The sequence below is a fragment of the Oryza sativa genome, chromosome 5, assembly GCF_034140825.1.
Source record: "Oryza sativa Japonica Group chromosome 5, ASM3414082v1".
Lineage (NCBI taxonomy): Eukaryota > Viridiplantae > Streptophyta > Magnoliopsida > Poales > Poaceae > Oryza > Oryza sativa.
The window spans coordinates 22,123,524-22,194,069 of NC_089039.1; the positions used below are offsets into that span (position 1 = coordinate 22,123,524).

At 45.3% G+C, this 70,546-nt stretch overlaps 4 protein-coding genes, 3 long non-coding RNA genes and 1 other non-coding gene across 12 annotated transcripts; 5 read left to right on the plus strand and 3 right to left on the minus strand.

Annotated features, from left to right (window-relative positions):
* The first annotated feature begins 17,469 nt into the window (after window positions 1–17,469).
* Window positions 17,470–18,786, plus strand: LOC107278456 (ethylene-responsive transcription factor ERF094). Its single transcript, XM_015783140.3, has one exon. It carries the CDS (start codon window positions 17,661–17,663, stop codon window positions 18,633–18,635), a length of 975 nt encoding a protein of 324 aa, XP_015638626.1. The 5' UTR covers window positions 17,470–17,660; the 3' UTR covers window positions 18,636–18,786.
* A 707-nt stretch (window positions 18,787–19,493) lies between these two features.
* On the plus strand, window positions 19,494–19,911 carry LOC136356716 (uncharacterized). The gene is made up of 2 exons (XR_010741646.1): window positions 19,494–19,634; window positions 19,718–19,911. It is a non-coding gene; the product is annotated as an uncharacterized lncRNA (long non-coding RNA).
* Window positions 19,912–22,289: 2,378 nt separating this feature from the next.
* Window positions 22,290–26,950, minus strand: LOC9266801 (uncharacterized). Of its 4 annotated transcripts, XR_010741644.1 has the most exons (7): window positions 26,415–26,950; window positions 25,391–25,401; window positions 24,109–24,199; window positions 23,924–24,033; window positions 23,441–23,832; window positions 23,268–23,324; window positions 22,290–22,693 (listed from the first exon to the last, which is right to left on the minus strand). It is a non-coding gene; the product is annotated as an uncharacterized protein (transcript). The 4 variants fall into 4 exon arrangements; XR_010741645.1 differs by lacking the exon at window positions 25,391–25,401 and having other exon boundaries at window positions 23,924–23,991; XR_010741643.1 differs by lacking the exon at window positions 25,391–25,401 and having other exon boundaries at window positions 23,441–23,799.
* Window positions 26,951–28,510: 1,560 nt separating this feature from the next.
* Window positions 28,511–30,483, minus strand: LOC136351121 (uncharacterized acetyltransferase At3g50280-like). The gene has a single exon (XM_066310969.1). The coding sequence runs from the start codon at window positions 30,298–30,300 to the stop codon at window positions 28,858–28,860; it is 1,443 nt and encodes a 480-aa protein (XP_066167066.1). The 5' UTR covers window positions 30,301–30,483; the 3' UTR covers window positions 28,511–28,857.
* A 4,130-nt stretch (window positions 30,484–34,613) lies between these two features.
* On the minus strand, window positions 34,614–37,497 carry LOC4338953 (uncharacterized). Its single transcript, XR_001546246.3, has 4 exons — window positions 36,673–37,497; window positions 36,478–36,583; window positions 35,884–35,956; window positions 34,614–34,789 (listed from the first exon to the last, which is right to left on the minus strand). It is a non-coding gene; the product is annotated as an uncharacterized lncRNA (long non-coding RNA).
* Window positions 37,498–50,632: 13,135 nt separating this feature from the next.
* LOC4338955 (coronatine-insensitive protein homolog 1b-like) lies at window positions 50,633–53,772 on the plus strand. The gene is made up of 3 exons (NM_001420432.1): window positions 50,633–51,541; window positions 51,958–52,432; window positions 52,524–53,772. The coding sequence occupies exons 1-3, from the start codon at window positions 51,030–51,032 to the stop codon at window positions 53,328–53,330; spliced, it is 1,794 nt and encodes a 597-aa protein (NP_001407361.1). The 5' UTR covers window positions 50,633–51,029; the 3' UTR covers window positions 53,331–53,772.
* A 4,623-nt stretch (window positions 53,773–58,395) lies between these two features.
* Window positions 58,396–61,553, plus strand: LOC4338956 (uncharacterized). Of its 2 annotated transcripts, none has more exons than XR_001545693.3 (8): window positions 58,396–58,815; window positions 58,913–59,003; window positions 59,100–59,248; window positions 59,331–59,574; window positions 59,716–59,820; window positions 59,911–60,076; window positions 60,170–60,371; window positions 60,948–61,553. XR_001545693.3 is itself a non-coding variant. In XM_015781839.3 (8 exons), the coding sequence occupies exons 1-8, from the start codon at window positions 58,454–58,456 to the stop codon at window positions 61,430–61,432; spliced, it is 1,821 nt and encodes a 606-aa protein (XP_015637325.1). In that variant the 5' UTR covers window positions 58,396–58,453; the 3' UTR covers window positions 61,433–61,553. The 2 variants fall into 2 exon arrangements, 1 of the variants encoding a protein (XP_015637325.1); XM_015781839.3 differs by having other exon boundaries at window positions 59,894–60,076.
* Window positions 61,554–61,688: 135 nt separating this feature from the next.
* Window positions 61,689–62,438, plus strand: LOC136356717 (uncharacterized). Its single transcript, XR_010741647.1, has 2 exons — window positions 61,689–61,823; window positions 62,230–62,438. It is a non-coding gene; the product is annotated as an uncharacterized lncRNA (long non-coding RNA).
* Window positions 62,439–70,546: the final 8,108 nt, after the last annotated feature.

Below are 70,546 nucleotides of genomic sequence, written 5' to 3' on the forward strand. Positions count from 1 at the left end.
GGCTCGGCATGAGGGAATATAACTGAACTTTGGTCGATTGGACCGGGGGAGCAGCGCAGCCCAACGGCTGGCGAGGCCGAGAGAGGGCGGGGGGGGGGGGGGGGGGGGGGCTGGCTGGCTGACGGGGCGTCAGCTTGACCCGGTCAAGCCCACGTGGACAGCCACGTTGGATGGAGGAAAGGGAGGGGAGGCCGGGCGGCCGATCTGACGGCTGGCGGCGAGCGGTGCATACCGGCGAGCGGCGGCGAACCGGGAGGGGCGGCGTGCACCGGAAGCAAGCGGGGATCAAGGGGAGCTAATTCAACGGTGCGGATGAGGGAGAGGCGGCGCGGCGGCGGCTGGCGACGGCGGCCGTGCGGCGGCGGGATGGGTGGCACGGCGCGGGCGCGGCCGGCTAGGCGGGCAGCCGCGGCGGCGCGCCGGGGAGGCTCGAGAGGGCTCGGGGGTGGTGGCGGCGCCGGGAATCGGCGAGAGACCGGCCGGCGGCGGCGCGCGACGGCGCACGGCGGCGGCGGAAGCAGAGCTACGGCGGGGCGGCACAACACTGAGTGGGGTGTCGCCGGGAAAACAGAGAGGGGGCGCGAGAAATTACGGGAGGACGACGGCGAGCTGGTTAGACGAGAGAGAAGGGCCGACGACGGCGCGCGACTGCTCGGTGGCGGAAGCAGCACCGCGTGTGGTACGAGGAGGAAGAAGGCGGTGATGCGGAAACAGAGCGCACGACGAGCTACGCGAGTGCGGGGACGGCGAAAAAGGAAGCTGAGGAGCTCACCGATGGGAGGAACGGTGTCGGCGGCGAGTTGGGGATGGGAAGGGTTGGAAGGCTGAGGGTGGCACGCGACCGAGCGGCGGCGCACGGCGGATGACGCTGAGGCGGCGCGGCGTCGAGGCGTGTGCGCCGGGGAAGGAGAGATGGAGTGCGGCGATGGGGCGGCGCAGAGCTCCTCGTTGACTCCTCGTGCGCACGTCGGCTTCCCGGCACGCGCGACGGCGGAGGAAGGGCGACAATGGCGCGGCGGCAGAGGGAAGTAAAACGGGAAGAAAAGAGGGGGAGCTCGGGCTTGGGTTTTATAGGTGAGGAGGAGAGGTCGGTTTGGAGGAGGGAAACCGACCTTGGCGGTCGAGTGCTCGACTGGCGCTCGGCGGGCGGTCACGAGCGGGAGCGGCGTTTTCGCGGGCTGCGCGAAACGTGGCGACGGCGAGGATGCGAAGGGGCGGTGGAGGCGGTGGATCGTGCGGCGGGAATTGAATCGCGGGCGCGGGAGCATCGGCGTGGTGCGGTCAAGGTGGGGGCACAGGCGCGGCAGGACGTTGTCGGCGTCCTCTGCCTCCGCGCGCAAGAAGACAAGGGCGAGAGGAGAGAGGCCGGGTTTAGAAGGGAAAAAGTGAGGGAGGACGGTGGAAAGGGAAGCCTCTCCCTTCTGTTTTGGGCGGCGGGCAGGCGAGGCGCGTGGGAGCGGCGTCCTTGCCGGTCGGCCATGCGCGCGAGAATCAGCAGCGTGGCTGGGATTTTGGGCGGCGTCGGCGGGAGTCAATGAGAGAGAGGGAGAGAGAGAGAGAAAGGGTGAGAGAGAGCGAGGAAGAAGGAGAGAGCGAGCGCACACGCGCAACGCACGTGCGAGGGGGAGGAGGAGGAGCGGCTGAGAGGAGATGGGCCGAGGAGAAAACGGCCCACAAAAATTCGAGGGAGGCAAAATAGACTTTTTCGGAGGAGATTGATTCGAAGAGAATTTGAACTTGGAATTTGACTTAGATTTTGGAATTGGGATCTGGATGAGAGGAAGGAGTAGACGGAGGATTCAAGATGGGGTTTTGGATATTTTGGATCCGGGGAAGTATTTTGGCGATGATTCAAAGAGAGGGATAGAATTTCAGAGTTTGATTTGGAGACTTGAGTCGGAAGAGGAATTTCGAGGAGGCAATTTTTGATGGTGACGAGAGGGATCAAGGACGGATTTGAATTGAGATCTTGGCACAACTTAGACTCGCACACAAAGAACGGAAATTTTCGCATATAAGATTTTGCCGAATTAGTTTTTAACGTCTCACGAAAAGCGGAGCGTTACACCGCCGGTCTGACCGTCGGTGTGCCGCCGGTTAGACCGCCAAAACCCGGTGAAACACAAATCGAAGAACTCTTAAAGTAGATGACAACTTTATTGATTCTCTCTGTGTTTACAAAGTTCACCAACAGCACTCGTTACAACCCTAACTCAAAACTCAACTCAATTGCTCTCAAAAGCGATACCGGGAAGACTCACGCTCCCCCTCTATTTATACATGAGGTAGGCAGCCTAAAGCCACGAACCAAACTCATTCTAAGAGTCCTAAACACCTTAGGAAACCCTCTAGTACAAGAAAGAAACAGTACATAACCAATCGTACCAAATTTGGACTCCTTCCAAATTTGACTCCGCATCCCATACACACACAATAACTCCATCGTATGCCATATGGAATCTCCATCAATCACATGCATCAACTCTAGCCTAAGTATCCCGCATGATCTCTGTCCACCACGGACGTCGCCTTATCCCCAAGCCGACTCCCGGTATATCACCGTAAATACTCTCCCGAGACATCGAGTCACCTACACATGGAACAAACAAAGAAACCATATTCCGAGACCAAGCTATCTCCAACTTGACTCATTATTAGCAAACAACAGTATTACATACGTATAGTATCCATCTAGAAGTCATAATCATGAAATAATCACGCATATCCAAACAAACAACCTGAAACCGAAACCGACACAGTGTCGGCCGGTCAGACCGTGGGCTGCGCCGGTCTGATCGCGCATTACACGCCGGTCTGACTGGCTACCAGAGCCCGGTCTAACCGATCACATAAAATGACGAATCCTGCAATCACCTGTGAAATCCAATCATCTCCAAAACCACTTCGTGAATAAATTTCAAATAACAAAACCAATAATCTCCAATGACCAATTGTTCATCACAGAATAATAATCAAAAACACCTTTGATTTTACAATCTCCCCCTTGATGAACACATTGGCAAACCCATTAAAAATGTTTTGGTGTTTGGAAAAATAAAAACAAAAGTGGTAAAAAGCACACTTCGTACAAATGTACACATCGTGTTCAAAAATCCAAAAGAAAACTTCTCCCCCTTTTTAAAAAGAAAGAAATTCCCAATTGAACCAAAAACATGCTCTTCTCAACAACTCTCCAAAAATTCACCTTGCTTCTCCAAAAATCCAAAAATTTTCACATTACTTCTCCCCCTTTGGACAATGATTTCATCAAGTATAGGAATTATATTCATTAATGTTCAAGAGCTTAGCATACATATAGCATATCAAGTCATGTGTTGCAATAAAAAGAAGATAAACCCATCTATAATATAACAAGCATGCATTAAAGTATAACCATGAATCAAAGATTTTACAATTAAGCTTGAATCAACAATCAAAATTCATGATTTCATACGATTTATAATGCAACATCTTAACAAGCACATAGGTTGAAAAATTAACACTAAACACATATACCTATTGTATTTATCACTCTTTCTCAAATAACCTTTAGCACAAAACAACAAAGAGAGTTTTTTTAATTTTTTCTTGTTCTTGAGCCTTTTTGCTCATATTTTTCTCTTTTATTCCCGATACGTCCCTGTCGTCAAGACTGTTTCCAGGAATTCGGCACCCATTATTTTGCTCACATCGAATACGTCCTTGTCGTCAAGACTGTTTCCAAGGATTCGGTATTCATTTTTTTCATATTTTTTATTCTCTTTTCACAATGAGCAATTAAAGCTATTTGAGGAATAACAAGTCAATAAAGCATATATATAGGGCATTTATAGATCAAACCATATGCTAGCATCAACCTTGCATATTTGCTTAATTCAAGTATAGAATTTAAGTGTCATGCATCATCTCCCTTAAAAGCAAAATCTAAATCTCATGAAAAGACTAGAATACATACAAGCTATGCTAGAGACAAATAAACCTTCAAAGTATTGCTAGCATGTACAAGAAAATACCATATGTATAAACAAAGCTCTCTTTTCTCAATTTTTCTCATTGTCATATTATTGCTCGATAAAACCATGAGGTACAAACTCCCCCTCAAATCATGCCAAAAGGATGAATTATACCCAATTCACCACGAAGAAAAGCAAAGCGATTATAATCCAAAGGTTTAGTGAAAATATCAGCAATTTGCAACTTTGTGTCCAAAAACTGCAATTCAACATCTCCCTTCTAAACATGATCCCTCAAAAAGTGAAGACGAATATCAATGTGCTTTGTACGTGAGTGTTGAACAGGATTCTTAGCAATATTGATAGCACTAGTATTATCACAAAAGAGAGGTACTTTCTCAAAAGTAAGACCATAATCTTTCAAAGTAGATAAAAGCCAAAGAATCTGTGAACAGCAACTAGCAGCAGCAACATATTCAGATTCAGCAGTTGACTAAGCAACACTAGATTGTTTCCTAGAAGACCATGCAATCAATGATGTACCAAGAAAATGACATGTTCCACTAGTACTTTTCCTATCAATTCTACAACCTCCAAAATCAGCATCAGAATATCCACTTAAGCATATAGAAGATGAAGTAGAATACCAAATTCCAAACTCAATTGTATGATTCAAATACCTCATTATTTGCTTGACCGCTTGACGATGTGAAGCACGAGGAGAAGCTTGAAAGCGTGCACACAAACACACAGCTAATTGTATGTCTGGCCTAGAAGCAGTTGGATACAACAAAGATCCAATCATATTTCTATATTCCTTTTGATCAACAGCTTCACTATCTTCATCAGGATCCAACACAGCTGTAGAACCAATTGGTGTTGAAATTGGCTTGCAATTCTCCATCTTGAACCATCTCAAAAGATCATTCGTATACTTCGTTTGATGCACAAAAGTACCTTGAGGTGTTTGCTTAATTTGCAATCCCAAAATGTACGATAACTCACCCATCATGCTCATCTCAAATTCCCTGCGCATAATCTCAGCAAAATCTACAACCAAAGCGTGAGTCGAATAACCAAAGATGATATCATCCACATAAATCTGAACAAAAAGTTGATTATAACCATGCTTAAGAACAAAAAGTGTTTTGTCAACATTTCCCATTGTAAAACCTTTCGTAAGCAAAAAGTTCTTAAGCCTATCATACCATGCTCTAGGAGCTTGTTTCAAGCCATACAAAACTTTAGACAATTTAAAAACATGGTTGGGAAAATCTGGATTTTCAAAACCTGGTGGTTGTTTGACATAAACTTCTTCCTGTGTAAAACCATTTAGAAAAGCACTTTTCACATCCATTTGATACAATTTAAAACCTTTTGAAGCAGCAAAAGTCAACAAAAGTCTAATTGACCCAATTCTAGCAACAGGAGCAAAAGTTTCATCAAAATCCAAACCCTCAACTTGAGTAAAACCTTGAGCAACAAGTCTAGCAACAAGTCAACAACTTCTGAAGTTGATCCACGTTCTGTATCAGTACTGGTCGAAGTTGTAATCTCCGGAGGACCATCTCGAACAGCATCAACAGTACCTGAACCCGACGACCCTGGCCGGTCTGACCGCTACTCATGGGTCGGTCTGATTGGAGGTGTGCCGGCGGTCTGACCGGCCTGGCGCCCGGTCGGACCGGCCGAGCCGACCTCGTTGTCGTCGTTGTCGTCGCTCTCGTCTTCAAAAATACGACCATCCTCCCCCTGAATCTGTGATAGTGTACCTGCAATATCGGGTCTAGTACCTGGACTAGCCTCATCAAAAGAAACTTCGCAAGTCTCAACAATTTTGTTAGTCTCCAAAACAAGTACACGATAGCCACGAGTATGTGCGAGGTAACCAAGAAACAATCCATCGGTAGAACGTGCCTCAAACTTATCCAAATTTCCAGATTTCAAGACAAAGCACTTGCAACCAAAAACACACAAATGTGAAACTTTGGGTTGATGTCCAAATCGAAGTTCATAAGAAGTTTTTCCAAGTTTTGATCTCAAGAAAACCCGATTTGAAATATAATAAGCAGTGTTAATCGCCTCAGCCCAAAATTTTCTAGGAGTTTTATATTCATCCAACATCGTTCTAGCCATCTCAACCAAAACACGGTTTTTCCTTTCAACAACACCGTTTTGTTGAGGAACACGAGGAGAAGAAAATTCATGTTCAAGACCTCTTTCATTGCAAAATTGTTCAAAAGAAGCATTTTTAAACTCACCACCATTATCACTTTGAATTCTTTTCAAAGAACTAGGAAATTCAAGCTCCAATCGAAGAAACAAACCACGAAAGTGTTGAAAAGCTTCGTCCTTAGTTGCCATAAAGAAAACCCAAGAATATCGAGAAAAATCGTCAACAATAACTAATACATACCACTTTCCTCCAACAGATTGCACTCTAGCTGGACCAACAGTGTCCGTATGTAATAGCTGTCCCAGTGCATCCGTCATCACAGAAACAATAGGAGCATGTGAAGTAGAAACCATCTTAGCATGACGACACGGTGTACAAACAAAATCAAGATCTTTCTTAAGTTTAGGCAAACCACGAACAAGATCCAAACCACTTAACCTAGTGAGATGATCAAAACCAACATGTCCAAGTCTATGATACCAAAACATCACATCTTTATCAAACTTAGCAACCACACATGTTATCACAGGTGAAACAGAATTTTCAAAATCAGCTTTAAACACTCTTCCATAGCGAGAAATATTCAACACAGAATCACCACAAGAATCAAAAACTTTACTTCCAGTTTTCTTAAAGTGAACCTCAAAATTTTCATCAACAATTTGTGAAACTGAAAGCAAATTGTACTTTAAGTCCTCAACCAAAGCTACATTCTTCAATTCAAAATTTTCATTTACCTTAACCAAACCTGTAGCGAGAACGGCACTTGTAGCAGCATCACCAAAGATAATCGATTCAGTCTTAGATGTCTTCTTTAGGGAGGAGAACCAATTTTTATCACTGGTCATGTGCCGCGAACAACCGGAATCCACGATCCACACGTTCTCCTTCCTTGCCACCAAAGCCTACACACAAGCAGAAGTCGAAGCCTCAGTACTGAGGTTAGATGATAATAAAAATTTAGGAATCCAGTACTGAGACACACGACCAGAAGATCCAATAGGCATATATCCACGTGCAAAATCAATTTTAGAATTTACAGAAAAATTCCTCCGAGGCTGGTCTGACCGAGGCATCACCGCCGGTCTGACCGGTGGTCGGTCTTACCGAGGCTGTTCAGCCGGTCTGACCGGTCGCCGGTCCGACCACGGGACCCACTACGGTCTGATCGATTTCCTCGAGGGAAAACCAGATTTTTGCCACTTTGATTTTGCAAAGGCAATCTCTCTCTTCTTTTTCTATTTATGAGCTAATCTGAAACAAAAACCAACAATATGTCCATCTTTTCCACAAAAAGAACAAGTATATTTTTCACGATGATTAGACATATTGGTAGCACTAGTAGATTTAGCAACATGAGCAACAACAGGAGATTTTGCATGCACAACATTGGATTTTGAAGAAGATGCATTCATAATAGATATGATACCAGCAGATTTAAACACAGTTTTGTTAGTATCAGGTTTAACCAAAATCTCACCATTTCTAGCACCAACACCTAACACAACAGGAGGATGTCTAGAATTATGAGCATAAGGATTAAAACCTAAACCACGGTTATGTGTGCTAATCTTTGATTGATCCAAAATCATGTTGAGGTTCTTTTTACCATCAGAAAATCTTAGCAAAGAATTTTTCAAATAAGAAACCTCTTTTTTCAAATTAGCACAATTTTCACAATCTACCATAACACTTTTGCTTTTACGACATTTAGGGCAAGAAAGCACTTCATTGTTTTTCACAACATCTTCCATGAACTCAACACGACCTAAAGTATCTTTTAGTTTCATCTTATTCAAATTACATGTTGAGCAATCCAAAACATCATGAGGTTGTTTTAACTTTTTAGCAGAAATCATGTTAAACATCAAACTAGCATGAAACGCAATTTGATATTTTTGCAACAACTTTTTAGTTAAAAACAACTCATCCAAAGTGCGTGTGTGCAAAGCAAAACTACAAGCAAGAGAAGATCTATTTTTCAAATCATGTGCATCATTAACATCTCTAATTTTTGAAATCTCATTCATTAAAACCTCACAATTTGAACAATCATCATCATTAGGAATAAGAGATTTTAATCTATCAATTTCAGATTTAAGAGATTCAATAATAAATTCCTGTTTTCTATACATCTTCTCACACTTCTTATTTTTTGCACTCAAAATATTAATAGCTTCCTCAAAAGCACTCACCTCATTATCTTCATACTCTGTGTCAGATTCACCACGCGTCATGAAGCAAACATCGGAGATGTTCTTTCCCTTATCATCATCTCTACTTTCACCATCTACATCACTTAGTGGCTCAAAGGCGGCGCAAACTTGTTGAAAAGCCTTCCTAAGATTCTCCATCTTCCTCCCTTGGTATGAACCCTTCGGCTTGTTGTTGTTGGGCTTGTTGTTGTTGATCTTCTCACCATCTTTGTCTTCTCTTTTGCCTCTCCCAAGCTTAGAACAATGCGAACGAAGATGATCAATTGAACCACATTCAAAGCAATGATTTGGACCACCTCTTTTCCAGTTCCTGGCATTATTCATAGCTCGAGCAATTCTGTTAGCAACCAAAGCCAAATCCTCCTTCTCGATTTGTTCGAGTTGATCATCGGATGTGGCATTAAAAACAGCAAGAAAATAAGACTTAGATCAACATCCAAAGAGGAAACCAAAGCACTCGACTTAGAATCAACTTTTCGAGAAAGAACATTCATTTCATGTGTTTTCAATTTTGTATAAAGTGAATCCAAAGTCAAAGTAGACATGTTAACAGATTCCTGAATAGATGTAACTTTCATCTCCCAAATAGACATGTCAAGACCATTTAAAAAGTGGCGAGAAATCTCAGATTGTGCATAATTAGCATTATAAGAAGAATCAACAGATCTAAGATCACTCAAAATTTTATTAAATCGAGAAAGATAGTCATCCAAAGCTTCTCCAGGTTTCATCTCAAATTTAATATACTCCTTTTTGAAAAGATCACGACGAAGTTCTTTAATATTATTTGTTCCTTGATGAAAATTACTCAAAGCAGTCCAAATCTCATGAGCAGTTTGAAGATGAGCAACACGATCATAATCCGAACGAGAAATACCACTCAAAAGAATATTGCGAGCTTTGCAATTTTGTTCAAAATCACTTTTTTTAGCAGCAATATTAATAGCTTCAGGAATCACATAAGGATGAGAAATTTTTCTCCAAATATCATAATCTTCAGCCATAATATAAGATTGCATCCTACTACACCAATGAGAAAAATCCGTTCCATCAAAAACAAGAGGCTTAGTTGAAAACCTAGCGGGATTAGCCATGGCAAAAACTCTAGATCGATAAAAATCCAAAGAAGAAAACAAGGCTCTGATACCACTTGTAGGATCGAACCACAAGAACTAAGCCAACCAGAGGGGGGTGAATGGTTGATATACCCAAAAACCGAAAACTTTTAGCGGAAATAAAAGTTACCCTCAATTTCGATGAGATCGGTGTGACCGGAGTAGATTAGCCGGTCTGACCGGTGTTGAATCTCCGGTCTGACCTCCGAGATATGCTCCTGACGCCTGTCACCAACGCCGGTCTGACCGCCGTGTACCCACCGGTCTGGCCGCCGCGATGCCGCTGGTCTGACCGTCGGTGTGTCGCCGGTTAGACCGCCGAAACCCGGTGAAACACAAATCGAAAAACTCTTAAAGTAGATGACAACTTTATTGATTCTCTCTATGTTTACAAAGTGCACCGACAGCACTCCTTACAAAAATTTTGACTAAACTCGAAACCCTAACTCAAAACTCAACTCAATTGCTCTCAAAAGCGATACCGGGAAGACTCACGCTCCCCCTCTATTTATACATGAGGTAGGCAGCCTAAAGCCACGAACCAAACTCATACTAAGAGTCCTAAACACCTTAGGAAACCCTCTAGTACAAGAAAGAAACTGTACATAACCAATCGTACCAAATTTGGACTCCTTCCAAATTTGACTCCGCATCCCATACACACACAATAACTCCATCGTATGCCATATGGAATCTCCATCAATCACATGCATCAACTCTAGCCTAAGTATCCCGCATGATCTCTGTCCACCACGGACGTCGCCTTATCCCCAAGCCGACTCCCGGTCCATCACCGCAAATACTCTCCCGAGACATCGAGTCACCTACACATGGAACAAACAAAGAAACCATATTCCGAGACCAAGCTATCTCCAACTTGACTCATTAGTAGCAAACAACAGTATTACATATGTATAGTATCTATCTAGAAGTCATAATCATGAAATAATCACGGATATCCAAACAAACAACCCGAAACCGAAACCGACACAGTGTCGTCCGGTCAGACCGCGGGCTGCGCTGGTGTGACCGCGCATTACACGCTGGTCTGACCGGCTACCAAAGCTCGGTCTGACCGGTCACATAAAATGACGAATCCTGCAATCACCTGTGAAATCCAATCATCTCCAAAACCACTTCGTGAATAAATTCCAAATAACAAAACCAATAATCTCCAATGCCCAATTGTTCATCACAGAATAATAATCAAAAACACCTTTGATTTTACAAAAATTCCAAACTCCTGCAAGACTACAACCTTGAGGCTCCTGCTTTAACCCATGCTCTACCTTCCTCCTTAATCCTAGCGAGGATTGATGCCGGCGTTGAGGCGATGTTTCAGAAGATTCTTGCGTTGCGCTTACACTAAATCTCCCAAGAAACTAGGATCACCAGAGTTCGCAGCGGATTGCGGGGTTTGTTTGGAAACTCAACTACGAGGTTCCACCAAAGCTCAATGGATTGACAATCATTGCATTTGCCCATTTGGATAGATTTGGCTATGTCATTGTCATATGCCAAAACCAATATTCTCGACAATAGTTGTGATAATCAAAGTTAACTTATGTAACTTGTTAAGTTCTTAATAGAGTAAATTACACCAGTGGCCTTTAAACTTGTAAGTAGGTTTCATCTAGATCCATGAACTTACAATCGCACATCAAAATCCTTTAACTTGGTTTATTGTATCATTAATTCCGGTCCAAAGCCTCGTTTGACATGTCCACGTGGCATGCCACGGTGGATTATCGGTGGTCCCACACGAGGGTAGGGACCAACTAAAAAAATCCTTTTCTTTTTTCTCCTCCTTTCTTCTTGCTGCTGACGGCGATGAGATCCCACGGCCGCCACTCCACTAACACGCCCCTATCCACTGGCCCGCTGGTGAGCTGGCCGCCGCTAGCTCGTCCTTGGTCATCCCCGCGGAGCTGCCCCTACCCGCAGGCCTCGCCCTCTCATCACCACCGCCGCCGAGCTCAAGTTCCATGAGGTGGCCATCGGAAGCTCGACCTCTAGCCTAACCCCTCCTCCTCCATCCTCGCCTCCTCCGACTCTCTCCACCACTGTGAGCTTTCCCCACACTGCCACCACCACCACCCCACCCACTCCCTCCTAGCCTTCTCTGCCTCTGCCTCGGCTGCGGCTGCGGAGTTCGCTGCTTCAGCTTTCGTATCTCGTGCCGCCGCCAGCCTCCCGCTCCTGCGCGCCACCGTGCGCGCTGACCGCCCGCTACCGCTTGACCCGCCCGCCATCGCTTGACCGTCCCAGGCTCGGTGAGGGAGGCAGCGGCTGCCTGGTGGAGGACAAATCCTGGAAGACGGTGACGGCGACCACCATCCCCTTCTTTTCTCAACTACTCCGCCGACAGTGGCGACGACAGGGAGGAGGGGAAGAGAGAGGATCACCGACTGCTTGAGGAGCCTCCTCGGTGGCTGCCATGGTAGGGGAAGAGGAGAGAAGGAGGCCGACGGTGAAGAGCTCGAGGCCATGTTGCCACTCTGCCTCGAGCCTCGCGGCCACCCTGCTACGTCCATCTCATCCTCATCGCCAGCCGCTGCCACTTGAGTAGATTTGAGGTGGGGGCTATCGGATTTGAAGAAGCGACGGCTATGACGACTTCCTCGACTGCCGGCACGGTCTCGTCGACGGTGACGGGAGAGAGCAGGGAGCTCACCGTAGCCGTCGTCAGCTTCAGCCTCGAGCCTCCACTTCGCCATCGATCAACCCCTCGCCGGTGGTGCCCAGTGCCATCTCTCTTTCTACTACTTGCTTGTTATCACCACCAATGCATCCATTGGTGGAGGAGTGGAGGAAGAAGAGAGAAGATTGGGAAAAGGTGGAATTTTATCATGTCATCATCAATGTGGCATGATCATGGGTAAGATCATGATCATGGGTAAGATCATAGTCAAACGAGACTTTGGACCGGAATGATACATAAACCAAGTTAAGAGATATCGATGCGCGATTTGTAAGTTTGTGGACCTGCTTGAAAGTTTAAGGACTGCTGGTGTAATTACTCTTCAATAAAGTAGGGCTATTACTATTGGAGAGGTCTCGTGTTAGTTACATGTTGGCCTTCAGCAGTGGCCAAGTGCGTATTCAACGCTAAGAGCCTATAAGTTGCATTGCATCCTAGATTCTCTGGAGATATTGTTGAAGAGGTCTAACTGGATCTTCAGATTCTGCCGAGAGAGTTGACAAAAATATACTTTTTAATATAATGAGTTGACAAAAATAATTGTTACGCCATTCTCTTATCTGCGATATATTCGCTGTCTTAGCGAGTCCTTAATTACTAACATTATCACGAAACCATCATTTTATTGCTGGAATATTGTTATTTATTGAGTAGCCAGTTAGCTAGCTTCTGATGCATAAAGGACTCATTCATGGATAGAAAAATGACAACGCCCATAAAGTTTAGGATTTAAATAACCTATCCAGAATTAATATTCGGATCAATCGATCTGTCGAATACCTGTCACCATCACCTGGTGCGGCTTTTTTAGTTTCACATGGAAATGCAAATTTAAAACACAAGTATTCATCGTAGCTAGACCTTAGCATCTTTTGATATATTCTTTGTTGGATCTGTTGTTGTTCCATTAAACCTCTACTGGCTCCTCTCAATTCTTTTTTTGTTTGTTTGTTTGAAAGACTGTTTACTCTGCTTGTGTACATTGTCTTAATCTTTTCCCAATTCGTCCTATGCTATTTTTCTGGCCTGTCCATCTTGTACCTTTTGTTGTACATTTTATTCCTTCTTTTTCTTAATACAATTATTCCATCCATTTTTTTTGTGTAACAAACGAGGATTAGGTAAAGTAGTTCCCAAGTAATAAACACGGATCCAAAACCTGACGGCGTCAAACTTGTGTCTGCCTCTATGGACGTGCTACAGTCTTTGATTTTTTTTGCTTACCTAGTTACCTAAACCATATGCATTTGATGACCTTAGTGTCCGAACGACACACGCCCGGATCGAACACCTCGTGTGCCACACACGATCGACGGTGCCGCGCGAGAAATGCGAACAACCGCAACAACCTCCCCATCGTGAACTCGCACGTCTCGGTGAAACAAACAGCTGCTATTTGGCCGGACTCAACTCTGAATAAAATGACACAAAAACGAAAAACGAAAAACGAAGACGTGCTACAGTGAGAACTAAAGAACAGGGGAACTAAAGAACAGAGGAACAGCACAGGTCTAAACCCAAATTGCCAACATCGAAATCCTGGCTTTGCCCCGACTAGTTTATATGCTGCATATTTTTATCACCGCTTTAAGAATTAAAATAATTGTAAAAGTGCCAACATTTCCAGCTAGCTTTGAATTACTTTAATAGTTTAATCAAAATATATATTGTAAAAATTACTTGAATAAAAACATCAACGGTCAAACTGATCTTTGATAAGAGGAATCTCAAGGTACCATATTGACTATTTCCCTTATTAAAATTTTAACCATTGAAAAATAAGAAAGTAAGTAAGCTTTTTTTTTCCTGACAACACTACCATATACCTAATTCAGTGTATAGTACAAGGCCAGCTCCCCGCGAATCTAGCATGAAACTTTAGTCATCTAACTGTGTCTCCATGCACGCATGCACACACTCTTTCTTTTTCAGTAGTTATATAAGAAATGGCAATGTACGATGTACATATATCATATGCACTACCTATATAATACAACCAATCACTCTACTTATCATCAATTTCTTAATCAGAGCATCATGGATCCGTGGAGTACTTAAATGCTGCTGCATATGGCAGGCAGGGCTCTGCCTAGCATCATGTGCTCCTTGGTGCTAGTATATAATGGGGGTACTATATACTACTGTAGCGCTAATATTGCAACAATACTTAATCACACCTACTGAATTACCAATAATCTCTGATCTCCGCATCCAAGAACTGAGGCCGTTTTGCCCAGCTGTGACTATAAAATTAAATTGGAGTCCGTATTGTTTAGGTGATAAGGTCAAATGTTTAAGCTTCATATGTACTCCAGCCTGCCCCAGCAGCAGCAAAGCCCTGGCTCCAGACGACTAAGGATGGAGAGGGCCAATGGGGTGAAGAGGAGAGGATCAAGGAGCCATGACGCATGGGCTGTTTGTCGCATCCAGCCGCCCTACGTCAGCTGGTCGTTCAATGACGTTTACTAGACGGCTGGTGCCAGGTTTGTGTAGACTCCACTGTAACAGTAGAGTAAGGCTGTGTCTACCTTCAAACTTTCAAAAATTTTGTCGCATCAAATATTTGGGCACATGCATGGAGTATTAAATATGGTTGAAAAAAACCCAATTGCATAGTTTGCATGTAAATTACGAGACGAATCTTTTCAGCCTAATTACGCCATGATTTGACAATGTTATGCTATAGTAAATATTTGCTAATAACGGATTAATTAGGCTTAATAAATTCGTCGCGCAGTTTACAGGCGAAATCTGTAATTTGTTTTGTTATTAGCCTGCGTTTAATTACTTCAAATGTGCGTCCGTATACGTCAAAAAAAATTGAAGGAGTAACTAAACACGGCCTAAATTTTATAAAACACCAATTATTATGATTCAAGTTATATAAAATTAAAAATATTTTGGTACGTGGTATATAGCCCTAGATATTATGGTCCTACCGTTAATCGATCATTTTGATATACTCCTATATAAAAATTTAACAAAGTGGATGTAATACTTGTATGATGCATAAGTAACTGATAAATTGGAAATGCGATCGTACAAATAAAAAAAATATGGTATATCAAAATCAGATCAACATATAGTATGGTTTTGTGAAACGCAAGGACCATAATTTCTAAGGTTTTGTATATCATGTGTTAAAATCCATATAATTTGATCATGGGGTTTTATAAAATTTACTCTGATAGTAAAGACATGTTGTCAATACTAAGTAGTCAACAATATAAACATTTTCTCCTAGCTACATACCCTTGGAATGCTGGTTATAAACTTTTGTGTACACTTGTCCTGAACTTGAAATTATGTGGCCTTCATTTCTCTTTCTTTTTCTAAAATACTGTACCATTTTAAATGCAATTTAGGATGTTAATTTTGTAACCGGGCTAATAAAATAACATTTTTGATATGATAAAATCATGCACTACGAAGAAAGTACATTGTCAGTCATGATGTGAAATGCTGCTTGTCATATTGTCAACGTCTAGGTTAAGGGTCCCCACTTTACCAGATTGCATAGTTTAGAAGGAAGGTGGGTTAGCGCCTCCCTAGCCTAGGCCAGATCTGAGGTCCTGTGAGGAGGTCCACGTGTCCAACTGTCCACCATTGATGCCGATATGTACTCTAAGAGAGGCTAAATATTCAGGCTAGACTCTGTTTGGGTGAACTGACCCAAGACGAGGTCGTGCCCTCGGAGCTTCTTAAAGACAGTCTCACATCCTCAAAGTTGGTGCATAGGACCGATTGGCTGGCCACCGGAAACTAGCTAGGTTGTTGCACCATTTTCTGTTGGGGACCATGACTCTAGGTTGCTCGGGAAATGCCAGATATGCATTGGACAAAACAGGTCAAGCAGAGCAGGTGGGTCACCCCTTCCATGGGATGTTTTGCTGCTAAAGTAAAACCAGTGTAGAGTTTAATGAGTTAGCTAGGGTTTATGATTATGTACAATATCCTTTGCCTCGGGGTGGTGGTGGTGGTGGGGGGGTTATCTATAATGTCTATAAGATCATTTGGGACTCTATAGACGATATTCAAAGATAGAATCAACAAGAAATGAAGGATTCATTCATAGCTAGCTCGAGTGCTCCACAACTTAGTACAAACGTTGTTGATAGTGACCTAGAACAGTAGTAGGGTTGTTATCATTCGGGAGGCCCGAACCTGTATGGTTCTTCTCGCTCCCAAGCACTCCCAAACACACCGAGTGCACCCAGAGCCCCTTATCGATCCCTAACATGTGATCTATCACGTCAGCGATCCCGAATCAAATTGCATGGGAAATTCGACTATTGTACCTATTATAATATATTCTACAAAACCCTGTAGAAAACCAAAGAATGATGCCGACGACATTGGCCAATAAAAAACTGAACCCATAAAATCATTGGCTATCTTCTCCTAGATTCCATTGCAATGCATGGACATGTCTCTAAGTAGGAGAGCATCCTACCTTATTGGCTATCGTTTAGGAGTAGGAAAGGACATCTATGATCCTACAACTGAAGTCTGGCTAATTCAAGATCTTTAGCCCATTGGACACTAGGGTGTGAAGACCCGATAGATCGTGGGTGTCTGCTGGACTGTGAGCTCGAGGGACCGTTGATGTACAGTGAATGGACAGTGAACGGGTAAGAGGCACCAATTTATATGAATAGAGAGATTGTTGAATAGTCTCACATACTTCATGTGTGAAAAAAGGGCCCTCTCGATCTCCCTCAACGGCAACCGCGAAGCCCTGCTAACTCTGAATTCTGAATAAAGAATTCTCGTACAGCTAGTTCGCTGTTGGTCCCAACCGGTCTACTGGGGCCAATCCACTTTCATGTGATGTCAAGTTGGGCACTCCAGGGGAAACTATTTTCATCCTCAAGGGGATATCCCCTCGTTGTTTGTATGTCACTATAATGGTTATGAACAAAATTGAAAAAAAAATTGAGAAGATGTATTAACATGTGATATATCACTTTACAAACATGCAAGTTCAAATTCAACTTCTACATCTCGTAACGAAAAAAACAAATTTGACTATAAATATACGTTAACTAGTTGTAGTTTAATTTGTATTTTTCGTTGCGAGATGTAGAAGTTGAATTTTAACTTGCATGTTTGTGGAGGGATACATCATATGTTAATATATCTTCTTAATTTTTTTAATTTTTTCATAACCATTTACTTCCTCCGTTTCACAATGTAAGTCATTCTATCATTTCCCACATTCATATCGATGTCAATGAATCTAGATAGATATATATGCCTAGATTCATTAACATCAATGTGAATATGGAAAATGTTAGAATGACTTATATTGTGAAACGAAGGGAGTAAGTGACATGCAAATAACGAGGGGATGAAAATCCACTCCCGCACTCCAGTCTGTGTTTGCTTGCCTTCTCAAGGCACTAACTAACTTAGAGTTAAGCTATAAAAGCAAGCAAACATACACTATTATCTACTAGTACATCCTTAACATCGATCAATGCAACCACCACAACGTACATGGAGCCAAACTACAGCGACTACCACCCCAACAGTGTCCCCTTCGATGCCTACTACGAGCACGGCCATGGCCATCTCGACGATCATGGCCATGGCCACCACCACCTGATCCCTGCCCATCCTGAGCCCTCCTACTCCTACGGCAACTGGTCCTTCCTCCATGCCGATGCCACCGCAACGTCCTCCTCCGAGTCGTCGTCGGCGTCCGCCAGCTCCGGCGCGGCGCACATTGTTGGCGCCTCCGGTCCTTCTGCATCCTTCGTGCGGCAGCTTCATTTCGGCGGCGAGTACTACGACGACGACGCGGCGGACATCAGCGCCCTCATGGAAGCCGCCTCCATCTCCTGCTGGACGACGAACGGTGGTGCCGGTGCGTCAACGTCGCAAACCACAGGCTTGGAGGGGGTGGAGGTGATGAGGAGAGCGGCGGCCCCGGCGCCGGACAACGGATCAAGTGACAAGGAGGAGGCGGCGCGGCCGCTGATCGGGGTGCGGAAGCGGCCGTGGGGCAAGTACGCGGCGGAGATCCGGGACTCCACGCGCAACGGCGCGCGGGTGTGGCTGGGCACCTTCAACACCCCCGAGCAAGCGGCGCTGGCGTACGACCAGGCCGCCCTCTCGGTGCGCGGCCCCGGCGCGGTGCTCAACTACCCGCTCCACCGCGTGCGGGAGTCGCTGCGCACGCTCGAGCTCGGCGCCGCCGCCGCCGCCTCGGAGTCCCCCGTGCTCACGCTCAAACGGCGCCACCGCATCCGGAAGCGCTCCACGACCAAGAAGGCGCTGGCGGGCAAGGAGGCCGACGAGGCACCCGCCACGACGTCGTCGGAGGGGAAGAAGAAGCGGCAGGTCAACACCACCAGCCATAGTCATGACGGTAAGCAAGACCAGACGTCATCGCCATGTGTGCTGGAGCTGGAGGACCTAGGAACGGACTACTTGGAGGAGCTGCTCGCGTTGTCCGAGGAGCAACCGTAGACACCACCGGCGGCCATTGCCGATTACATGATCGAGCCCGAGCACTGCAGCTAGCTGGCTCCGTCCTGCCTAAATTACGCTCGTCTTGCCGTGCATATATCGCGCCAAAAGATTTTTCAACTAAGTCTGTTGATCAGTTTTTGTGATTTTATCCATGCATTTTTTGAGGCGGAATTTTTTACGCCTAAGAAACACATGGCTTCCACTACTACATGATTGATTTTCCTTGGACACTACCTCATTTTGTTTCCATGCGGTCCATAAGTTGGACCGCACGGAAAAATAGAGGAGTGTCGCCCGCACACAAGTGGGTCACTTAAAAGGCTTGCACTCAAAAATAATTCTATTTTAGTCCTGCCTCCTAATCTAACCACATAGTAAAATAGCACTTCCCTCCCATACTATTAAAAAAAAACTTAGACTTTTCTTCCCTCTCCCCCCGCCCCCCTCTCTCCTCTCTCTCTCCCCCTTATCTTCTCAGTTTCCTCTCCTCTCATTTTCCTCTCTCTCTCTCACCTTCTCCTCTCCTCCAGGCGCATGGCGCCGACACCTCCTCTCCTCCGGGCGGCTCTCGATGGAGGGGTCGACGGCGGCTGGCGGGCACGGCGGGCTCGCGGGAGGACGTGGGGAGGCAGCCGGGAGCAACGTGCGTGCGGCCGACGACGACGAGGACGGCGAGGCGGCGGCCGGGAGCAGTGTGCACGTGGCTAACGACGATGACGACGGCAGCGAGGCGGCGGCCGTGAGCAGCATGCACGCGGCCGATAATGACGACGAGGCGGTAGCCGGAAGTGGCGTGCGCATGACGACGACGACGGCGGCAAGGAGGCGGTCGGGAGCGGGCTGACGATGTGTGCCGGGAGTGGGAGGAGGCGGCGGTCAGCAGCGTGCACGCGGCCGATGACGACGACGACGGCCAGGCAGCGGCCGGGATCGGTGCCGCCCTCCCCACGCCCGAATCCGGCGGCGGTGGCAGTCTCCCACCCGGATCCAGCGACGGTGGGGTGCCGGATCTGGATCCATGGTTAGGGTTTGTGTTTTTTGAAAATTTATTTTTTTTCGGTTTTTGTTTTCCCGTGCAGGCGGCATAATTTTTGCGTGCGGTTGCGCCACCAGCACAAGAAAATCGCGATTTTCTCAGATGCAATGTTCCAGACGGGCAAAACAACCGCACGAAAAAATAGCTATTGTAGTAGTGTTCACACTTTCCACTTCTGAAATATGTCCCGCAAATTGCATAGATGCCCATAAAACATACAGGTTTATTTGTTCCTCATCTCCCAAAGGGTAATACAGTCGGATGATACACTTGTTAAAACCAGCGGGTTAATTTTGTCTCCCCATGACAATCCATGATTCTTTGTCCATTGATGAAACAACTAGTAATTTACAGTTCACGTTCAGAACAATGGTACTGCAATCGAAACAAAAGTACTCCCTCCGTATAAGTTGTTTGATTTTTTTCTAGTTAAACTTCTTTAGATTTAATCAAGTTTATAGAGAAATATAGTTGTATTTTCAACACAAAACAAAATATATTATTAAAATATATTCAATATAAGATTTAATAAAACTAATTCGATATTTTATATGTTGCTATTTTTTTTTATAAATTTGGTCAAATTTAACAAAGTTTAATTAATTAGGAAAAAAATGAAACAACTTATAATATATATAAAACAGAAGGAGTAATTCGTGATAGCAATTCACAAACGTACCCTAAGACAACACTACTACAAAACGTGATAGATGTTGCAGGTGGGCAAAACAAGTTTTTGCAGGTGACCCCACCTATGACCAAAGGGCAGTGAAAATCGATGACCTTCAATGTTCACAGGCGGGACTTCATTGCGAGCAAAAATCAAATTTTGCAGACGGCTCGGTTAAGCCAACTGCCTAAAAAATCGACCTTTCACAGGTGGGTTGCAACTGATTTTCTGCCACTACTAGAAAAGACATTTTTCTCGACATGAGGGTCTCATTTTCGCAGGCGGACATAACCCTTAGAGCCAAATGACCGTCTACAAAAATATAAATTGGGGTGAATGTACCGGTCCGCCTGCGAAAATCATTTTCGCAGGCGCCGCTTAAATGGTCTGCCTGCGAAAATAGACTTGAATATAAATAGACTTGGATAGAAGTAGATTTTTTCTAAGTCTAGAAACCTCACCCCTCCCCTCACCCACGGTCGGCCTCTCCTCACCTCTCCTCCCCTCACCTCTCCACGGCCGGCCTCTCCCACGGCGGCTATGGCGTGGGGCGGCGCGGAAGGCGGCGGCGCGGCGCGGCTCCCCTCCCTCCCTCCCCTCCTAGATCTGGTCGGAGGAGAGAGGGTGGAGGCTGGCGGCGGCGACTACGGCGGCTACGGCGCGGGGCGGCGGCGGCGGCTCCCCTCCCCCTCCCTCCTAGATTTGGTCGGAGGAGGGAGGGGGGAGGCCGGCGGAGGCTACGGCGCAGGGCGGCGGCGACGACGACGCGCGGGGCTGCGGTGGCGGTTCCCCTCCCTCCTCCCTCCCAGATTTGGCCGGAGGAGGGAGGGGGGAGGCCGGCGGCGGCGACTACAGCGGCTACGGCGCGGGGCGGCGGCTCCCCTCCTCCCTCCCTCCCAGATCTGGCCGGAGGAGGCAGGGGGGAGGCCGACGGCAGCGCGGGGTGGCGGCAACGACGATGGCGCGAGGCGGCGGCGACGACGACGCCCGGCGCGGCTCCCCTCCCCTCCCCTCCTGCCCAGCGTAGCGACGCCGGAGGAGGGCGGCGGCGCAAGCCATGCCCGTGATTTTTTTTTGTTTTTTTAATGGATTTTTGCAAGCGGGCTGAAAATCAATGATTTTCGCAGTCGTTGGCTACAGGCGGTCCAACCCCCGCCTACAAAAATCACTTTTGGCCGCCTGGAAAAAAATACTTTTTCTAGTAGTGTGCAAAACAAAAGGAAAGAAAGAAAACTACATAAACCATAGCTCCCCCACGAACCACCGGAACCCCAGTTCCCCTACGAACTCGCCTAGAAAGGTGGTGCGACCGACGGATTTGCCTCCTCCAAGACCGTCGCTGCCGGCACTCCCCCTTTGGCGGAGCCGTGGACACACTCGCCGGTGAAAGGGAGAGTGAATATATAGGCTATTTTTTAGTAAAAAAAATATATAGGCTATTTTAAGACTAAATGCAAAAGCATAAGGTGACTAGCAGTCGGATTGTTTGATGTCGGGTCGAACACTCCAGATGTATCGAAATGTCTGAGCAAGAATCGGATAATCAAAGGAAACTTTACGAAGATGTGATAACTCTTCTTGTTGTTTTTCTATACTAGTTGGGTGCCCGTGCGTTGCAACGGGATAAAAAAATATATTTATGAATTCAAATCACACCGAGGAAAATGATGTTAAATAATCATCGAGTGTATGTTTGTTGTATCGAAAACCTTAATACACAATAATTATATCACATCTTTATAGTGTTCCTTATTAAATAACAAGAACAATAAAAATAGTTGAATAGAACATCACAGTTTTTTTAGCTAATGCTACAGCAATATTCGATGACATAAATAAGAGAAGTCCACATAAAGATTCAAAGTGCAGACCTAGAAGGCGTATTAATTAGTGACCAACTGCTATAGTTACATCACAATATACCTCAGAAAGGTACAATAAATTATGGGACACCAAGAGATTATATGAATAAATGCAAACATATTCCATGAGAACAACTGTATTGCCAATACAGATTATTGAAACACCAGTAGTAGCAGGAAGTTTCACATCCTATCTAATTTCAAAATATGGTATAAAATAATATTTGCAGATTTAAACATTTTTTTTGTCCAGAATACATGAATCCCCAGCTGTCCAGAATACATGAATCCCCGGAATATAAATCTGATTGTTCTAATTGGTCCTCTGTGACCCTTATACATGTGACACATCCTTTTTTCTTTCATCCCAAATCCTAGCTAAGATCTGTATCTAAATAACAAGATGCACGGGCATATTACTACGTTGTTGACCAGGGGATCATCCTCCAAGCATATGACTTCAACAGTCCAAGATTTTCATTGTCAGCTGCAAAATAATAAAATGATTATGTGACAACAGAAAAGTATCATAGTGGTTGGTATTCACGTACATGTGGCAAAGCAGCAGGTTAGTACATGTGTTCTTCTACGGCAAGAACAACATACAATGTCTAAAATATTCTACTTGCTTGCAGGTGAGGAGAATTAGTTTATCACCATGGAAAGTATGCCCCAAAAGTTGTTGCCAATGGTTGATTAGGAGACCATTCGATTGGATATCTTTATGTCTCTATAGATGGATATTGTGTATGTCAAACCATGCATGCTTTCAGATTCGTAAGCTAAATTTACAGGTAGATGCATATGCTGAAAATTTTATATACAGAAGTATATGCTGCTTTTACACATGAAAGTTGTTTTCCCAGTAGATCAAGCAGGAATCTCTATACAGTTATCTATACTAATATACAGGAGCTAGCAATTCTGATGACATCCCCTTATCTGGGAAAAAAACATGTTAATTTCTCAAATCATGTAATACAAGTATTTTTAGGACTGGATAGTTGCAAAAATCAATAACCAGAGTATTCTTAGTTGTCAATAAATTTGCATCAATGTACCTGTCTCATTAAATGGGAGGCAGTGAGGTATGACAAACGATTGTACATGCTCATTTTCTGCATGATGTAATGAACTGATAAGATGGTGTAAATAGTGTTTTCATTTGCATGTAACAAGCATATAATTTTTATGTAGGAACCTTTGACATAATTATTAGCAGTTTGATTTAAACCTGGATATTCCTCCTTTTGTTGCTTGTACACACAGGCCTTCATTTTCCTTGCCTCCTTTTTCTTTGGGCTCATTGATGCGTACCTCTCTCTAGCACGCTTCCTTCTTAATTCTCTCTCTAGCACGCTTCCTTCTTAATTCTCTCTCTAGCACGCTTCCTTCTTAATTCTAATGCGTTGAGATAAGCACCATCTTCTTGCATTTTGTGCACACTTGCAAATTATGTTAACTCTAATAGGTAGAAAATGGAAAATCATAACTTGCATCTTTTACATTTCGCATTTATACTTCGCATATTTTCCTTTTGCGGCACATTGGAGGATGTGCATCTGTCACTGCCATGGTCTATTCGTGAATCCCCTGCATTTGCATTAGTAATATCGGCAAAAGGGGCTGAGGGAGGAAATATTGCGAAATCAGTATGCAAGTCACATCTTAATGGACTGAATATTAGTCACATATGTGAACCGATAAAAAAACTCACTTGATGTTGTTAACAATGTTGGTGTGGAGACCCCAATACTGTTACGATTTTTTGGTGAATCCCCGACACTTGCATTAGTAATATCAGCAAAAGCGCCCGAGGGAGGAAATCTTGCGAAATCAGCACGCAAAACACATCTTAATGGACTGAATGATATGCACAAAAAAATCAGATAAAAAACTCACATGATCTTGTTAACGATGTTGGTGTGGAGACCCCAATATTGTTATCCATGTCTTAATGTGTGTAAGCCAGCTGAACAATCCTCACAACATGCTTCACATAAAGAGTAATAAAAGGTTAGCTACATTTGAAGGGTTTTGCCACACTGAGTTCCAAATCAATTTTTGGCCATGTACACATAAAATTTGCTTTTCCATATAAGTATGAGGGCCAGATAATTGAATACCCTCAACAGAAGCAATAATAGACAAGAATATTGTATGGTACCCCTAGGCTAAATCACAACAATCACATATCCGTATGGAATTTAATGGCTTACAAAAAAACGAAGTATCATTGGAGCAGTAAAGAATAAAATAAGATAGCATTGGTATAAAACTTTCAGGTCACTCATCTCCTTACCTCAGCCTACTTGCATTTTGATATGAAAATAGAGTTGCCTCCTAAGGAACGTGGCATGTGACATTGTATTTTAGCTTTCAATGTGATGATTTTGCTGTAATAATGCAGTCATGTTTCTGCAGTTGACATATTCATCTTTCCAAACTTCAATTTTCAATGTCAACCAGACTCTTGTTTTTTATTTATTTCTATTTGTATATGTGTTCTCCTAGATGTCAGCCCTTACAGATTTTGCTTCAACTTTGTCATCCCCACGACTGCTATAATGCATCAGCAAAAGTAGATATATAATATTCTATTTGTTACATCGCAGTTGATTTAACAGTGCAACTCAATGAAATTCTGATTTGAGTGGCTAAGTAACTGAAATAATAATGCTGAGTTGATTAGTTCGCTATTTTCATTTTCCTAGAAACATTGAAGCTTGCTGCCTTTTTAGAACTAATCCGGAACAAGACTTTGCTCGAATAAACCTTTTGTGCCTTTTTAGTAATATGCCCATGCTGAACGCTACGAAGCAATTGCATTCTCTTTAATAACTTTGAAACTTCCATGTCAGCAAAAAAAAAAAAAGCAGTAGGACCTATCAGTAAGACCTATAGAAAAGCACTCGATCAAAGACTATCCCATAATGCTCAAAAGCCCATACTCTTATTATGCTAAATATTTCAGTATAATTTATCGTGTCAAATTTTCTCGTTACATTTTTTTTGCACATTTTTTTGAAAAGATAAAGAATCACTTGCTGAGGATTATATATCTTCCATGGCACAGTATCTACCTCCTGAGGCAGGAACGAAAAGAACAAATTAACTCCACTTAGGCCATACAACAAATCTTTAACAGTGCTAAAAAATTTAGACTTCAAAGGTCACCCATTACCGATTCAAAACCTGCAATCAAAGAAACTATAATTACAAAATCCAATCATTTTCCTATTGCTTGGAAAACAATGTTTTACAGATGAAAGCAACTCAAAACCAAAACATGCATCGTTATGCATGAAAATAATGACAGTATATCAACCTGTTGACAGTCCCATGCAAGTAGATGTATGTTAATAGCATATATTTTTTCCAAGCATCAGCACTTTTGTTTTATATTTCTCTTGTTCAGAACATCAGAGATCAAGTATCTAAGTGTTGCGATTTAATCTGAAGTTTATGAGGGCATTGATTAAGGAGGATAGGATTTCACATATATTCGTTTCTGTTAAAAAATGGTAGCTGATGTATGGAAGAAATTTAAATGTGGAGGATTAAACCAAAATATGGTGGTGTACTGATGTATGGGACCATTTAAGCTTCCCTGTTTTTTCCCCTCATGACGTTGCTGTTAAAAATAATTCAGCATCGCAGGGATTTTCATTTTCAATATATACTTGCTGTTTAACTTTATTCCCTCCCACCGAAGAATACATCACTCAGAAAACTAAATGAATCCCCTAGTTACTGTTTCTCTTATTCAAGACTCGATCTATATGTTTCTCCAACTCATTTTATTATTTTTTGGACAACATGTGAGGTGCATATGTTCCTGTAATTTAGATAGCAGACCTAGTCTTTTGTCAAGCTAGATAGCATATAATAGGAAAGTACATGTACTCCTCCGAATTGAAGCTGCCAATAGTTCTATTTACTAAAAGACTTTTTTTATCCATGTCCTAAAGCAATTGTCTGTAAATCTGGAAGCGTGCATCTCTGTTCCCATAAAAGGTAGTGTTTTCACAAAGAACTTGACTAAGTACAACTGAATTTAGTCATCTTATAACAAGGGTTCGTTTTGTTAACAAACCTCTGCATCTCAGGACAAAATGGTAATGAAGCACATGAATTGAACAATTAAACATATAATGAGATGGATATATGATTCACAACAGGGAAGGGAAAACGCACAAACATCTTACCTGTTCGCCCGTGGATCGATAGCGGCGCGGTGGAGAGGGAAGGGAGGGCTCCGGCGTCCAGGGACGGCGAGGACGGCGGCGAGTATCGATGGTGGCGGTGGCGGCGGTGCGGGAGGGACCTGGTGGAGGAGAACGGCGAGGGCGGCGGGGAGGATCGATGGAGGCGGTGGCGCTGATCGTTTAGGGGAATCACGGTGACGGTGGGGGAGGGAGCTGGTGGAGGATGAAAGAGAGGGCGGCGGGGAGGATCGATGGCGTCGAAGCTGGTGGGGGAAGACGGCGATGGCGGCGACGAGGACGGCGGGGACGATCGATGGCGGCGGCAGTGGGGGAGCGATCTGGTGGAGGACGGCGTGGGCGACGGGGAGGATCGATGGCGGTGGCGGCGCGGGACGGTGGGGGAGGACGGTGGGACGGCGGGGAGGATCAGCTGGTCGAGGAAGACGGCGAGGGCGAGCGGGCGAGAGGGAGGGCGGCGAGAATGCGGCGAAAAGCGAGCGGGCGCGCGGAAGCCGGAAGGGCGGAGAGACGCGGATGCAGCGCGTAGCCGCGTAGTGGGTAGTTGGAGCGCGACGGTGTGGGCGGATAGGGGCGTCTGGAGCGTCGATTTGGTGGGAGTATCCTAGGAAACATGTCAGCCGTTCGATTGTCCACGACTCACCACCACCACTAGAAACTTTTTAAATAGTAAAGAAAAGTGAAACATAGTAACACAATCCAAAATTTTATTCTTTTTTCTATAAATCAAAGGGTCAATGTAAAAATTATATAGAAATTTGAAGAGTAAATTGTATTTTGCATCGGGTCGATTGATAGTGTTTTCGCTTTGCACCGGGTTTGGCATATACTTCCACATTGCACCGGGTTTTTTTCTTTTGAATAAATCACTGGAGAGGAGAACTTTTCCACCTGAATTTTCCATTGAAAATAAGTCATATTATAGGGAGTATAAAGGTTTGGCCCGACAGCATTAGAGCCTTTACATAGGATGTGAATGAAAAAGGCGGGAAAAGATTTCTGATCAAGTTGAAACAACAATTCGATCAGAGCGTTGAAAGCTCTCAGTCCAGAGGTTTGCTTCAACTAGATAGCGGGTTAGAAGTCTTTGGAGGCTAGGTTGAAAAGGCTCCCAAAAATTAACGATTGATAAACGACACCTGCAAAAATACCTGGCTAAGAACCAAATCAACCTAAAGCTAACAACCCAACTTATCAACATCCATTTCCTCACATAGCCACAAACATGCCGGAATAAAAGACAAGCACCGGTTTTGGCATATACTTTCACTTTGCACCGGGGATGACAAATTTACTTTCACATCACACCACCTTCCATGTTTGGACTCAAAGCCGATGCACAAGGCGTCATCCAAACTGTCATCTGTTGTCCATGTTGGCTCGCGCCCTTGACCCACGCTGGCCGATCGACTGAATCACACGGGATGGCGTGAGATGCACACATGCACCAGCTGAGTCCACGGGCAGCGGGGACCATGGATATTGCGAGGTGCTCACGTACACGCAGAGCAATTCCGCGATTTCGTGGGTACTCACCGATCACGGGCGTCAATTTCAGCATGCCTACCGAACCGCCGCCGGCCGGCGGCCGGCTTGCGTACCATAGCTCTCCAACATACAGTAAAATCTAACCCCAGAATACGTGCTCGCAAAAGCTCAGCTGACATCTCTTTACTCCTGCTGTGTCTAATGACAAGATCCCCTATTGTGATCTTCTTCTGGCAACTGCGCAAGAACAGTAAGCTCTGACCTTCTGTGTGAGCTAACATGGACAATCGGAGACTACTTGGATGTGCATCTGGTTTGAATCCAAACATGAAAGATGGTGTGATGTGAAAGTTAATTCGTCATCCCCGGCGCGAAGTGAAAGTATATGCAAAACCTGGTGCAAAGTGAAAACAATATCAATCTACCCGGTGCAAAGTGCAATTTACTCGAATTTAAATTTTATGAAAGTCATTTGCCAATGGTATGAATTAAAGTGACTTCTAGAGTTGTAGCTTTGCTATACAATGTCTTAAATAGTTTCGTAAAAAAATTGATGCTAAATCTTTGTAATAGGTTAATTGAAGCATATATAGTGTGTGAAATTTGTACTCAAATAATTATCCATCGAACTCACAAGACAAGTACTTCTAACAGGGAGGAAGGAACAGAGCACGACTCCACTTGATCCTAAAAGCAACTCTCTGTGCGGCTGTTCAAACTTGGCCAACCGCTTAATGGATGGAATACCAGAAGAGTAACGGATACTCGGATATATAGCTTAGATATTTTTGCAAGCATACACCAATCCAGCACAGCAACGTATGTGTCCAGCGGCTACTGCAATCTGCATCACCACCAGAGAGATAATCATGTCATGTGGGGAACTCGCATCTCGTGATCGTCCCCTCGCTCACTGCACCACACCAGAATACGTGCGTCACGGTGCACGCGACACGTACTGCAAGAACTCGTGGTCACCGAGCAGGCGGGCCATGGTGTCGGGCGCGAGGCAAAACTCGACGTCGACGCTGCCGTCCCCAGCCTGGCTCGGGAACGCCGACATCTTGCCGTCGAACTTGTTGGCGCGCCCGCTCCGCACGGCGATCGCCCTGCCCCACCCGAAGTCGTTGCCGTCGTACATAGGGAACCGGGGCGAGCTCCCCATCGTGAGCGCCGCGCCGTCGGGGTTGCCCAGCGGGAAGCACCGCGGCGCGGCCTCCCACTCCGCCGCGGCCCGGCGGATGGCGCCGTCCTCGTGCGCCACCACGGTCGCGTTCAGCCTGGCCGCCGCCCACCGCAGGTCGTTGGACGCCAGCTCGGCCACCGTCGCGGTTGTGGCTACGCTCTGGATGGCGTTGCCGAAGTAGAGCGGGGAGATCGCCGGGCGCAGGCGGTGCCGGCAGTTCACCGCCATGCGGAACGTCGTGGTCGCGTCGGCCGCCAGCAGCCGCCGGGATCGCGTCACCGCCCTCCAGATATGCGCGCACAGCGATTGGAACGACGAGATCTCTCTGTAACCGCCATGAGCCTTCGTTTCATCCACATGCTTCCCGTTAGCCTCGGCAAATTTGTCGGATCTTTTCCACTGGTTGGCCTTGGCCTTCAGCTCGCGAATGGCGGCGGCGCTGAAATGGAGGACTCGCTCGCGGAGGGGCGCGTCGGCGTCGAAGGTGACGGCAGGACCCGCGCCACCGGGGAAGCGGATGACGGCCGTGGAGTCGCCAAAGAAGTTCCGGCGCAAGTCCGGCGGCTGGACCGGCGTGCCGCGGCAGAGACCTGCCCACGTGTTAAAGAAGTGCCAGAAGGAGGTGCCGTCCACGACGGCGTGGTTAGCGACGAAGCCGACGAAGACAGCTCCATCGCCGAGCACGGTGAGCTGGAACGAGGTGAGCGGACGGCGGTGGCCGTCGTAGCTCACGGTGCGGTCCATGGGGAACAAATCCTTCGTCAGCCTGGTCGGCACGTCGGCGTTGGGCACGAGGAAGTCTCCCAGCGACAGAGCGGGCGCGACCGCGTGGTAGAACTCAACGGCCACGCCGTCGCACCGGATGACGATGCGGCCATCATCCAGCGTGACGAGCCGGCCGGCGAGGGCAGGGAACACCGCGAGCGCCCGGGAGAGCGCGCACACGAGCGACGACACGAGGGAGGCGATCGGCACGCCAGGGGGCGGGAAGAAGAGCCCCTTCTGGATGTAGTGGCACGACAGCATCGGCATGTCGGAGACCGAGAGCTTGACGTCTCCAACCGCCGACGCGCCGTCGGGCCGAACGGTCTGCTTCGAAACGACGGTGACGCTCGTCGCAGGCGCATTCGCGCAGAGCGTCTGCGTCAGCGGAACGACCACCGTCGCCGGCGCAGCCGAGGCAGCCTCCACCATGGTGCGAATGCAGGAGGGATCAACTAGCGCGGCAAAAACTGTATCTCTAAGCGTTCAAGCGAGGGGCGAGGGGCGAGCCGGCGTCGTAGAAGATTGTGTTGGGAATTACTTAGTTTGGGCAGATTATATAGCTAGCGGGCCATGGCGAGGTACCAAAGGGAGTGGATTCGTCAGCCACAATCTGCGCTAGTAGAGAATGGATATGGATGGATGGGAGTGAGACGGCATGCAGTAGGATCATCCGGATCGGCGCCAGCAATTGTCGAGCTCCTGTTCATCATGCTGAAATGGCGCCGCGATTTCGACCGGCCCTCGTGTGGCTTGTCCCCGTGGCCCGCCGCACCGCCGCGACGCGCCAAGCATTCGCATCCTCCCGGTCGGCTGGGCCGGCGTTGCTGTCACGAGTTGGCCGTGCCGGAGGAGTGGAGGACCGAAGCATTATTTCAACGGGAAACACACCCAACGCGAACCTGCCGCGCCTGCGCGTGCGCGCACGTTCGCCTCGGTGGCTCGTGGGCCGTGTTCCCTCGTGGAGTCGTGGCCCGTCGGGTGAGGGCGTGGGCGTGGCGATTGGCGACCGTACGGTGAGGCGGGCCCCCGAGACCGAGAGGGCGTCGGCCGAGAGCAACACCGGCAAAACGCCGAGATGGTAAAGGTGCAGGGTGGGCAGGAAAGATCATGGTCGTGGACGTGGTCGCGGTAGCGATTGCGTTCTCTCGTGTCGCGACCAATGAACCGGCGGTATATACACAGCACTGTTTCGGGATGGAACTTGGGCTAACTTCTTGTAGGAAAAAGGCTGACGGTAACTTGGGCACACCGAGATGGGCTTCGCATGAGCACATGTACAGTACAGTATTAAGGAATAAGTTCACTTTGACTCCCTTAACTAGTTGCTGAATTAATTCGTATTCTTAAACCACGATACCGGATATCTAAACCCACAATTATTAAAATCGATGCAATTTAACTCCCTCTCGACGGTTTTGAAGGGCGGTTTTGCTAACGTGGCCCCTACATGGCGGTGTTGGCCTAGTCTTCGTCTAACGTAGCATTGACGCGGCACTTATGTGGTATTAGAAATAAAAAAAATGTGAGACCCATTTGTCATTAAAAAAGAATATTGTGTGACCCACGGACACGTGGGACCCATATATCATCCTCTCTTTCTTCTTCCCTTCTTCCTCCACCCTCTCTCCCTTCCCTCTTTCTTTCTCTCCCCTTTCTCTTCCCCTTCGGCCGTATGTGAGCAACGGGGGTTGGAGCAACAACCAGCGGAGTGGGGGCAGAGTGGTGGCAGTGGGCAGGTGGGCGAGCATTGGAGCGGCGGTGATGATACCGAAGCTGGGCGTGGGAACAAAGGCGGTGGACGATGTTGGCATGCGAGCGGATGCAGAGCGGAGATAGAGCAGTAGGATGGTGGCCGCCATAGCGAAGAGGGAGGAGGCCAGCCTCACGAGAGGGAGCCACAGAGGAGCACCGGATGCAATGTCGCTGAGCTCGCGAGCACCCTCCACGTCATCAAGCTAGCTCCTCTACCACCACTGCCTCCTCCTCCTCCACCATCCTAGGATCCGTTGACGCCTTCTCCTCCGCCGTTCGAAGCTATTGCTAGGGATAGGGGGAGGGGGGCAAACGGTGAGGGGAGAGGCGGTGGCACCTAGATCGTGAGCACCCTCCGCCTAGCCGCCCGCCCGTTGCCTTTGCCACCGCTCGGGCCCTCGCCCACCCACCGCCATCGCCACTCTAGTGCCCGTCCTCCCGCCCGCCGCCGCCACTCTGGCTCCGCCCTTATGACCGCCGCCGCCGCTCTAGCTCCCGCACTCTCGACCGCCACTGTTCCGGCCCTCGAGCGCCCGCCCCTAGCAGACGAAGAGAAAAGGGAGAGAAAGAGAAAGAGAGAGAAGGGAGAGAGATGGAGGAGGAAGAAAGGAAGGAGAGAGAGGATGGCATGTGGGCACCCCCAATGTCGGTGGGTCCATATTTTTTTTATGTGAATGACAAATGGGTCCCACATATAGTTTTTAATCCTAATGCCACATAAGCACCACATCAAAACAACATAGGGCGAAAACCAGGTCAACACTACCATGTAATGGTCATGTCAACAAAACCATCCTCCAAATCTATTAAAGAAATCAAATGGCAACAATTTTAATAGTTAGGAGATCGAGATATCTCATATCGTGGTTCAGGGATATGAATTAGATCAACCACTAGACAAGGGAATCAAAGTGGACTTATTCCCAGTATTTAACCAACATGGCCCATCTTCTAAAATAAAATATGGGCCGTCATCTAAAAGGAAAAAGTCCACTTAGACTCCCTAAATTATTCACCGAATCTAATTCGTGACCCTTAACTGCCATACCGGGTAGGATGACTCCCCAAATTATTGAAACCAGTGCAATTTAACTCCTCTAGCGGTTTTGTAGGGTGGTTTTGCTGACGTGGCGGTGCTAACCCGATTTTCATTCCACGTGGCGCTTACGTGGCATTAGAATTAAAAAACATATCTGTGGGACCCATCTGTCAATCAAACAAAAAAATTGCGACCCACCGACATGTGGGGCCCACATGTCATCCTTTCTCCTTCCCTTCCTCCTTCCTCTCTCTCTCCCCCTTCTCTCTCTTTTCTCTTCTCCCTTTGGACGCATCGGTGGTGGCGGCGGCCGAGGGCTGGAACGGCGACTGCGGCGTGCAGGCGAAGGCCGCGCCACCGCCTGCCCCGTCATCGGAGGGCTCGAGGAGGACGCCGGCAAATCCTGGGGAGGCTGCAGGGGGACCCGCGGGACTAGGTGAGTGTGTCATGCGCGTCGCCGTGGCTCGCCACGCTGCTCAGGGCAGCGTGCCTCCCACCGCGCGCTCGCGCTTGACGCATGCGCTCCCCGCCGAGCTGCTTCCGCCCCCGTCACGACTAACGACCGCGTCGTCGTCACCGACTCCGGCGACTCCAGTGTCATCCTCTGCCGCACCGGCGTCCCCGTCCGGCCGTCCCCCTCTTCGTCGACCACAAGGTAAGCAACAAAGCACTAATCCACGTCGTCTTCCTTGCTTGCTTCTGTGTATTCACGTCGTCTTCCTTGCTTGCTTCCTTGCTTGCTTGTCTTCCGGTAGTAGCCGGTGAGTGCAGGGGACGGCTACCCGACGGCGCGTCCAGGGCGTGGGCCGCGCTCCACAAGCTCTCCGTCTGCTGCCCGGGGCTCCTCCACGCCGGCGTCCTCCTCGAGCCCTCCGATGACGAGGAAGGCGGTGACGGCCATCGCCTGCACGCCGCCGTCGCCGCTCCAACGCTCGCCTACACGCCGCCGTCGCCACTCCGGCCCCCGGCCACCGCCGTCACCGATGGGTCCAAAGGGGGAAGAGAAAAGGGGGAGAGAAAAGAGAGAGAAGGGATAGAGAGAGGGAGAAGGATGAAGGGAAGGAGAAAGGATGACATGTGGGCCCTATATTTCTGTGGGTCCCATAATATATTTTGTGTTTGAATGACAGATGGGTCCCACAGATAGTTTTTTTAATTCTAATGCCACGTGGAATGAAAACCGGGTTAGCACCGCCACGTCAGCAAAACCGCCCTCCGAAACCGCTAGAGGAGTCAAATTGCACCGGTTTCAATAATTCGGGGAGTCGTCCTACCCGGTTTTTCAGTTAAGGGTCACGAATTAGATTTGGTGAACAATTAAGGGAGTCTAAGTGGACTTTTTCCTTTCCCGGAAGAGGAGCCCGCATTAGTCATTTTAGATGGGAAAAAGTCCACTTAGACTCCCTTAATTGTTCACTAAATCTAATTCGTGACCCTTAACTGAAAAACCGGGTAGGACGACTCCCCGAATTATTGAAACCGGTGCAATTTGACTCCTCTAGCGGTTTTGGAGGGCGGTTTTGCTGACGCGACGCTGACGTGGCGGTGCTAACCCGGTTTTCATTCCACGTGGTGCTTACGTGGCATTAGAATTAAAAAAAATATCTGTGGGACCCATTTGTCATTCAAACACAAAATATATTATTGGACCCACAGACATATAGGGCCCACATGTCATCCTTTCTCCTTCCCTTCATCCTTCTCCCTCTCTCTCTCCCTTCTCTCTCTTTTCTCTCCCCCTTTTCTCTTCCCCCTTCGGACCCATCGGTGGCGGCGGCGACCGGGGGCCGGAGTGGCGACGGCGGCGTGCAGGCAATGGCTGGAGTGGCATGCAGGCGATGTGTCATGCCCAGAAATTCAGCCCAAATTTTCAGACTATTTTGTGTATTAAAATCTCTGTCCAGGACCAGCTAGGGTACATAAAACGACAAGTAATAAACAGTTCCAAACGTAAATAAAGCGTAAAATACTTATAGAAGAGGCACTTTGTCCTCACACCAAAAGAGAACGACAACAGCGGAAAAAGGTTATCCTAGCGGGGCTTCAGCTCCACTCCACAGGCAAAACTCAACTGGGGTTTGAGCCTTGGTCCTCTAACTTCGTCTTCAGCTCAGAAGCACTACACTTCTGAAAAGGGGGAAATAATAACAAGGCTGAGTACAACCACCGTACTCAGCAAGCCACACCTACGATACAAACGTGCAAGGGGATACAAGGAGAGGCTTGTGGCTATTTGCATAAAGGCAGTTGTAAAACATTTTATTGAGCAAAACAGTAAAACGATTGAGTAATTAAGGTAATATTAAATCTCCACTGAACAATGCTATACCACATTGAACAGGCCGAACCAACCCACCTGAACTACTGTGCATTGGGTCAATTTATTAAGTGTGGGACTAATCACGGTGAATCTGGTCGATCGCCCATAACTGCGGGCACGGCTATTCGAATAGTTTTACTCTGGCCAGAGGTGCACAACTGTACCCACAAGACACAATCCATCAGCATGTCATCGCGGCAGGCCTGACACGTCACCATGTCGAGTGATTGTGACAAGACCCTTCATATAACCCTCCCCTAACCATCCACACCACGCTAAGGTTTCACCCCCACCCCCTACCCCGGAGGTGGGCAGTCCCCTCGTGCACCGTGGTGAATCCGGCAGCTGGACAACCGGACACCCCGGTCGACCCAACTTCATCACGCCCACCCTCACCACCGGTGCCTAGGAAATGGTCGAGCTATACTTCAGATCAAGTAGTTACCCACTCCCGCTTGTGGTAAGCACTGTAAGTCTTTTAGGGTTTCCCGTGAACCGGTCCTTAATTGGCATGGGTGCGACTAGCAAAACCATGCACCCACAGCCCACCATTCAGTCGCATTTTAGTTGGATAATTACGACCATGAACCATGGCCAGATGTCTCGAGCACACAACTCGTCAAGATACTAGATGTCTAAAATTGTAATTATCCCATCAAGTGAGCTAGTGGTAATTAAGCATGGCTAAGCATATAGTTCTAGCTATGTCAACATAAGTAACAACAGCTAGCCGATTTATCACCCAAGGTCGACAAAGGACATACATCAAGTAAACACGGCACAAGCGAGCAGGTAGGTAAACCCTGATCCCATGTAATTAGCAAAACATGCATATTTATTTGCAAACGGTAAAACATTAAAAAAATAGGCTCAATATACTCAAGGAGAATGTGTGACTTGCCTTGCTTCTTCGAACAATCTTCCGAACTCTTATCCTTAAGACTGTGGACTTCCGAAACGACGGAATCTACTCGCTGGCACGCAAAATGAGGAAAACTTCTAATAAACACCAAGCAAATAGTACATAAAAAGTAAACAAACATGTAGAGCTCAATTTTAGATGAATTTTGTAAGTTGAATGGCTCAATTTGGTGTTCATATGAATTAGATATGAATTTTAGAAGTTGTTGAGCCATTAAATGAATTTCTATAATTATCAATGATTTATTGCGCAATTATTAATTATTTTTACAAAAGAAAAGGACCGCCGCTGACGTCAGCAAGGGAAGCCGGCACCGATAGGCGGGTCCCACACGTCAGCGGCAAAGGGGGATTGCGCATGGTGGACACGGTCCCCGCGGCCAGGGCGTCACCGTGGACCAGGACCACGGGCGGCGACACAGAGCGGCAAGGGGCAGGCTCGCCAGACACCCCGACAAGGCGGCGGCACACACGCGGACGGCCGCCGGCGATGGCGGCGCGACGCGGTGCGCCGGCGAGCACGGGAGATGGCCGACGAAGGGGAGAAAGAGGAAAATGGGTGGGGAGTGCTCACCGTGGGGTATGGCGATGGAGGGAGGCGGCCGGCGAAGCTCAGGGCGGAGGGAGACGGCGGCACTCCGGCGACGGGCGGCGCTCGGGACGGAGTGGACGAGCAGCGGCTGCACAATGGGATGGGAGGAGAGGTGTTAGAGAGGATGGGGCGGCGACATGGCCGGCCGGAGAGGAAAACAAGAGAGGAAGGGCTCACCGGCGCACGGGAAAACGGACGTCCAGTGAGTTTCTGGCGATGGGAAGGGATGGCCCAGGTTCTCCTCGTCCTTGCGGAGCCGAGGGAGGCGACGGTGGCTCGGTTTTGTAGTGGGGCGGCGTTTCGGTGGCGACGAGGGGTAAAAGGAGTGGAGGACGGGGTGCTACGCGGTGCGGCGAAGCTGCAGGTGGCGGTGGTGGTTACAGCGGCTGTGGCGGGCGGCTGGAGCGTGGCAGAGGTGGTGGCGGCTCGGATGCACGGGGAGGGGGCGTTTGGGTGGTGGTTTGGAGGAGCAGAGCAGCGGCCAGGGTGGGGCTTGATGCAGTGAAGCCGCCGGTGCCGGCGGCGAGGTGCGGCGACGACTAGCGCGGCGGCAGCGGCCGACTGAAGGTCGCTGGCAAGCGGCAGCGATGGGGAGCGGCGTGGGGAGAGCGGGAGAAGGCGAGGGAAGCGCCGGCAAGGGGGGGAAACGAGAGAAGGGAGCCCGGGGATGGATTTTACATGCTTGGGGAGGGAAAACCGTTGCCGGGCGTGGCGGATTTGGGCGGCAACGGCCGGCGACGTGGGTGAAATCGTGGGCGAAGTGGAGCTCTATCCCGGCACGATTTTTGGGGGAAACGTAGGGAGAGTGTAGAGCAGTAGAGGAGGTGGAGGGGAATCGATTTTATGCGGTTTGGGCGCGAGGGCGTGAGCGGGAGGACCCGGAATCGGCGGCGACGTGGGCGGCAACGGCCGTCCATGGCGGCTTCGGCAGTTGCCGGCTGGCTTGGATGGAGGTTGGGGATGGACCTGACAGGTGGGTCCCACGGTCCCACTTGTCGATGTGAGGGAGAGAGGGAGCCGGGGGTTATTTTTAGACTTCAAGGGCGAGCGGGCCGAGGGGGAGAGAGAGAGGCCCGAGAGGGGGAGGGGCGCCCGGGCCGCGGGGGAGGAGAAGGTTTCTTGGGCCGAAAATGGCCCAAGGAGGAAGGGGAGTTTTTATTTTGTTTTCTTTTTATTTTAATTGATAAAATGAACTTTGTATTGTTAAAATTATTTCTTGAGCTCCGAAAATTCACGGGAAATTTCAGAGAGTATTTTAGGGCACAAAGAATATTACAAAATATTCTCGGCCAATGAATTTTAAAGGAAATTTTAATTTCCTCTATAATTTCACTTGATTAAATTGATTTAACTTTTATTTAATTTCTAGAAAATGCATTATTTAATGATTTTTAATCCCGAACAAAAATCGGGGCGTTACACGATGGCCGCCACCGCCTGCCCCATCATCAGAGGGCTCGACGAGGACGCCGGCGTGGAGGAGCCCCGGGCAGCAGACAGAGAGCTTGTGGAGCACGGCCCACGCCTTGGGCGCGCCATCGGGTAGCCGTCCCCTGCACGCACCGGCTACCACCGGAAGACAAGCAAGCAAGGAAGCAAGCAAGGAAAACGACATGGATTAGTGCTTTGCTGCTTACCTTGTGGTCGACGAAGAGGGGGACAGCCGGACGGGGACGCCGACGCGGCAGAGGACGACACTGGAGTAGCCGGAGTTGGTGACGACGACGCGGTCGTGAGTCGTGACGGGGGCGGGAGCAGCTCGGCGGGGAGCGCGCGCATCAAGCGCGGGCGCGCGGCGAGAGGCACGCCGCCCTGAGCAGCGTGGCGAGCCGTGGCGACGCTCATGACACCCTCGCTTAGTCCCGCGGGTCCCCCTGTAGCCTCCCCAGGATTTGCCGGCGTCCTCCTCAAGCCCTCCGATGACAGGGCAGGCGGTGGCGCGGCCTTCGCCTGCACGCCGCCGTCGCCGCTCCAGCCCTCGGCCGCCGCCACCACCGATGCGTCTGAAGGGAGAAGAGAAAAGAGAGAGAAGGGGGAGAGAGAGAGGGAGGAGGAAGTGAAGGAGAAAGGATGACATGTGGGCCCCACATGTCGGTGGGTCCCACAATATTCTTTTTGTTTGAATGACAGACGTGTCCTACAGATATGTTTTTTTAATTCTAATGCCACGTAAGTGCCACGTGGAATGAAAATCGGGTTAGCACCGCCATGTCAGCAAAACCACCCTACAAAACCGCTAGAGGAGTTAAATTGCACTGGTTTCAATAATTTGGGGAGTCGTCCTACCTGGTATGGTAGTTAAGGGTCACGAATTAGATTCGGTGAACAATTTAAAGAGTCTAAGTGGACTTTTTCCTCCCGAAAATAACCAATATGGCCCCAAAAGTTTGGACGAGAATATCACATTATTATTTTTCTGAAGACTAGTACTATCACATTAACGAGTATCCTATTCGATCTACGTCAGGTGGGAACCACTTTTTGATTCCGTGGGCGGTGGGAGGTGCGTCCTTGTTGGACAGTTCTTCTTTTCTTACATTATTTTCTTAGATTAGATACAGTCCAGTCAGGTGTCCACTATACAATTGGTTCTTCCTCTTAAAAAAAAAGGAGATTTTTGTAAGGTGGAAATTGTACGATGGTTATCCGATTGATGAAACTGATATGATTTCCTGTTGGTGGGTGTTTACCACCAGAGTGAATTTTATTTTTACTTAAAGATTAATGTTAGACACCATTTTCTTACCCTTTTTTTTTACAATGGACTTATTTTTTCTCAACACCACAGTTATATTTAGGCAGACAGAGGACGTCAATACGTTTATTTTTTGAAAAATGGAATTCATTCATGTCTTTGCTTTAAATAGCTATAGGCAATTTTTATAGAAGTCGTGGGTTGAGTGGCTACGAATTACAAATCAGGAAAACTACTTATAGCACTATCCTAAACCTCTATATAAGGCTGACAAAAAATTGCGTAATCGTTATTTCTGCGTAGGCTTGTATGTTGTATGTGGTCCTTGAATTCTTTAATAAACTAGGAAACATAATCTCCGAAATCAGCGATCGGTCATTCTGTTGATCGAATTTCATACAAGTCAGTGCTGGCGACGTCGGGCATTGGTTGATACAAATAGAAGAGTATGACTAATTAGGTACATGGATCGTGGGGGCACTCTAAACCCAAATTCCCAAGTTCGAGTAAGATTGAAACAAAATCTAAAGTGAAAAAAGTTATAAAAAGAATAAAGAAAAATATTGATTGTAGGGATCCAACATAAAGCTTATTTAAGAAAATATAGGTACTAAAATTCACTAACAACCTTAAATTTAAGTTGAAAATATTGTATTTCTTAAAATAAACACTTGTTTATTTCAACCATTTAGTACCTCAGTTCTATAATACAATACAAAGGATTTTATCATTTATAGGTGAAAGAACTTTAATGTCATCTAGAGGGGTAAATAGGTGTTTAAAACTTTTAAGTAAATGCGGAATTTGGACTTTCCGAATATTTTCGGATATTTTGAAAAGCTCACAATTACAAGCAAACTAGTAAGGCAAGAATAAAGGGGATAGCGGCACAATTAGGGAAAGGATTGCGTAAATAACAACTAAAGCTACTAGCGGCACCAAATAACAAAGCTAGATGAGTGAGCAAGAGATATCACTGAGATTCTTATAAGACGATGTGTTCTCGAAGTTCAAATTCTTGAGGGGATTCTACTCTCCGTTGAGGAGCTCACAATGAGCCGTGTCTTTTTCAGCCCTACCTTCGAGAGGTTGCACAAATGCACTCCTCCTTTCACTAAAGGTATCTCTTCTCTTTCTGAGGTGAGATATGACCTTCACAAACTTGCTCGGCACACCACAAACAAATCAGTATATCTTCCCTAGTCAATGTTGACTTATAGTCGTCTAGGTGTCCTCAACCACCAAGATAACAAATACAACAATGATTTCTTGGGAATGAATCGAGTGCTCAACAAATCTTCATAAAGTCAATACCACACACACAAAATCCATACTTATAGATCAGTGGAGAGGAAGAAGTGAGAAGCCATAGCTTAAAGTAAATCTCAAATCAAAGCAAACCAAGGGCAAAAATATTAGAAATGGAGCCAACAACACTAGCTTGGGGGTGGAGGGGCTATTTATGGCCACACCCTCAGATCTGCTCATTAGGAGCAAAGATTCCATTTTTTTGGAAAATTTCTAAAGTGTTTTCGGGAATATCCAAAAAATTACGAGAGAGCGAAATCAACTTTCGGAATTTTTACGGTGATTTTTGGAGTTGTTGCAGTGCTTTCGGAATTTTTCGAAATTTTGGCATGAGCACAGCAGAAAATGGGCAAAAAAACATTTCGGAAAATTCTAAAAATATTTTAGAAGAATCCAAAAATCACCAGAGAGCATAATCAATTGTCAAAACTTTCTTCAGAATTTTCTACAGTACTTTTGGAATTTTCTGAACAATGTAAAATTCCAGCATGAGCACAGTATAAAACTGCACAAAGTAGCATTTCAGAAAATTCCGAAAAAAATGGAAAAAATCTGAAAATCACCATAACCGAAATACGCAAACTCAACACAGTACGGAAATTTCCGAAAAACTTTCAGAAACTTCTGAAAAAGACCACTACTGATTTCCGAAAATCAAAGTAGTTCAGGAACTTTCGAACTCTATTTTAGAAAACTCTTAAAAACTCCATTACACGAATCGAAGAGAGAACTACTTCAACAAAGATTTTAAACACCAAACTCATACCTAAACATCAAGGCAACATCCAGTTAATAGTACGGTTTTACTACCAACTCAAAAGCAAATAGAAAAGCTATATCAATACAAATATTTTTACATCATCTTCATTTTTTAGCCTTGATCAATGCTAATATGGAATTTGGCTTGATGTTTATCAACGAATCACATCCTCTTGATCTTCAACATTTCATCTTGTGCTATTTCTTCACCAAGGATTGATACTCAGCAACTTGTAACATCCTATGGCCTCGATCAGTTCGTCAATAGTCAACTAAGCACTTGATCCTTCACCACTACGTCCGGTCATTCGGCGCTAAGTCTTCGCTTGCCCTTCTCCCATGCACAGTCCATCACGTAGCCAAGTCTTGCCATTTTTCGTCATTTTTAGCCTTGGATTGTAATGAAACCTCGTTGTACGGCATCTTTTTCTTTATCATCTTCATCGGACAAATCCCTTACTTATATACTCAATAAACACATTAGTCCTTTAATCGTTTGTCATCAATTAATCAAAACCCACTAGGGGCATAGCTGCTCTTTCACTAGGTTGTCTCTGACATAAGGGATTTTAGTGTAGAATTTGTCCTATCAATCAACTCTAATTCAAATTTCTTCCCAACTTATCCTCTCAATCACCCTCCCACCCCAACCCTCCTCTCACTTAATATAGGCATTAGTATTTTCTCTTTCAACTTTAGTCTCTCAAAAAGTGAAAAATCTCTTATATAATGGAACAGAGGTAGTAGTAACTATTTGTAAGTTTTTTTTTAACTTCATGAGTAAAATATACTCCCACCGTCAAAAAAAAAAACCAACTTCTGACTACGAATCATAACCAAAAGCTTGTTTTTTATGAGATAGAGTATGTATATGACAACGCAAAGAAAAAATCATTTAAGATAAAATTTTAACACATCGAACCAAAAGATTTTCTAAATCAAATCAATAATTAAGTTCAACAATTCAAAATTTCATACAACCAGGCCCTTGTTGGTTAACCAGTCAGAACTTGATGGGTTGGTTTAGTTTGTGGCCTAAATAGGCGTTATCAAATTTTGTCAATACCAAATTTTGACAAGTTTTGGCATGACTAATTTTGATAAGGCAAAGCTGTGTTTGGATTGAAGCCAAAATAGCCTAAGTTTACTATTGAAATGACCTATTTTCTTAGGCATACCAAAATTTGGCTTCAAACCAAATAAACAATAAGCACTATTTAAATTGCCAAATATTGGTAAGTCTAATTTAGGCCTCAAACCAAACCAGCCCGATACGCCAATTCGGATGTTCAAAGTTCGTCTTAGGCCATGTTTAGTTCCCCAAATTTTTTTCCCAAAAACATCATATCGAATCTTTAGACGCATGCATGAAGCATTAGATGTAGATAAATGAAAAAACTAATTATACAGTTAGGGAGGAAATCGCGAGACGAATCTTTTGAGTCTAATTAGTCCATGATTAGCTATAAGTGCTACAATAATCCATATGTGCTAATGACGGGTTAATTAGGCTCAAAGATTCGTCTCGCGGTTTCCAGACGAGTTATGAAATTAGTTTTTTCATTCGTGTCCGAAAACCCCTTCCGATATCCGGTCAAACGTCCGATGTGACACCCAAACATTTTTAATCAACTAAACACACCCTTAGAAGCTCGACGTCGATGGGAACACGGACATTTCGTACAAGACTGTTTTAAGACGTAATTTCTCCTGACCTTCTAGAAGGAACGCAGAGGCAGACACTTGATGCCCCCTACCCCAGTTATCCCATAGCACCCCCCCCCCCCCCCCACCCCCAAAGATGTCATCTGTATGTAGACCCGGAGTAGCTAGCGGCGGGGTTGGACACCGAGACCGACCGACCGATCGGTTCGCCCAGTCCCCCTCCCCGTCACGGCCGGCCCGGAGCAGCACCAGGACGTGGACCTGGCGATGGATCGTGCACAGCAACATGCAGGCTGTCTGGCCGCCTAGCTAGCTAAGCTAGCTCATGCCGTGAATCTGGACGCGAGAGAGCGAGACCACCACCAGGCAGGTTTAGTTCACGAAAAGAAACATTCTAGATGTCATATCAACTGTTTGATCAGATATTAGGAAGGGTTTTCGGATATAAATAAAAATACTAATTTTATAACTCGTCTGAAAATCACGAGACGAATCTTTTGAGCCTAATTAATCCGTCATTAGCACATGTAGGTTACCGTAACATTTATGATTAATTATGAATTAATTAGGCTCAAAAGATTCGTCTCGCGATTTCTCTCTAACTGTGTAATTAATTTTTTTAAATCTATATTTAATATTTATACATGTGTCAAAAAGATTTAATGTGATTTTTTAGAAAAAAAAAATTAGAGAACTAAACCAGGCCTGAGATATGATAACAACTTGACAAAAGAAGAAACGGTGGCGAGCGATCGATCGTCCGTACGGTCGAGGCGTGTTGTGTGGTGGACGGGTAGTACGCGTGCACGCGTCCTTGATCCGCGCCCGTCGCGCGCGGGCGATCGATGTACGTGCAGTGCAGGGGGCGGCCAGGTTGTGGGTGGCGGTTGGAGTCGATCGGGGAAGTCGGCGAGAGGATAGGCTCGATCGGCGTCGCATGTGGCTGGCTTCCCGTCGCATCGTACGTTTTCCAATGGGCGTCGTCGTCAACGCTTACCTCAGGTTGGTTTATAGAGATAAGGTGTTTAGGCTTTGCCGATTTGGGCTGTGTACCGATCTCCTCTCTCGCTCCCATCGAGATTAGAAAACGACAGCTAAGCTTAGGATCACTTTGATTTGTTTCAAAAGTATAAAAAATTTGAAGAATTTTAATGCAGTGAAAAAATTTTGCCTTTGAAACAAAGGATTGACTGTTGAAATATTAAAATTCCTATGAAATGAGTAATTCTATAGAGATTTTGAGTAAAGTTGGCAAGAGATCCAACCTCTTAAAAAAATTCCTTTAAATCTATCTCTCATATGATTCTTATGTTTTTTCTATGTTTTGTAATTCTTTGGTTTACACTTGTATTTCTATTAAAATAATGTGTTTTCTATTTATCTGTTTTTTATTCCTGCAATTCAAAGAAACCGTTAGTGTGGAGAATCAGTATTATAAGATATACGTTGCGATTTGTATATCTACTTCCTAAAAAAATTTTAAAGCCAAATCTCAAACAAGCATATGTCCAAGTTTATGTTTAGAAGCGTTTGGATTTTTCAAATACAGGGGAGATGGAAAATGCTAATTCGTCTATATATCAAATATGTTGCGATTTGTCTAACAAGTTGCCTAGTCTCTCTTTTACCTGTTTTAGATGGAGTGGATCTAGTGGCCAACAGATGAGCTTGACCTCAAATAAAGAGGAGTATTACCCAATTAAGTGGCACCGAATGGCTTATGCCAGGGCCTTGACAGTTAAATTGTACTCTAGCTTAACCACTGGGCCAAGTATGCAGAGCAACCACAGCAGATCGTTACTAGTACGAGTTATCGAAGTTGGTCAAATGACACATACAAGTACTTTTGTTAATTATTATAGAAGAAAGTTAGTTCCATTACCTACAAATTTTTTGGATGGCCGAAGGGATGTCCAAGCGGCCCTAAAAATGTCACTGACGAATGCCTCATGTAAGAAATACCATCTATAAACTCAACTTCCTATAAATGCCATCGTCGTTAAGTTTCCGTTAGCATTCATCCGTTAAGTTCTATAAAAAAAACCATTTTACCCCTATAAATTGTCAAAAGTTGACGAAAACTTTTAATCTTTTTATTAGGTTACACTAATATGTAGTTTGCTCTTTATACTAAATATTTGTACGTTGACTGAAAGAGTAAAAGTTTTAATCATCTTCAACAATTCGTAGGGGTAAAATAGTCTTTTTTTTTGCACTCAACGGAGGGCTACTAAAGAAAACCTAACCGTGATGGTATTTTTAAGAAGTTGAATTCGTAGTTTATATGGATACAAATCATACATTGTCACTTTTCTTATCGATTAGTCGACACTCTGAAAGAGGTGGATCAGAGAGACTCACAATAGCTCCGGAGGTGTGCCCACTTGTGCATGAGTGTGGCGGCGTGATTGGACATCAGGATTGGGGAAGGGAGAGGATGTGATTAGGTTAAGATGGTTCACGAATCTCAAAATAATCTCAACCACCCAAAAAAAATTAACAATCAAATAAGAAAAAAATTAGACACCTGACCAATAGCTAATCCCACATATCTTATTTAGCTAATTCAATTTACTACTTTTTTTGAAAGCTATTTACCGGGATCCCGTCCTCTCTGTTTTGGACGAGATTCCCTACAACACACGCACATCGATTCCCCTTCCCACCGTTAGCTGCCCCCTCCCTCCTATTTCACCCACGCACCTCCAAATCTCGATGTGTTGGAAGAAACTGAGTGACGCGTTGGCAATGGCAACGGAGCCACACCTTGCTCAACTTCAGCGGTTGAGCAGCTGTTCCGCTACTCACCTCAGTCCGCTCCGCCCAGAGGCTAGCGGGCTTGGTGTGCTGATGCCTGCGACCCACCGTGATGAGTGGAAGGCAGAGGTAGGTGGTTTGGCACGCTCATGATAGCTGAGAGCATCCAGATTTCGACATTGCTTCCTCACAGGATGGGCAAGATCTGGTGGTCTTGCTCTTGGCCAGAGGTACATATTTCTCTCCCTCCCGTTGTCACTCTTCATCATTGCCGCCGACTACAAGGTGCACAGGCTTCGGTTTACTTCCTCCTTACCGACAACAACATACATATCTATCTAGCTTTCTTCCCCATCGCTAGTACCGGATAAGGATCAGGCCATACCGATGGGTATTGATATGATACCTCGTAAGTATCATCTGGTACCTCGCAACACGTGATAACCCTGACGTATCACTTAATACCTATCGGTATCAGAACTTGATCTCTCGTAGTATTATCTCGTTCGGCCAGGATGAGATCCCATGGTGTATTAGTTTTTCCATAAGATTATACTTTAATACGTCCCACGATGATTTAAGTAGCCATTATCAGAATATTCAACCATTCAACACGACATGCGGCTACTGATTTCTTTGCGTGCGCCATCATTAGTAATGCGAAATTATCACTCGCAAACGCCAAAAAAAAAAAGATCTACTGCCCATCGCGTGATGTTACGTACTCAAGATTCACCAAACCAATGGACTGGCCATCTGGACCATGCAAAATTTGGAGGCTATGAAAGAGACAAATGAACTACGAGTGCTGATCGGGACTTCAGGGTCCCAGGAAAGAAAAAAAGAAAAAACACATATACTATTCATTGCCCTAAGAAAAAAGAAGAGGAGATTTTTCAGCTTTCAAGAAAGGGAAAGGCTGCGACAGGACGACGCGATATGATAAGGCGAGAAGAAAAAACAAGATCTTTTTTTTATTTTATACTCCCTCCGTCTCTTTTTAAATGCAACCTGAGTTTCCGTGTCCAACTTTGATCATCCATCTTATTTGAAATTATTTTATAATTAGTATTTTTGTTGTTATGAGATGATAAAACATAAATAATATTTTACTCGTGACTTATGTTTTTTATTTTTTTTTAGATTTTTTTTAAATAAGACGAATAATCAAAATTGGATGTGGAAAATCATAGTTGCACTTAATACGAGATCGTGGAAGTATATAAAAAGGAGATATATAACGAGAAGAAAGGGTAAAAGCTAATACTAGTACTAGTACTACGACTTGTCGTTTTCCGCTGCGTGATGATAAGCCAGGGCCTCTGGGCAGTTTACTTCCACTTGAAAACAAAAAAGTGCACCTTTCACGAAACGCTAATAGCTGGGTTAAGCACGGCGAGATGGAGTAAGAAAATTGTTTCCCCCGCGGTGTTCGCGCGCAAGTGGCCCCTGTGCGGTTTTCAGTTTGGTCGCCGGCCGATCCATCCAGTTGATGGCTAAGCTAATCAACTTGAGCGGCGTCTCCGCGACGAACCGATCCATCTTCTTATGCAAATCCTATGCTTACCATATTGTGCTGCATTCACCTGCGCCGTACGACCAAATACTACCAACCGTTTTCCAGTGGCAACGTGAGGCCCCACCTGTCAGCGGCTTGAGAGAAAAATATGATGGTGCCGTATGGCCCACCGGAAGCGCCACATGATAGGGGGGTTCCCGGGGGGGGGGGGGGGGGGGGGAGTGGACCACCCGGTTGTGTCCAGGTGCACCTAATGCGAAGTACGTACCTGTTGGATTTGGACAGATTCGTTGCAAGATCGATCCGACTCCGGCGCACCGCACATACTGCGGTTGTGTGGTTGTGAGTGTCTCGAACTCAGATTTTATGCGTGTATATATGCTGCTAATCAACACCACGACACCAGGTAGTACGAGATACGTATCTACACAAATCTATCTCCTATATATCTACTTATCTAGTCGGATTTTCAGGTAAAACATGCATGTTTACTCGGCTGTTTCTACTGTGTAGTAGTATTATATTTTTTCTTACACGTAGTTTATTCAATTTACTTATAATAACACTACAGTGACTATATAGTTGTTAAATACTCCGATTGTATATGAGAACGATAGGTGGCGCGAGTCTAAAAAGACACGGCGTAGCAAATGAACTTTACACCTCTGTTTAGAGCAGGTATAATAGTAGACTATTAGCCAGCTATAAATATATTTTAATTAGATAAAAGATGAGAGAGAAGAGTAGTGGGTTACAGATCTGTAGCCAGTTGCAGCACGGACTTCAAGACGCAATGTGTGTATGGCAGGTGGGACTATATATTAATAGTATAGCAAGCAACTATTATATGAATTGGCTATTATATTGACTATAGGTGAATTAGAGTCAGTAATGGGCTATACTATTAAACTTGCTATTAGCGAGATAACTGTGCAGTGCCTTTGGTTCATTTAATTTGATCCCCTCCGTAAGATCAAATTACCCTTCCTATTTTTAGAGTTTGGGACGATATGAGGCAGGCGCGTTCGGAGTGCTACACCTGACATCTTAAATGGAACAGAGACCTGTCATCTTACTACATCTGTTTTCCAAGTAATAATCATTATTCTTGCTGCTTTGGTTAATTGTGCGGTTGTTCTAATGATACCAAATAGTGGTCCGTCTTGGACTTTCTTGCCGCAGAGATCAGGAGAGAAAAAAAAAACAAACAGCTCTGAGCATAACTAGCATGCAGGCATGAGGTGCCATCATCGAATCGGTCGATCGACAAGATCTCGGCATCCATGCTCTTGCCGAGGTGGTTTAGTCGGATATAATAAGCACATAGTGTGTTAAAGATACGGGTTTAATTAGCGCTATCAGCTTACTTAGCATCAAGTGCCAAGTGGGAGTAGTATACCGGAGATACTCTCCCGCGAGACCTGCCTGCCTGTGGCTGGCTGCGAATTGCGTGAGCATCGATCGATCGTGTGTGCGTGTGTGTTGCCCCCGGCGAACCGAGAGCATACAACCCTTTATTATATGCGCTGATGACATGCGAAATGATGTCCAGATGCCGCACTAACGACGAGGATAGATCGGACGGATCCATCCCGGGCGCCGGCGGCCCCCGCTTGCCTCCTGCGCTCGATCGCCCGCCCAATCGCGGGCCCGCTTTCCCGGCCGCAAGAAAAATAATAAAGAAAAAAGGAGTAAAGAACGGACATGTTGCATGTGCGCTGCTACGCGCACACCGCGGCCGCCTGATCACGTCATAAATTGGATGGATGCATGGTTTTTCGCTAATTGTGATGCTCGAATTTTTATTAATCCATCGCATGTACCCCCTCCATCAAAAAAGTTATACCAAGACAAAAAGAAATTAAATCACCTTAGATGTTGCAAAATCAAGGAGTGAATGCAAGCATGCAACCAATAAATATTTAGATGACTCATTAGATTCTAATAAAATATTTATTTTATCTCTTCATTTAAATCTTGAATACATAAAGACTAAAAATAAGAACAACTTATTTGAAAAAACTCAAATGTAAAATAGGTGTAACTTTTATGGATGGAGGGAGTATCTTTTTTTCGAGTAATTGAATCTCATAGGGTCTCAATATCAATAGGCTTGGGGAGTTGGAGGGTGGAGTGAAGATCGCTCAAGTTTCAATACTACAATTATTATAGCAGTGGATTATTTCTCAATATCAATAGGCTTGGGGAGTTGGGGTGAAATGAAGATAGCTCGAGCTTAAATACTACAATTATCATAGCAGTGGATTATCTCCTAAAATTATAATCTTTGTATAAGAGGAGATATTTCTTCAGACTTGATTAAATCGAAATTTATGATTGATATGTATGTCACTAACACTTTTCAAGCTAACATAAGGAATCAATCAGCATATATCAGAATAAGGCATGGAGTCTAATTCTCTAGCACCATACAAATATACTATGCTTTCTTTTGCATAAATGCATATCTTGTTATAAGCAACTAAAATTACTAGACAGCAAAAAAGCCAAACCATGTGATACGGTCACCTTAACTATATTTTTTTTTCTGAAATGCTATGCTCGCAATGTACTCTCTTTGTTTTTAAATGCATGATGTTGTTGTTTTTTAGGTGTTTAGCACAACTCCAGATCAAGATATCTTTTGGTGCTTGGTATATTTTTAGCTCCACAAATCTATATATTTGGATATGTGATTATGTTGATTACATGTGGATGAATCATTTTATTAATTTTTTTAAATAAAATATTATATTCCTTTAAAAAAATAAAATATCATATTTTAAACCACTATAATTTATTATGCAAACTTCAAATTCAACATGAATTTGGGATTCGGAGCTGTACCAAGCAAGCTATTAGACATAATATTGACAATTTGTTGTATTAAAATTTTTTAATGCAAATATGCAAACATATATCTTGTGTTTAAAATATCTTTAGTGATAAAATAAGTCACAACAAAATAAATGATGCTTACACAGTTTTTTTTTATTAAAACGGATGTTCAAACATCATGTTTGAAATACAACATCGTATATTATAAATAGAGATAGTACTTAATTTAGTCCCACGTACATTTAACTATTAACCGGTAAACTCTAATAGTCTATATATGCACCAAAAGTCACATCAACTATAGCCTAGATTCATAGTATATTAGCTGACATGATAATAATCAGCTCTCAACTATTTTGTCTCAAGTAACCATCAAAACTATATATGCCTTTTTCAGTAGTACTATACCGCTGCGAGAGTAAACAAAAAAGATACTACTACTACTACTACAAAGTCACTAAACACCACAACACTACGGCCTTAAGCAACTGAATGTTACTTTACTCCAGGGTGAGCTGAGGCCCTGAAGGTGTAACGATCAACTTGAGCCTTTTCCTGCAACTAACGCCTCACATGGTACACAGCACAGCAGCAGCAGCTGCGATTGCCATCCCGGCCACCTCCAAAGGCTTTAGCCGGCGGGGGACAAAGGGCGGCCCACCCCCTGCGTGCGCCAAGCAATTTGGCCGCCTGACCCCGTGCCGACGTGGCCCGGCATCCCCTAGCTGGATCCCGCAGAAGTAAACGCCCGCCTCCTCCCCCAATCCCCATCTCCTCTCCACTCTTCTTCTCCCTCCAATAATTCTCTCCCCTCTCCTCCTCTTCACCACCACCACCACCACCAGCAGCAGCAGAGAGCACCATCTCCATCCAATAATCCCCATGCTTGCGCACCACTCCCGGCCACATCCCGCGCGAGGAGGAGGAGGAGGAGGAGGGTGTGCTTGATCCGCGCTCCCGCCTGGTTGGTGGTGGTGGGGTGAGGGGGGAGGGATGGGAGGGGAGGCACCGGAGGCGCGGCGGTTGGACCGCGCGATGAGCTTCGGCGGCGCGGGCAGCATCCCGGAGGAGGCGCTGCACCTGGTGCTGGGGTACGTGGACGACCCGCGGGACAGGGAGGCGGTGTCGCTCGTGTGCCGCCGCTGGCACCGCATCGACGCGCTCACGCGGAAGCACGTCACCGTGCCCTTCTGCTACGCCGCGTCGCCCGCGCACCTGCTCGCGCGGTTCCCGCGGCTGGAGTCGCTCGCGGTCAAGGGGAAGCCGCGCGCCGCCATGTACGGGCTCATCCCGGAGGACTGGGGCGCCTACGCGCGCCCCTGGGTCGCCGAGCTCGCCGCGCCGCTCGAGTGCCTCAAGGCGCTCCACCTGCGCCGCATGGTCGTCACCGACGACGACCTCGCCGCGCTCGTCCGCGCCCGCGGCCACATGCTGCAGGAGCTCAAGCTCGACAAGTGCTCCGGCTTCTCCACCGACGCTCTCCGCCTCGTCGCCCGCTCCTGCAGGTAACTGAGATTGCTGCCCAACTCCTTTTTGGCTCTGATCTGGCATCTGGGAGTGGGAGAGGTGAGCTCGGATTGGGGGTTGGGGATTACCGGATTTGGGAGATAGCGACTCGGTGAAGAACTGAGCCGCTGTTTTGTTGATGCCCTGAAGTGGTTTGGTGGATAGCACCGAACCAAGCATCAGTTTCCGCGAATAGAATTTTTGTCTTAACAGGGTAAGAGTTTTGCCCAAAAAAAACTGCGTCCAGATCTGCATGGTCACAGTTCAATTGTGACTATTTAGCACCCATAAGTTAAATTCGTTCCCCTTTAGCCACTTAATTTTTTTATTATGCTAACTCTAATTGTCATACTTTAGCTCACTGGTAATAGCGTGGTGAGATCACTTCACTAACATGTTGCACTAAATTTCACAGATCACTGAGAACATTATTTCTGGAGGAATGCTCAATTGCTGATAATGGTACTGAATGGCTCCACGACCTTGCTGTCAACAATCCTGTTCTGGAGACATTGAACTTCCACATGACCGAACTCACAGTGGTGCCAGCTGACCTGGAGCTTCTCGCAAAGAAGTGCAAGTCACTAATTTCATTGAAGATCAGTGACTGTGACTTTTCAGATTTAATTGGATTTTTCCGGATGGCTGCATCATTGCAAGAGTTTGCGGGAGGGGCATTCATTGAGCAAGGGGAGCTCACTAAGTATGGAAATGTTAAATTCCCTTCAAGACTGTGCTCCTTAGGACTTACGTACATGGGGACAAACGAGATGCCCATTATCTTCCCTTTCTCTGCATTACTCAAGAAGCTGGACTTGCAGTACACTTTTCTCACCACTGAAGATCACTGCCAACTCATTGCAAAATGTCCCAACTTACTAGTTCTTGCGGTAATGTCTCCTTTATATATGCATTATGAAGATATTCAATTTATTAGTTAACCTATGACATGGTAACTAACATTGTAAATGCAATCTACAGGTGAGGAATGTGATTGGAGATAGAGGATTAGGGGTTGTTGCAGACACATGCAAGAAGCTACAAAGACTCAGAGTTGAGCGAGGAGATGATGATCCAGGTTTGCAAGAAGAACAAGGAGGAGTCTCTCAAGTCGGGTTGACAACTGTAGCCGTAGGATGCCGTGAACTGGAATACATAGCTGCCTATGTGTCTGATATCACAAATGGGGCCCTGGAGTCTATTGGGACTTTCTGCAAAAATCTTTGCGACTTCCGTCTTGTCCTACTCGATAGAGAAGAGAGGATAACAGATTTGCCCTTAGACAATGGTGTCCGTGCACTGCTGAGGGGCTGCACGAAACTTCGGAGGTTTGCTCTATACTTGAGACCAGGGGGACTTTCAGATACAGGCCTTGGCTATATTGGACAGTACAGTGGAATTATCCAATACATGCTTCTGGGTAATGTTGGGGAAACAGATGATGGTCTGATCCGGTTTGCATTGGGGTGTGAGAACCTGCGGAAGCTTGAGCTAAGGAGTTGTTGCTTCAGTGAGCAAGCTTTAGCCCGCGCTATACGGAGTATGCCTTCCCTGAGATACGTGTGGGTACAGGGCTACAAGGCTTCTAAGACTGGTCACGATCTCATGCTCATGGCCAGGCCCTTCTGGAACATAGAGTTTACACCTCCCAGTTCTGAGAATGCAAATCGAATGAGAGAAGATGGTGAACCTTGTGTAGATAGTCAAGCTCAGATACTTGCATACTACTCCCTTGCCGGGAAGAGGTCGGACTGCCCACGATCTGTGGTTCCTTTGTATCCTGCGTGACTGTAAATACCGATATGGTATCTCTCTGCTTCGTTCTTGCCTCTTGCCTTTTTTGGGTGATATGTTGATATGTGGTTATTGTATGGGTCTAGAACTCTAGATGGCTAGCTGCTATGTACCGTAATAAGCTACTGGTAGCTGAGATGTACTGGAATAAGCACTTCTATTTCCCACTCTACTACTATCTAATCCTAGGAAGATGTATACTAAGGAACACTCTGTGCCACTACTCCTTGCTTGTTCATGCTCCCGTCCTGGTTTGTTACCATTGGAGGTATAAGAATACCTGGTTTTGGCAGTCCTTAAGATCTTGTTCCTTGTACATAAATGCTCCCAAACCGTAGGGGAAACTTATCAGGTGAGTTTATGTGCTGAGAATTTTGTATCAACCATTGGTGGTCCTGGTTCTGGAAACTACTTTAAGACGTTGTTTGTCTTATAGAATTGCTGGTTTGGTAAGTGGAATGTTGCATAATACTATATGAGATTGAGCTGATTGTATAACCTATGAACGCTGTGGGAACAGAATGATATGATCCGCCCTCCCCTGTTATAAAACTATGGCTATATAAAACGGAGGTGCATATGGGAGCAGTAGCAATGGCACAAGCGGCAATTACAAGTTCACAACTTGCAATGCCAATGCGACATTTCTTAGCTGGAAACCAAGGCCACCAAAGTGGTTCTCCCATCATGCTAGGGGGCCCTCGCGTATGCAGTCTCACTGTCAACTGCAGCATGGCGGAGTCACTACGCCATGAACGCGACAAACACATCGCCGGACCAAAAAAGAGCGGAAGTCCTACACAACAGCGGCATGGAGCCGCATTGTCATGCAGTCTGGGATGACTGGGAGTAGTAGCAAACAAAAAGCGTAGGATAGTGTCTGCGTCTCGCTATATAACAAGTGGGGGGTATCGAAACCGACCTCGCGGAGAAGAGGGTTCCATGCATGCACGCCATGCAATCAGTCGCCAGTCAGCATGTTCGTATGCTCTGGTACTTCTACGAAGAAATTCATTAACAAAATCGTCCGTGCAAATTGTGGGGGTGAAAGAAATTAGGGGGGAAATGCACACGCGTCCACAAGTTGGGCCATGCTACTGTACTGGATTTCTACCATATGAATCAGTCTCCCCATGTGGCTAAGCATCATTCCAGGATAAGCAAGCGAGTGAGATCCAGACATCCATGGACTGTTGGAGCAAGTTCATCTCTGTGCAGGCCACATGGTTACAGCTTGCAAACTGAAGCAGTATATTACTTTACCTTGACATTTTCCGGGATGCAGATCGATGCATCATTCCCAATTTCACGAACGGACAAGAACCGTGATGACGATGGACGGTTGTGCAATTTGAAACCGTTCATTAGGCTGGAGAATTGGAGATCATCCCTTCCTTCAAAGCATGATGAGTCCTTTTCAAAGTGATACACGTTTGGCCACCGATATGAATCATGAATCTTACAAAATTTATAGCGGAACAGAGGCACCTCCAAAGTTCAGTTATTTCTCGGTTAATCAAATGGCTCACAAAATTCATGTGACATTGCACACTGAGTTTATGTTTCATTCACATGTTTGACAAGAAAAGTTGGGTGAAGATAAGCATTGACTGAACAACATGTAAAGTTTAAAGTACATGCCCCCAATATTGAGGTAATCTTCTTTATTTGACTCAAAAAGTCAAAATATTATATAGAAGGAATGTGATCTTTCCAAAAAAAAAAAGGAAGCATGACAAAGACTCGTTATTTCAACTAACATTTAGAAAGTTCGTTTTACAAAAGAATAGCATCTAGTTGTTAAAAAATATTTGTTGTTATCCTTATTATTATTGTTGATGTTGCTATATATTATTGAAAAGAATGTTACATGTTCCATCGTTTGTCTTTCAGCTTATAAGCAGTTGATAGAATTTGAATTTTAAAACTCAAATTTGAAGTTACTTTTGAGGGTTTTTTTTATCATAATTTACTTTTTAACATCGGCAAGGATACATAAATAAAAGTTTTATCTACACAATATTTTCTATCACTAATAAGCTGTTACAGCTAATAATTAGTTGCAGTTGTCGGCTTTAACCAACTTCGAACCCTACAGTCTGGGGTATTAGGATGGCGAAGGTGACTAATGAATCGAGAACACCTACAAGTTGGGTGTGTTGGGTGTGGACTAAGAGGCGTGAGGCTTCAAATAATTCTACATGTCTACCACAACGTGACATTGATTTTTTCTTTAATACCAAAATACATACTATTCTGACTAATGATCTACTCATTTGGAAATAGTCAGGCATAGGAATGAAAAAGGACCAAATAATATCGCCTCCGAACCAGATTACAGACTTGTCAGAATTATCCAAAATCTAGTGATGTGAGATATTCCAATAATCCAAAGGACTTGGATTATTCAATATTCTTTTCGGATAAACCAGCAATCATTTATTTAGTTTTTCTGATGTTTGATTTACTACCACAATTTATCTCAATAACTCAAGTTAGACAAATTTGACCGAGTTAGATGATCTTTTGGTTTGTGCTAAACTAGTGATAAGATTCCTTCATTATCACATGGGTTTCACACATGTCATTGATATATAAAAGTGTGGCGAGGGTACTTCCTTCTAGCTAAAGTGTGGTTTTAATTTTATTGGTCACATGTTAGATATGTTTGCTTAAGAGAATGTATGACAAACCTCGATAATTTGAGTACATCAACCAAACGGGCAATAGTCCAATACAATTAAGCCGAACATCAGCTTCCCAAGCAAAGGCTATGGCCTAATTGGGTAGCCCATCCTACACCATTCTTCTATGTGTGAGTTGTTGCCTCATTTCACTCAATGGACCAATATATTCTCTACACATTATGTAACAATCCATGCACGTGTTGTAGGGTTGTCAAAAAAGCTCGGGGCTCGCGAGCTGCTCGAGTTCGACTCGTCCAAGGCTCGATTCGAGCTCGGCTCGAGTTCCAAACGAGCCGAGCCCGAGCCTGTCCCAAAGCTCGCGAGCTTTGTCGAGCCGAGCTCGAGCTTCTAACGAGCCTAGTAATATATGATTTTTGTTGCTATTTAATGAATTGGAAGATCAAATATATTATTTGTATATCTTGTATTGGCATCATATATTTATTTTATTCTTTTTCCTCTTCTACTAATATGATGAACCCTATATTAATTGTTTTTTAAAAATTATCCTTTGAAATATACACTGTTCTAATTGAAAATCAAGCTCGGTAGTCGAGCTCGAACCGAGCCTGTTTGAAAGCTCGAGCATTTTATAGGCTCGGTTTGAGCTCGACTCGTTGACAGCCCTAACGTCTTGTACCAAGGTCCAAAGATAACGAGCTAACTTGGCTCGGTTCGTTATTCTAATGAGTGAAACCCAGCTTGGCTTGACTCATTGCAAAGCTCGAGGTGGCTTGTTTGGCTCACGAGCCAATGCATCCAAACCAGCAAACCACTACTAACCTAGTAAGTTTGCCATGGAAACACAGGTTATACAAATTAAGTTCTAGTTAAGTAAACCGTGTTCTTGTTGAACACCGAGCGGCCTTGCAGGGGACGACAGAGGACGACGTGGATGGAATCTTTGAAGTGACGTCTCGAATCCACGCGTCATGTCACTGCACTGTGAGGCCCTTCATAGTGCGACGACGTGTCGTGTGGCTCAATCGTGCCAACACAAAGATTCGCTGACACGTCGACCACCTGCGCATCCCATCTGAGCCGCTCAGCCCTTTACTGCGTTACGCGTTCCTCACCCGCGCCCGCATTGCCAAGCCTGTGCCCCCGCGTCGTCGTCCCCTCACCTTTCATGCAGAAGGATTCCCGAAAATCACCCTCCCTGTGCCACCGATTTCTCCCTCCCGCGCTCGCCTTTGCTCGCTCCCGCCTTCGCTCGCTCCCGCCTTCTGCGCTAGCCTTTGCTCACTCCCAGAAAAAATCAGATTGATGCAACAACATCAACTGAAACAGAAAAAAACAGAGTACTCAATCAGATCCAATACCTTGGATGCCGGAGTTGCAGGTGGAGCTTGAGCAGCTGGTTGTGCATGTGGAGCTGGAGCAAGCGCTAGTGAAGGTAGACGTGGAGCCAACACTCTCCGACGCTGCATCTGGAGCTCTTCGTCGGAGTCGAGGACAACCTAGCACTGCGGCATGAGCTTCCTGCGATTCCCCCTCGAGCTCTCACCCCTTTCCTTCGCCCCAAACCCCGTGTCGCCCTTGCTAACCTCGACGGGATAGCCTAGGTTACCATGCTGGTCTGGAGCTTTATCACCAGAAACAGGCACCGTGGAGCTTGTGCTTGAGCTGGTGGCGCAAGGTAGTTGGCGATGTGGTGCCGTGTTGTGGGAGGCGAAGCGTCGTTTCTCGTATTAGAGACGATGTATCTTGGTCAACGGAAAGGGCAATTAGGGGAAATTAAGTCTCTTTTCGTTAGGCTAGGGATCTAGCTATTTGTGCTTCATCACGTGCACCATTCAAAAGTGGGCTACGTGGCCTTATATGTTGCTTGCCCTGATTCAAAAGTGGGCTATGTGGCCTTACATGTTGCTTGCCCTGATTAACCATTCAAAAGTGGGCTATGTGGCCTTACATGTTGCTTGCCCTGACTAACCATTCAAAAGAGGACACAAGCACTGTAGAGTGGATGACCTATTTCAGTTCGTTTGTTTGTCGACGCTAAGGTAAGTGTATTTGGCAGCATCGAACGTGCTAGCGACACGCATAGCGTGCCCTGCTATTGGCCTGAAGGTCCTAACGAGGCTCAAGCTTTTCGTCCACCGGTAGCTCCAATCGATCTGTTTCGCTTTGCTTCCGTCAGCCACCGAATTTGTTTGCCTCTCTCAGCATCAGCCAAGCGTCTGCCCTCGGTTCGTCACAAGGTCACATTCTTCATTCACGATAGGGCTGGCCGGCCGGGGACCTCTGTGTGTGTGGACGGGTCACGTCTCGTGTACCACGCGGTGCTTGGCCTTGTTTGGAATATTTGAAACGGAAATCCCGAGGTGGCGCGAGGCAAGCAAACATCCCCCACTCGAACAAGGGAGGGGATCAGACGATCAGTAGAGAGCCGAGCAACGCCCACAATCTCGCGAATCCGCTTCACCCGGCATGGCAGCGGCGGCGCTGTACAAGGACGCGGCGGCGCCGGTGGAGGCGCGGGTGCGCGACCTGCTGGGCCGCATGACGCTGCGGGAGAAGGCGGCGCAGATGGCCCAGATCGAGCGCACCGTCGCGTCGCCCCGCGCCATCGCCGAGCTCGGCGCCGGCAGCGTCCTCAACGGCGGCGGGAGCGCCCCGCTCCCCCGCGCCTCCGCCGCCGACTGGGCCCGCATGGTCGACGGCATGCAGCGCCACGCCCTCTCCTCCCGCCTCGCCGTCCCCATCCTCTACGGCACCGACGCCGTCCACGGCCACAACAACGTCTACGGCGCCACCGTCTTCCCCCACAACGTCGGCCTCGGCGCCACCAGGTTAATCCGCCTCCTCCATGTTCCCCCCACTTTTTGGTGTTCGGTTTGGTTTGACAATCCAACCAATCCGTATGCCTTTGAGGCTTTGACCTCCCAGGGACGCGGAGCTCGCGCGTAAGATCGGCGAGGCGACGGCGCTCGAGGTCCGAGCTACCGGCATCCACTGGACCTTCGCGCCCTGCGTCGCCGTGAGTAGAACTCCAAAACTATCCGGATTAACCGATGTTGTTTGTTTGGGATCCATCCTTGATGCGTGTGTGTTCTGGTGGCGCAATGCGTGATAGGTTTGTAGGGATCCGAGGTGGGGGAGGTGCTACGAGTGCTACAGCGAGGACACAGAGGTCGTGCGCTCGTTGACCACCATCGTCTCCGGCCTGCAGGGGCAGCCACCGGCTGACCACCCTCATGGTTACCCGTTCCTCTCATCCCCTAGGTAGTTATAAACAGTGGGATTCACTGCGGTTTTGGTATAACCCACAACCTGTTTGTGTAAATGGGCCTATGTGGTTTTGCAGGGTGAATGTGCTTGCTTGCGCCAAGCATTTCGTTGGGGATGGTGGCACGGACAAGGGGATCAATGAGGGAAACACCATTTGCTCACTTGAAGATTTGGAAGGGATCCATATCAGACCTTATCCTGATTGTATATCTCAAGGGGTGGCAACTGTCATGGCGTCCTACACCCAATGGAACGGGGAACCATTGCACGCAAGCCGCTATTTGCTGACAGATGTTTTAAAGGGCAAGTTAGGCTTCAAGGTAGTAGAGACTATGGAAATTGTTTACTTGCACTATCACCCAAAAAAAAACAAAAGAAAAAGATTATGAAAGTTGGTTGGCATTTTATCATGTACTCTTAGGTTGTGGCTGTGAATTAACATGTATAAGCTCTTGTTTCAGGGTTTTGTGGTGTCAGATTGGGAGGGTATTGACAGGCTCTGTGAGCCCAGAGGTTCTGATTATCGCTATTGCATCGCGCAGTCTGTTAATGCAGGAATGGATATGGTATTTATTTAGTTATTAAGTGGTCATATGAAACACATTCTCCAGTTTGTTTCATTTGTTGAATAATCTGCAGATTATGATACCTTTCAGATTTGAGAAGTTTTTGGAAGATCTTGTGTTCTTGGTAGAGGCAGGGGAGATACCAATGTCACGGATTGATGATGCTGTTGAGCGGATTCTGAGGGTTAAGTTCATATCCGGAGTGTTCGAGCATCCATTTTCAGATCCGTCTCTAGCAGATATAATTGGTTGTAAGGTGGCATGCATGTTTTGATGTTCTATTTGTTCTTCTGTTTGAATTGTCTCACACTGGATAGCTCCAACATATATATGCATGTTGATCTTTTAGGAGCATCGGTTGCTGGCACGTGAGGCTGTTCGGAAGTCTTTAGTACTTCTAAAAAATGGCAAGAATCAGAAGGAACCATTCCTTCCATTGGCCAAAAATGTGAAAAGAATACTTGTAGCTGGAACACATTCTGACAATATTGGATATCAGTGTGGTGGGTGGACAATAGCTTGGAATGGAGACAGTGGAAGAATTACTATTGGTAAGCACTAAGCGAAAACCCAGCTATAACATATACTCCGTATTTTGTATGTGTGAAATATTTATGTTGCCCACTTCAATACTCCGTGCTGTTTTTGTACCATTGGCCAATGTCGCATTCGATAATATATGGTCTGGTGCTATTTTCTAGGGTAGTGCTTGGCACTTCGATAGTACAATAATTTTCATACTTTCATATTTTGGTAGCTTTACTGCCCTATCTGCAAGCAGAAATAAAAATTGTGAGGTTAAGCCGTTGAGTTGGAGTTACCACTTTCTAATTCTTCTCTTTTGATTTTAGAATGACATTGGTACTGAGTTAACTGTTTCTCTTTTGATTTTTTTCCCCTGAAAGAAACTAGTTTTCTAATTAGTTACTGATAATTTACACTTTACAGTCCACTTTAACTGGTGGGATGCATACAGCTGGGAAGTATGACCAGCGGATTTTTCTTTTCCTTTTTAAGATGCATCACCATCTATCCTTGGAATTAGAAAACAATAAAACCTAGTTTCTTTATATGACGCACTCAATATTATTTTTAAAAGCATCTATATTTTGTATCTAAAACAACAGGTACAACCATATTGGAAGCTATAAAAGAATCCGTGGGAGCAGAAACTGAAGTTGTGTATGAGGAATGCCCAACAGAAGCCACAGTTGAAACTGGGGAATTTTCCTATGCAGTTGTTGTGGTTGGTGAGGTTCCATACGCTGAATGGTTGGGAGATAGAACGGATCTTAGTATTCCATTTAACGGCTCCGACCTTATTTCTCGTATTGCTAGTAAAGTCCCTACCCTAGTTGTGGTTATATCTGGAAGACCATTGGTTGTTGAACCCCAAGTTCTGGACAAGGTAGATGCTCTTGTTGCTGCCTGGCTACCTGGAAGTGAGGGTATGGGAGTTACTGATTGCCTCTTTGGGGATCATGATTTTTTGGGTACATTGCCCGTGACATGGTTTAGGTCTACTGATCAATTGCCTATAAATGCTAGAGATGCTAGTGATGACCCATTATTCCCTTTTGGGTATGGGTTGAAAATGTTCCGAGGTGATTAAGTTTTTAGCATTAATCATTGTTGGTTCGGTTATACATTTGAATGCTTATATGAATCTTACACACGCTGTACCAGTTGGCTTTTTGAATAATGTAAAAGAGAAATAATGTCATGTTTCAGTATTGCAGGTGTGCTGTAAGGTGTAAAGCTTGATTCTTATATTTTTCATAGAGGTTTTAGTTACTCCTTTTCATTACTTGTCTATGTTACTAGTTGAATTTCAGATATGTTTCAATTTTGTCTTGCTTATTTGCTTGGACTACTTTGTTTTTGTTTTGCACATTCAAATTCGTGCTGAAGGCAGATCAACTATTAACAACAGAATAGGCCAAGCGATGATTGGGCCATTCGTCGTGTCACTGAAATCAGTATATCAGAAGTTGAAACTTCAGGTGATAAATTGGTGCATTTTTATGCATGGTTTACTGATGGAATGAATACAGTAAACAGACTGGTTACTCTGAATGATATTTCTGAGCACTTGGCTGAAGCCATTTGCTCGGGGTTTCCTTTATGGACAAACTAAGCACATTGAAGTGGATTCATGATGTAGTAATTCACTGGAACAAAATGATTCAGATAAATAAGGTCCTTCAATTATCAGTCCTTTCTGATGAGGAAGTCATATTACTACTAGGTGGAGGCTCATTTCTGAAAATATATTCAAGTTCTCTAGGTTTGCCATACTGCTAAGGGCCATGTTCTGCACGTATCACTAACCGTTGCGTATTTGAAATCTGATCTAGATTTAAACAGTGGGCAGCTTTTTTCCTCATATTGTGTTTTGTCATGCAACAGAAAGGTGTCTTAGGGGAGGAGGCAATATGTAAGGATTGAGGTATAGAGAGTTGAGTATAGAGATGGTATGCATGCTTAATTATTCAGGTCAAATCTTGGCCACTTCTGGCATATCATTATTGCTGTTTCATGGAAAATGTTATCAGCAACAGTGCTCCATGGAATGATACTATTGCTGGAGATCGGAGGCATAGATCTTACTTGGTTAACATACTGAAGTTTGACTCCGGTTCTTGCTGTGATATTGATGGCCTTTACCTGGAATGACAGTGCCTCATGACTTGGGAAAGGAGGCTCAAATTTCTGCCTTGATAACACCCCCCCCCCCTCTCTTATAAGTAATTATATGAAGCATTTGCATGTCAAGTTTCATAATGCTTATGCTTGGATTCCTTTTGCTGCTATTATATAGTATAGTAATTCGTTGCAATCCTTAAGTCAATTAAATACATGTAAGCAAAGTGAGTACATTTAGGCTTAGGAAATATTCATGATTCCTGCAGAATATTGAACTGTTCTCTATGAAATTATGTAAATTCCTGCGTTCCACACAGAATATATAAAGTTGTTTTCCAAATATATATGCTTGATAACTCCAAATACCTCAGATGGTTTTAATTCCATGATAACTCCATGAGAGCCTGAGAAACATATTATTCATAGCTTGTATAATGGCTACGAGAGTACAATCGATTACTAACAGACAGCATGATGCATTTTCTTTTCTTTCTGAAAGTTCCATCGCCCACCATGGCACTCACTGGCCAAGCTGGTCCTTTATGGACTTGAAGTGATGCTGATGAATTTGAACAGATTCCTTTCTTGGAGATTCATACTCAAACAAAAAAAAAAGCAGTGTTTACTGCTGGATTTTCTTTTAAATGTTTCCATCAAACATGCGTTGGAAGGGGAAAGGATATATTTCCTGGCACTAAACGTTTTGTCTGCTAACAATGTAATTTGAAAATCCATTGTTCTCTTGATGATTTTTTTTACGATAAAGTATGCTATTTGAAGCTACCGTTTGCAACAGTTTCGGATGCATTTTTTTACATATAAGACAAAATACCCATAAAACTGTTGCTACCTTTTCTTTCACAGAAAATTAGGGTAAGCCTGCTGCATGGATTGAAGTTTTGAGCAGTTTGTGGATGACATCCAATTGCTAGCTTAATCAATGCTGCATCTCAAAGAATACTGATGTGAAGATTCTTGCAAGAGTCTTGGAGCACCCATGCTCTTGTACATCTCTTAATGCAAATACTCATGTGGTAAACTCTTTTAGATGGTTTATTATTTGGTCAGTGACCCAGTGTTGTTCTTTTCCCATGTATTATGTTTTTAGCTAAGAGTGGATTTATAAGCTGTAAGAAGCATGTGATAAAAAAAATTACATGTGAAATTCAATTACCAAAACTCATTCAGAAACTGTCTTCTGTTTTGCCAAAACATAATGAACTTTCTATCTATACCCTAACTGTATAAATCGTCTATGCTGTTATATTTCGTTTAAAGAACCCTTTGAGAAATGCAAAGGCAATCCTGTTAAGTTTGTTTGCTTCTAGTACATTATATTAGTGTAGTCCGTATTTGATCACCTTGTGCCAGGTTCTCTGATAAGTGATGACTAGTTTTTTTTTGCACCTTCTATTGATTAGCCTGGCTAAAATATGCGTGTCCCTGAAGTAGAACTGATGGAGATATGGAAGGGAGTGAGGCGATCTGGATCTGCTATGGTCCAAATGCTGTTGAAAACTTAAAATCTCCTTGTTTTCGTTTTGCATATATGACGTGAGCACAGCTTTGGAATTACTGGTAAGGATTTCAGTTCTTTTCTGAAATCATTAAGTATGAAATATCTGTTTTGAGGTCTGAAGTTTATAAGACTGCATGGCAAGAGATACAGGAAATGTAGTGACATGACAAAAAGGGAAATAGAAAGCATGAATTATGTTGATGAAAATGAAATTTCTGTTACAACAGGATCTTACGATACAGAATATCTAGTAAATCTAAGAGAAAGAGCATCACTTCCTTTTGCATTCAAGTGAAAGTTCAAAGCCCTGAGACAAGCACCATGATCTGATCTGTGGTCCAGTAATGATTTTACTTTAGATCTTTGCAAGAAGTGAAACTTCTATGGCCTGCCCATCAATTAAAGGGGCCACTAGAGCAGATAAGCTTCAGGGGCTATTTAGTGATTGGCAACCAACAAGTTAATATTGCCTAACTTTATTGAAAAAAAAATCTAAGTTGTTAGATATTTTTCCGTTGCTACGTACGTACAGTGGTTATTTCCTTTTAACTGAACAACCTTGTATTTTAAATTATTAGAAACTGCTCACAAAAATGTTTAGGGCATCTCATTAAGGATTACCTCCAAGTTCACATGGAGGACATTTTAAAATTTTAATTATCCAGCATTTCTTCCTCTCTTTTTTTATTGTTAAGTTTTAAGTGGCTTTCTTTTAAGTTCTTTAGGCTTTACTTCCTCAGTCCAAAAAAAAAAAGTACTCTAACTTCTGGGGATAAATCTGAAGGGCGTAGATCTATTCTACTGTTTCAATTTCACATGGAGGATTAAAATTACTGTGCGTCAACTATCTCGCCGTAAGATACTGTTGAGAGAAACAGGTATTGTTTCACCTGCATTTATATCACAAGCAATTGTCTTTCTTTTCACAAGTGTTTTTCTCTCCTTTCAAGCTGGTGGCATGTGCCCATTATTGAGCCATCCATCTCCGCTCTCCTCTCTTGCATGTGCAGCACCTCCGGTTTTTTAACTTGTGCATAAAATAATTTCGATGGATGGTCCCTCTTCCATCTCCCTTAGCACAAACATCAGTGCATGTGAGATGTGACACCTCCATGTTTACAATTTTTACAGGCACGCTCGGTATTATCTGTTCCTGCCAAAGAAATAAATCTGGAGAAAACTGATTACCGAGATGCAGCCGGAGAGAAGAAGAGCACCCATACGCATCCACTGTTAGATTCAAAGGCAGGGGGGCACAGGTACGTATTGTAATGGTCGCAGTTGGGGAGGGTGGTCCGTCCCCTACGGGGTTGATGGCTACCTGCTGCTTGAATGGCCCTGTTGGTTTTGAACGCCTCTTGATGCTGCGTTGGAGTCACGACCAGTGTGTGTGTCCCTGTACAGGAGAAGCGACGCTGATGCTCTCGGTCAATTTGGTCCGTCCCGTGGCGATAACGATGCCCACAGCCGCAGCCGCAGGGGCAGAGGCAGAGGGCATCTCGTCTCGTCTCACCCATGACGTCGTCCCGTCGCAGAGCCATCAGTTCAGTTGTTGCTGGGTTCCCATCCTTCCTGCCGCTCATCGAGAGATGCAGGATGCTGACGCGGCTGCTGTGCTGATCCTGTTCACTTGCCTCTGCAGCTTTGCACTGATCCACATCGATGATAATACTACTCCTATTTGGTCATTTGGTGTGCAAGTGCAGCAACAACTTGGCGTTTCACAAAAAGGTATGTCACGTTCACGAACCTGCATGTTCTTGGAGAATGTATATTTTTGTACTGGTAGTAGTTGTTGTGTACTGATCAAGCAAGGTGTGAGGCCGTACGCTGGCACGTAGTAGAGTGGATGAGGAGAGTATTCTGATCGTAGTGGGGGGGGGGGGGGGGGGGGTAAACGACTCACGGCCTCCTGCCGGGAAACTACACCTACCCGGTGGTCCAATAATCCCCCGTAATATGTTACGTGATGGTCGGTATTAGAGCTCATTTGTTTACTGCATGCGCATCGACCAGCTCTGCCCCCACTGGCTGTGTCAAGTGTCAGCTACGCCAAAAACGTGAGCTCTTTTTTTTTGCTCCAAGTGCGGGGTTAGCTATACCTACTTAGTCTGATCTAAGCACACTTTTCTACCAAATCTAGCCAATGGATACTTGGGCCTTCCCTTCATTTTGGAAAAAGTAAAGTAAGTGGCCAACCTTTTTATATTGAAAGGTTTTGATGAGGCGAATTTGGATGACATGAATCCAAAAGCATAATCTAGGAAAAAAAACAGAATGAACCATTAGAGCGCCACGACTTGTTGAACAGGATTACAAAATCGTGTGAATTGTAACAAAAGAAGGGTTTGGAGTTCGTATTAGGGAGTGAGGACTTTTATACATACTGTCAGTACAAACAAAGACACTTCAAAAATTTGCCACAAAATTGAAAAGGCCAAGTGGCAGCGCGGCATGCTCGTGGTGGCTAGCAGCCGTGGCACGCCTAGCGTTGTTTCATTGTATGTTATGAATTCATCCGAGTTAGGAAGACAATTTTATCTCTTTTAATTTTATACAATCTAATTTAAGTGGAATACCAAATCACTCTAAATCTTTGGACCGTTTATATTAGTATTATATACTGCCGATAAATTGTACTGATAAAAGTATTTTTATTTGTTGCTCTAAATCTTTCGACTGTATTTGCTGGCTGCACTAGTGGTGCACCGGTGCTGAGCGCTGACACGGTTTTTCTGTTCTCTTTGCTTTGAGCTGTGAAGTTCCCCTTTTCCTCCCATAATGATATGCTTTGCCTGTATTGGGAGCAGCAAATCTTTGTGGTCCGACGTGAGAAAGAAGGGAGACGGAATCTCGAATCTCTGCAACCAGCCTCTCTACCTCTAGTCCCGGCTCAATTATACGCCCATTTGCAGAGTAGCCCCCAGGAATCTCAACACTTGCTACTCGTGCAACGCAAAGGCTTTTACCGACGCCTACACCTGTTGATGCCCTCCCCCCAAAAAGCGCCGTGATGTCGATGCGTTGCGGCCTGTTCCAGTTTTCCCCCAATGGCAGCTCGGCAACGCCGAGATCACTCAACAGCACTAGCGGTATCCAAGCCACAGCTTTCAGTCTTTCACGCGGTGCGTGGAGGAGTTGATCATCTGCACTCTGCAGCACAACAGGTGTTGCACAGTTGCAGTAGCTGGATATCACCCGATCAGGTGCGCAATTGAACTCCCATCCCCTAACGCCATAATTTCAATCCCTAACAAAGTTTATGTTACAATGTTCTACTCCAATATATAAAGTTGCTACCGTTTGTCAATTCCTAAGGAGGAAGAAAAATAAACTAAGATAGAGGATAGAGCGAGGCTAGCAAATATTCCATACATCCTAGAATGTAAAAAACTTTTAACATTTAAAATTTATCTCAAAGTATAACAATTTATCTTTCTACTTCACTCTTTAAATAAATTACAACCATCTAATATTTATTTATGTAACATTTACTTCCTCATTTTAACCAATTATAACCATCATTTATTTAATTTTATCTATTTTTAAATAACCATGCTACCCACTAAACTTCTTATATTTTAGGAAAAGGGAATAATTGTTTTGTTTTCTACTAAGTAGAAGAAAAAAAAAGGAAAAGCACAGGATGTCGCCCACTTTGCTTGTGTTGGATTGCATGCATCTTTCGCTCCTGCCCGCCTGCTTGTCCTAGGGGGCCCACTTGCAGCCCCACAGCTGCAAGTTGCCGTATTATGGTCCTTGGCCTGCACTATGCTGGAACCAATAATACCAAATGTATACTAATAATATACTAGTACACTCCTGCTGCCCTACGTAGTAACGTTTAGCAATAGTAGCATAGTACGCCCCCCCCCCCCCCTCCCCATTGACAGGCAACAATACAGGGAGGGTAGACTAAAATATGATCAAAACGGTTTGCAGCGAAAGGGACACCAACTAGCACACAAGATTTCATCAGAGCCTGTCTATCCTCGTGTTCTTGTGAATTGTGGTGAAGAGGCCTTAGCACTGAGTAAGGGTTTGCCTTACCGCCGCTAACCGCGAGGTACGGTAATATAAATACCGCAGTAACCTCTTTAAATTCAAATAAATTTTAAAAATAATTTAAATTTTTGATAACCCATAACGTCATCGTTTCACCCATGTCGGGTATAGGGTACGGTCATTGGTGCTTAGTGAAGTTGCCCTGCGCTCATGCCATTCGGCATTCCAGCTTAGCTTGACACAAGTGATCCCTGAAAGAGTGATGAAAGGGTTCCAATTCGTACCGCTAAGTTCCTGCCTTTTCACTCGAAAAAAATATTCGGATAGGAGTATACTATTTCTTCTTAATACCATTGATACTTCCACTACCGTTCTCATCTAAAATATTCCCTCCGGTCCTAAATATTTGACGCCATTGATTTTTTTTAAATAGGTTTGACCGTTCATCTCATTTAAAAAATTTAAGTAATTATTAATTCTTTTTCTATCATTTGATTCTTTGTTAAATATACCTTTACGTATACATGTAATTTTACATATTTCACAAAAGTTTTTGAATAAGTCGAACGGTCAAACATATATAAAAAAAATTAATGGCGTCAAATATTTAGGGACAGAGAGAGTACATCCTCAACTTGAAAATACAACCGATTAATTTTCACATGAATAGAAAATATATCATGATGAGTTCTTTATATATATATATATATATATATATATATATTTATCAAGAGATTACGGGGTAACTCATGCTTCATTAAGTTTACAAATTCAAACTGATTGGAATGTGGCTCCATCGAATCACCCAAAACTACTTGAAATCAACTGTTTCCGCTCGAATTTTGCTGAGCTTTACCAAATTCTACCGATTTGAGCTAGCTTGCATAGGTTGACAAACTTGTAGTGGTGTTTTGAATGCATTCGTGAACCTGCTTCATAGAATTAATTATTAGAGCATCACGAGTAGATGCGCAATATACTTTTCACTTCTAAAATTTTAAGCTTATCGATGGAAAGTTTGCTCCAACAGTTTTCCTAATTAGTATCCTAAAATTTTAAATCCCCTTTCCCTTCTGGCTCTCAACTAGTGGGAGAGAGCATCGGCTCCGAGTCCGCAGCGATCAGATCGTGCAGGAGGAAGTGAAATCGACAACTTCAGTTGATAGTTTGAATTATCTCTTATAGAGAAGTATCTTTTAATTCTTAAATCCTCATTTACGCGCGTTTTGTGCTTCACATATTAAGACGCTTTGGATTTAAATAGATTCATATATGTATTTCATATATATGTTTAAGTTTATACTTATGTTAACATAGGCCGTGTTTAGTTGTAAAATTTTTCTTCAAACTTTCAACGTTTCCATCACATCAAAACTTTTCTACACACACAAACTTTCAACTTTTCCATCACATCGTTCCAATTTCAACCAAATTTTCAATTTTGGTGTGAACTAAACGAGAAAATTGCTTATCTACCATCGCATAAGATGGGATTCGCTCAAATACCATCACTAAAATGGGCTTCACTATAATACCATTCTCAACCAAGATGTCTTTGCTCAAATACCATCCCGGACAAAAATGCCCCTAGTTCATCTTCTTCCTCTCTCCCTCCCACCCTCCAGTGGAGGAATAGGTCGTCGGCGACCACCACCGGCTCCACTACCTCGTCGCCGTCGCTTGTGTCGTCTCGAGCACTGCAGCCCCGCCCCGGCTCGTCGGCTGCCGTCGCGCACCGCCTCACTCGCGTGGTCTCGGCTGGCCGCCATAGTGCGCCACCGCCCCACCACGACGCGCCGCCCTTGCCAGTCGCCGTCGCCGCCGCCGCCGCCGCCGCCGCCGCCGCGCCTCGCTCGCGTGGTCTCGATTGGCCACCGTCGCGTGCCGCCGCCCCACCCCGAGCCCACCCTGACTCGTCGCCCTCGCCGGTCGCGGTCGCCGCCGCCACCGCCGCCGTGACGAGAAAGAGATAGAGGGAGGAGATGCCCCAACTCATCGCCCGCCGTCGCGCGCCGCCTCGCTCGTGTCGCCTCGGTTGGCTGCTGTCGCATGCTACCACCCTTCTCCGACTCACCGGCCGATGACGACCTCGCCCCGACATGGTGGCCGAGACAACATGAGCGACGGCGGCGCAGCAATGAAGCCAGCGGTGGTCACCGGCGACCTATTCAGCCATTGGAGGGAGGGAGGAAGAAGAGCTAAGGGGTATTTTTGTCCGGGATGGTATTTGAGCAAATACACTTTGGTAGAGGATGGTATTCTAGCGAAGCCCATTTTAGTGATGGTATTTGAGCGAATCCTATCTTATACGATGGTAGATATACAATTTTCTCGAACTAAACACAGCCATACTCCTACCAGAAAAACCGATCCTCTCTTGATCAGAAGATTCTCATGGATTTCCAGGGCCGCGGAGATACCGCGTCCACCACCGGAGGCCGGGGGAAGTTCTCCCCAAGATTGCGTCTTCCCTGAGCAAATCAACCGGCACCACCTTTTTACCCTTTCCAGGGAAGCATCTCCCCGTTTTTTCACCGATGCGCACGGCCGCCGGGC

Excerpts from the sequence above, each read along its gene's own strand:
- LOC136351121 (XM_066310969.1), bottom strand. The coding sequence starts at position 30,300 with ATGGTGGAGGCTGCCTCGGCTGCGCCGGCGACGGTGGTCGTTCCGCTG.
- LOC4338955 (NM_001420432.1), top strand. The coding sequence starts at position 51,030 with ATGGGAGGGGAGGCACCGGAGGCGCGGCGGTTGGACCGCGCGATGAGC. Across the intron at positions 51,542-51,957 it reads CTCGTCGCCCGCTCCTGCAG|ATCACTGAGAACATTATTTC; the intron begins GTAACTGAGATT and ends TAAATTTCACAG. Across the intron at positions 52,433-52,523 it reads CCAACTTACTAGTTCTTGCG|GTGAGGAATGTGATTGGAGA; the intron begins GTAATGTCTCCT and ends TGCAATCTACAG.
- LOC107278456 (XM_015783140.3), top strand. The coding sequence starts at position 17,661 with ATGGAGCCAAACTACAGCGACTACCACCCCAACAGTGTCCCCTTCGAT.
- LOC4338956 (XM_015781839.3), top strand. The coding sequence starts at position 58,454 with ATGGCAGCGGCGGCGCTGTACAAGGACGCGGCGGCGCCGGTGGAGGCG. Across the intron at positions 59,575-59,715 it reads AGGGCAAGTTAGGCTTCAAG|GGTTTTGTGGTGTCAGATTG; the intron begins GTAGTAGAGACT and ends CTCTTGTTTCAG. Across the intron at positions 60,077-60,169 it reads CAGATATAATTGGTTGTAAG|GAGCATCGGTTGCTGGCACG; the intron begins GTGGCATGCATG and ends TTGATCTTTTAG.